Genomic DNA, 62,398 nt, shown 5'->3' on the forward strand with positions numbered 1-62,398 from the left:
GACGTGGTCTTGGAGGAGTCAGTACAATTCCTCCAAGAGTGGTAAGAGGCCAAGCCTGAAATAGACGGGTTTGCAAGTAGAAGTTTACATGCCTTGTCTGTGGTTTACATTGTGCACGCAAAACATCCCACAAAACCGGCCATAACTAAAGCGGCATATCAGTAAATATGAAAAACGTGATCTTGGTAATTTGGATACCAGTTCTGAAAATATTCTCCGGGAAAATAGGTTAAAATGAACATCAAGATAGCTGCCTATTTCCCATTGTTTATAAATCGTCAAGAGGTTAAGCTATCCACTCAGATGAACCACTCTTTGTCACTTTATAATCTGGCATTATACATGGGATAATTTCCAAAATGTACATGTTTTATCGTTTCATTTTGGACTTTATAGAAGTTGATGACTAAAATTACCTTACCCTCGATGAAAGTTATGAATGCGACTAGGTTTTACCATAGACAGGGTGGAGGGTCTATGGTTTTACCTACTAGAATTAGTTGCGACAAGATTGTAAATGCACATGGGCGAGTTTTGCCAGATTGCTTTATTTCAAGTGATTTGAAAATTGTGAATGGCGGACTTGGCCGTGGTCCATCGAATTGTCGAGTACTACCGTGGTGGCACTAGTCGTTCCTCACTGGAACGGCAAGTGCCACCTTATGGCGATATTTATTGTCTTTGAACCTTTCTCAACAAATAAATCACACATAACTCCCCAAACGCTTCCATTCTAGAAATCCGGTGCCGACCCTAAACCTTTTTAATAAAGAAGAAAAATCAGTAAAATCGAGAAAATTGTGAGTGAAGTCTTGCCAGAAATGGTCATCAACTTAAAAAAGACAATAAAAAAACGCGGTTCTTCCAATCTGGAATGCAGAGCAGATGTCTTTGAAATAGAATTATTTAGTTTGGTTTAAAATTTAGTTGAAGTGGGCACAAAACTTGATTTGGTTCTGACTGTTCTGAATTTAGGGACACGAAATCGTCTCCCTGATGGCAGGAGTTCAAAGTGTTGGGACATAATGTGGCCTTTGTCATTTACCATTTTCCCAGCTTTGTTTTGTACACGAGATGTAAACACTTCATTCAAATTAGTCTACTTTTCACTCAATACTTTACTAAACACATTTACAATTTTGTTCAAGACACTCTTGTAGCTAGTCCCTAGACTACCAAACCAGCACAAAAAAGAAAATGTTAAACCGACTCAAAACTCCGATAGAATGTCTGTAATACCTTGGCATTTACAAAATTTTAGGCCCCTCAATTGTTGTAGACAGTAAACTCTAGATTGACATTTCTTGTTAATGAAATCTGTGTTGGCCTTAACATTTGATTTATTATCCAAGACTGTTCCTATATATATATATATATATATATATATATATATATATATATGTATATATATATATATATATTTAGTCACCTGTTCAACTTTAACATTGTCAATAAAAAGGTCGGGCACTACTTTAGGGTTCTTCCTAAAGTCGACCTTTCGTCCAAGTAGTTTTCTTTACACCAAGTAACAAACCTATCAACTTCATCGAAATAAGTACGGTCAGAATTTGACAGGTCAACTAATGCAGAGTTATCAGAATATTTGATAAGTGGATTTGTATCGGTACCTGATGAGCAGTCATTTGTGTAAAGTGTAAATAGTTTGTGTGAGAGTATCGTGCTCTGTGAGGCACCCCTAAATGTTGAATGGAAGGCTGAACTTAATTTTTGGTAGCGAACAAACTGGGAAAGGTTGACAAGAAAATCCATTATCCAGAGGATGAGTTTGGGGTTAACGTTTAAATAACTAAGTTTATGAGCCATCATGTTTGGTTGACTTCTGTTAACGACTGATGAAAAATCAATAACCAATAGTCTTACAAATGAACTTGGTTTTTCAAGATGTGTATACGCATCGTGAAGTAATGTGAGAGTTGCATTATCAGTACCTCTATTACTTTAATATGTAAATTGGTATGGGTCAAGGTGTGAATGTTTTTGTGGGTTTTGACAAAGTAAAATACGCTCGAAGCATTGCACTGCGCTCATTGTATGTCACGGCGTACAAGTATAAACGACGTTCATACTTCCATGACCATAGTTTCTGCGACCTGTCATTTGTTTGACCATAGACACTCCACCTTTGTGGAGGGTCCATGGTTTGATGGGATGCGTTAATTCTGGCAAACTTGTTTGGCAAATCGATCTGACGCAATATAGCTTGTGACCGTGGCATGCATAGCTTGGGTCAAAATCTATAACACCATTAAAGTATAAATAATGTTTAAACTTCCACGATAACACATACCTTTGAGAAATTATACTGACAGTATAATTACTCCAAGCACAGACTATTCTCGTGTCAAACTCCGACACGAACTTGTTTTTCCTTGAAGAGTATATCTCGTGAGACCTATGGAAATTATCAAAATCTATATTGTAGTTGAAAAGAGCAAGAATGAAAAGAGGGGAAATTTAAGGGACATCATTTCTATATACACGTGTATTGTGCAAAGAACCCGATATCTTTGACCGCGTTGCCGTCAACCGAGCAATGGTAATATATATATATATATATATATATAAGAGGTAAGTCATAAACTGAAGGAAAAGTGCTCAATACTGAGAAGTAGAGCTGTATTTACACAAAGTACACAAGTTATGGTACGGAGGCCGTTACGATCTTCAGACGACTAAATAACGGAAATTCAAGTGATAGAATTCGATGCGCGTTGTTGAGTGACATGGTGGAATGATAGAATGTATTTGTTTTCGTGGACGATTTAGTGGACGATCTAGTGGAATTAATCTCTAAAAAAACCCAACATGAATCATGGTCTGAGTACTTCACAAATGTATTCAATGCTCAAGTCCAAAGTGATGAAAGTTTCTCGATTTCCATGATCTTATCAGATCCACCTTGATAGACATAAATTCAGGCATTAATGGTGAGATTAATATCCGACTGTAGTCTTTTGGACAAGGTAATTACTTTGATAGTCTAGTTCCTATACTGTATCATTACCATTTATACCTCCACTCAAAGTATAGTCAGAGTCGTTACTCTAGAAGTCTTGAAATGCATGAGATGCAATTTAAAATTCATTTACAGCCACCCACACAGTCATTAACATCATGTCTTTGTTAATAAATCACAAAACTCTAACCAATAACACAGTCCCTCATAAAGTTAGTGTTTATTGGGACAGTAATGTTCAAATGTGGTATATTTGTCAGCCCATGATGCTACTTATATACTGTTTACATCACCAAAACATTTAGGTTTCACTGATTGGGTGAACAACTTTTTGTGCTATTTGAGGGGCTTTTGGCTAGACGTGGTTTAGTTAGAAACCATATTGGCATCCATACTATTACTTTGAAGGAGATCATTGAAGAACAATAAAAATAAAACTCAAGGTGTGGATATGGGATCAGTGTGGCATTCTACATAGACATTCTCCAACAATTCTTGTAGACATGTTATGTAACCATTTTTTCTTCACGAAAGGCATGTTCCCACAGGAATCAATGGGGTAGGGGTTTCTAACATTGTCTTTTGAAAGTAAATTACATGTATGTCAAAACTAAAATTATTGTATTTACTAAGAGATGAAATTCTTAAGAAAATTGAAAAGTGGTTATTGGTGGTCATAAACTCGACGTTGTTCGCTTTTTATGAATATCTAGGCGTGATTATGTCAAGCAGTGGTCTATGGTATTTAGCGCTTGCAGCTCAAGCGAGTAAAGCAATGATTGCGGTCATGAGTCAACTTGCAAAACTTGGGGACCTCCTAGTCAAAACTAAATTTAAAAGTTTTTGACTGTAAACTATTACCGATATTAAATTATACAGTGGAGATTTTGGGTTTTAATAGGTCTACTGAAACTGAACGTGTTCAAAGTAAATTTCAGTGTTATATTTTGAGTCGTATATAAACATATATGTAGTCTTTGAGTATGGGAGCTACAAAAATGCTTGACAAGTGTTCATTACGGGAAGTAGGCTGAAATGTTTTGAGATTGCTGAACGAGAGCTGCAAAACTTTAACCTCAGACCACTTCTCCTCAGCCCTGGTTCAAGTTCTTAGGTCATAGTGGTGTAAACTACATCTCAGACCACAATGTAGTGACCTGAGACTACATGTACATGTAGGCCCTACCTACTGGTATATTATGTAACTGCACTTGACGCCAGTGTGATTTCTAACTAAACTGTGTTATTGAAAGAACCGATGTGACGTCATCTGTTTTCTTTGTACCTGACACAATCCTAGCTGCTGTATTTTGGGCATGTTCAAGAGGGACAATGTTTTTAGCTGGCAGCCCATACAGAAGGGCCATTCAGTAGTCAGGTATCGATGATATAAGTGCATGACCAAGGTTCTGACAAACTCCGTTTGTAAGATACTGGCGTATGCGACCATAGACAGTGGAGGGGCCCCCTCCACTGTCAATGATGCGACCTATTGTTCGGGGGTGAAAAAGAACTGATCTACATGTCAACGAGATGTGCTTCTTGAGGTTATAACGGTCATCAATTGTTACACAAATGGTACATGCTGAATCCACTAACTGCACAGAAGACGATCCCATGTTGATGTGGTTCATGAGACGAGGAAGCCTGTTGAACTGAGACGTGATAAGGAGGACCTCGGTTTTGCCATCATTAAACTAGCTTATTTTGGGTCATTTAATATCATGTGCAACAGTTTCCATAGACAGTGGAGGGGCCCCCTCCACTGTCAATGATGCGACCTATTGTTCGGGGGTGAAAAAGAACTGATCTACATGTCAACGAGATGTGCTTCTTGAGGTTATAACGGTCATCAATTGTTACACAAATGGTACATGCTGAATCCACTAACTGCACAGAAGACGATCCCATGTTGATGTGGTTCATGAGACGAGGAAGCCTGTTGAACTGAGACGTGATAAGGAGGACCTCGGTTTTGCCATCATTAAACTAGCTTATTTTGGGTCGTTTAATATCATGTGCAACAGTTTCCATCTTAGTTACTGTAGTTGACGTATGTGATTGGGGAAATATATTGGTAAATCTGGTTGTCGTCTGCATGTTGTTGCATATTGAGATTTTGATGTCGGATTAGCTTTCCAAGTGGTGATGTGTATAGACAGCATACGCGTGTAAGAGTGGACCAAGCACAGGGTTTTGTGACACTCCACACTGCAAATGTTTGGTTTCTGATATGCCTTGTACAGAAATGGACTGTTGTATATCTTTGAGGTATAAAGACTCTAGTCGAATGCCTGTAATACCGAGCTCGGAATAAACTTGAAATTATGCTGGAGTCAGAATTTACGGGGGGGGCATGAACAAAATTGAGGTTCAAAGGGAGGGGGGCATGACAATTGTGATGGTCTGAAAGGGCCCCCGAATATTCTGCTCATGATTTGAACCAAAATTAAACCTCAGGAGCAGTTGTTTACCAAGTAAATTTACATTTGTATAAGTGTATGCCTCTCTCTCTCTCTCTCTCTCTCTCTCTCTCTCTCTCTCTCTCTCTCTCTCTCTCTCTCTCTCTCTCTCTCTCTCTCTCTCTCTCTCTCTCTCTCTCTCTCGTCGCCGTATGTCTCCTTCTCTCTTGCTCTATCTCTCTGTGTGGAGACTTTGTTGAACATTCAAACCACAGGAGCAATCGTTTACCTTGTACTTTGCAAAATTGTTCACTTCATTTACCTACCACACATTTAATTATTAGGCAGCCAATGGCCAAACGAATGTGTGTGTCTGCCAAAATATCTATGTATTAGTTAAAGCGTAGGTAATACAGTTGTAAAATAATTTAATGAGAGTACAATTTGGGTATTGAAGACAATTTTCAAGTACTTTATGGCTTCCAATAATGTGTATGGTTTGAAATATTATGCCGCTAAATGGCCTCCTACATGTCCTTATTTTTCAAACAATTGCCTACTGTGGGAGGGGGACACACCCTCCCCACTAGTTATCGAAGGGGGGTGCCGTTTCTGTCAAGACATAGGATTCAAAAAGAAAACTCTGCTGGTTAAGTTTTTCCAAGTACAGGTTACAGCCCAATGAGCCCACATCCATTTGTAAAGAAATCTCTATGTCTGATATGTATGGACACTGAAGTTGATTTCCACTGTTAGCTTACAGTGTGTCATATAGTGTACCATACTGTACTTCTCTGACGTGTATGGGGAGGGGGTAATGTATAATTGCATATTAAAATATGTGCAGCCGGGGGGGGGGGGGTATGGACGTCGCCATCTTTCAAGCGCTAAATTACCTGTTAATCGAGATTTGTTTCAAAACATTAGCATGGTTGATAATATATGTGAAAGGGGTAAACTAAGAATGGTTTCTGGGATCGCCTAAGTCAACACGACATATATTGTGGATGGTCTGAGATATTCGATTACGATTCACATCGTCCGATTTCCAATCGTCCCAATATCCATATTAACATTCTTTATCGTTTCAAAATCACAAAAATGCATATGTCGTGGTGGGGTGAGTACCAACTCTAGTTTGGTCTCCGCTCTCTCTCTCTCTCTCTCTCTCTCTCTCTCTCTCTCTCTCTCTCTCTCTCTCTCTCTCTCTCTCTCTCTCTCTCTCTCTCTCTCTCTCTCTCTCTCTCTCTCTCTCTCTCTCTCTCGTCTCCGTATCGAAACTTATTCAGTCATAAAATCATCAGGTTTCTGACAATTTCCAATACCTGTTACAAGAAAGACTGCAGTACAAGAATATTTGGTTAGCTACATGTATTACATCTGATGCCTTATACGTGACACGCACGATAATTGTCCAGTTTGCATCAGAGGGTGTGCCTCGCCTTCTGTACATGTGCCGTACGTCTGGCTTGTCTGTCAGTGTCACATTTTGCTTCCCCTCTTCAGTTTTCTCAGATGTTTTAAGAATTTAAACATAGTCAGTGTCTGATCGACAAAAATTCTTTCCACTGAAGTTTAGAAAACATTTAGTGCAACTCTACGTAAACGTCATGTTGATGCATCATACATCATCATGAGACGTCACATTGACCTCACACTTCGCTTCGCGCTTCCTTCAACGTCCGGTCGTTATGAAACTAGTTCGAAGGCTTTCGCTAGCGATAGCGTGGCCAGTCTTGTTTTACTGCGTAATCGTCTAATGTTTTCCAAATAATTATGAATTAATTTATCTTTTTGTTTACACTTTGGGTATTTTACTTGCTATTAGAACTCCCGGGCAACTCATATTTAATTTTCCAACCTTAGAATTTGTTCAATGATCGTCAGGTTTGAGTACTTTCCTAAGCCGGTCCCACAACTGTTATACTTATAAGTTATAGCTGGGCGTTGTGACCGGTAACCGGCTATTATCTACATCACTGCCTACTAGGTACGTCAAAAACACACCGTTCGCACATGTGAGCCTGATTTTAGGCAAAATATCTGGCTATTAGAGTGCATACAGGCCCTTTTGTTCGCTTGTATTGTTTGCATTTGGTATTTGGCATTTCGCACGTTGTTTATTTGCACCATTCACAGTGTCTTATCATGCTTTGTGTAACTTGTAAGCCTAATCGACAACTGGGCCAACGGTTTTTACTAGACAAATTTGAAACAAATTTTGCGTCAGTTTGATGGTAAACCTGCTATATTGACTACCAAACTTAGTTAACCCCAGTTATTTTTACTCATGTTGCATCACCATATATTTAGAAAGAGTATATATGAAATATGAGAGCCATGTGAAACTTCTTCAGTGCAAAATGGGATGAAGATATGAGGGCAAAGTCAGTGCTCCTTATAGTCTCGCTGCCAGACTCGAGACTATCGTCCCTAATCTGTTTACCGAGCGGCGCAGCCGCGAGAATAGAGGGGGACTGGTCCCGCTCTTCTCGCGGCTGCGCCGCTCGGTAAACAGATTAGGGACGATAGTCTCGAGTCTGGCAGCGAGACTATGCTCCTTACAGCAGTTTGTTTTTCCCGCATATGCATACATTACCCATAATCCTTTTAAGTATTCTGCAGATATCTGCGCAATGTGCACTCATGACTCATGAAAATCTGGAATGCACTGATCGAAGCCAATTGTACAGTTATACTATAAAAACAGGAGTTATGAGTATAATTGAAATAAAACAAGAGAATAAGAGATGAGGGCCCTCAGAATCGTCACGTAGAGTGATATAACAGTTACATGGATGCCGGGCATGTACCCATAGGTACGGGCCCGGGGGGGGGGGGGTTCTGCATGCCGAACGTCATTAAGTATTTCCTTTACTTTGGTGCTCATGATCGTAATTTGGATGATGCCCAAGATATTTGAGGCGTGAATACCTGTTGTTCTTCTAAAGGCTTGTTTATTACTGTGAAGATCACACCCTAACACTTAATTGTTCTATAAACGACACATGGACAAGAATACTATTCCCATAGAGGTTAGTCTAGTTAATTCCTGATGGACCGTATTTCGTTCAGCGTTACGTTGTACATAACACGGTCAGTCAGAAACTATAGACGACATGGACGACATGGATGCCATATAATATTCCCAATAGTCACTCAATTTTACTTAGCTAGAAATAATGTCCACAGACTCAAATCTGTCAGCACGTCTCTACTGTGAGTTTGTTGACGCTATTGGCCGGTCAGGTTTGTTAAGAAGCTCCATACACTAGCAATATTTGTGGCCCAATTTTAAACTATTATTGGAAACGATTGTCATGTCATCTAAATCTGTATTACTATGCATCAAACGCGTAGAAATGTGAAACACGTTTAGTGGTGGCGGTATGTAGTGCATAATGAAAAGGCGTACTACGAACATTTATTTCAAAATGAGCCCTGTGATATTACAATCTACGTACGTCCTAACCATGTAGTTCATATCATAAGCCTGCTTATATACATACATATGTATCGAATGCACTAGCTACACGTATAGCGTTTATGTACGTATTGATTGCAAGCACGGTAGATTTGAATATTCATTTGTTTACTGCCCGGTTATGGGGGTGAACTCATGAATATATTCTGAACTAAATGCAAATGTATTCAAATCACTTCCGACTCGCAATCTGAACTATTTTTCAGATCGAGTATAATCCGATTAGACAGGCGCTAATGGGAAAGTACAGAAACGTCCACCTCATCAGCATAAAAGTACAGAATTGAACTCAATCTGAACTATAGTACGGAAAGTGTCGTAAACTGTACTATTTTTTCTACTAGTGTATATAATAAATCTCCTAACCCCTGACCTGTGTAAAGCAAATCCCCATGAACGCCCTCACCTATGACCAATCTTCAGTAGTTTCCAAATAGTCATGATTATTATAATGTTGTAATAATGAAATCGCAGTCGTCACTACGAAAAAACATATCATCACCTTCTCTCGTACAGCATTCCATCATGTATTCCAGCAAGAGGTTTACATTTTCTTGTGAGACATTTTTTCGAAAATCGTCTTTCTTAAAAATGATGTCTAGAATCTTATTCCCTTCTTCTGAATCCTCTTGAAAACACTCGGTAATTTTGACTTGAGCTTTTCTAGCGGGTTTTCTCTCCACTTGAATATCAGGGATCTCCTCCAAAGCCGAAAGGACAATTTCTTCAGCATGGGCCCACACGTAATCGTCACGGTCAATCGTGCACACCTCACAATATTTCAGGAAACATTTTGTCCAAGCACCTGAAGAAGAAGAAGAAAAAAAAAACTCTGATAACAACATTGTATGTACAAAATCCAAGTGACAAAGTGGAAAAGCTGGTACACAAAGTGTCCGCCAAAAGACTATCTGTTATATATGCATTTACGATCAAAGTGGGTCATTTTGAAAGTTTAGGTCATTAGTTTTATTTATACTGCTGGAGACAACATGATTATTATTGATGGAAGTTTCAAAATCTGAATGAACATTTAAAAGGAGAATTTACCCTAAATCAAAATCGTGCTGTGTTCAGCAGTAAAACTGCTCTCATCTAGCGAGTAAAACAGCAACCTAAACGTACGTGCAGATGATCAGAATTGATCATTACATTTATATGTTATATACAGTCTTCTGGTGTACAGTCCGTTTTATCTGTATCACACAATAGTGGATTCCTGATGAGCATTTTTACAAGTTACCGATGTCACGTACAATGTACACGGCATGATATACACTTATTTATTTATTTATTTGTTTATTTATTTGTTTATTTATTTAACCATGACAATAATCATGCAGTTCATAAAGGTGAGGAACACCTAATAGATAAACATGGACCCCAAAACAAATATAAATAAAATAAAAGACAACCGGCAAAAAGTACAGTTACAATACACAATATTATAGACGGAAACACATTAATGAACACTTTGTACCATGACGAACTGACACCCAGGTACTGGGACTTTCATGCATGATCAAACTTGTTTACTTCACGAGTAGCTCATGGTAATTGTCAACTGCTTGACAATTGACAATGAGTTCCAAATAGGATAAATTCTGTTAAAAGTACAAAATCAAAAATTCTCAGATTTCAAGAAGGAACCATCAATGATCGGATGTCACTGTGCCTAACAGAAATGTAATTATCCTCGTTATATTTATTCAGGTCAATTCCCTTCTTTAAGAATTTGGTAGCAGATCCAAGCTTATAGAAGACGTACGCGTCTACTTATAACAAATCCTAATAGAAAATATGTGTATATCGGAGATGACCTCATACCATGAAGAGGAAGCTTTAGTGTGTGAAATGAAGAAAGATTGACAAGCGAAGGTAGAATTGTTTGCAAGTTGGCTGAACATGATCGTGAGATAATGCATATCATTGAAAGTCCAGATGACAACAAATGAAGGGAGTAGATCTCTATCTGAAAGCATATAATAGGCCAGACCCCCAATTACTGTACACAATTATGCAGTTCAGCACGGTCATAGCTATGCTTGTAGTTCTTACTCAAGGTAAAACTCTTCCCCGTTTATTTGCGCTTTATCTGAATTGTTTTGAATACTCAATCAGTAGAGGGTTATGGCCATTTAGCAAAATACTTCAGTACCATTGTAAATGATGAATATGTTGAAGTTTATATGCTCTTCTGTATGCTGATGATACCATTGTTTTTGCGGAAACATAAGAGAAGTCACAAAATGCACTCAATGCAGTTCACACTTACTGTCAAAATTGTCACCTAACTGTTAACACAAGTAAAACCAAAGTGATAATTGTTTCTAAAATGTTTACCTTTGGTCATGACAAAATTGAAGTTTGTAGCGATTATGTATATTTGGGCATGACTTTTAATTCAATGGTAAATTCATAAAAGCTATTAACAAACAAGTAACCCAAGCTAGATTGAAGGCCAAAGCCCAAACACTTAATCTTCCCATGGACTGTCAGTCTTTTTGATGTGTTTGTTGTGCCCATTCTTTTGTATGGGAGTGAAATATGGGGTTGTCAAAGTTTCAAGTGAGACAGATATGGAAAACCTTCTAAAGGTAAATAGGAGAAGTGCAAACTATGGTGTACGGTGAACTCGCGATAGGCAGATCAAACTTAGAATGTACTGTAGATAAAAGAATGATCACTTTCTCGATACACCTTATTAATGCTAAGGAATGTAAGCTTTCAAGCACCATGTTTACATTGCTCAAGTCTAGTCTCTATGATCAAAACATTTCAACGATCAAAACATTTCAAAACATTGTCAAAACCAAAAGTATTATTGACAAATGTGGTTTCTGAAATAGTTGGTATGATTACAGAGGTGTGAACACAAAATGATTGAAACACAACCTTGAGATATAAACTTGAGGTCAATACAAACAATTTATGTAAAGATTACATTCTCGCATACCTAAGTTATTATTTCTACCACTACATATTGAAATATACTCTGGCTTCTTACGGTTGTCAAAGAATGTTCTTACGTATACGTAATACATATTCATTAACAATGACGACATGATAATCTGTCCAATCAAAGTCCGTCTCTTAAATAATGCGTTTCAGATATATTACAAGTGCCTCATGTTATCGCTAATTACTGCAACTGCCGCAAAGTTGTCGGCAACGCAGAAAAACTACAGGATACTCGCGCATACAAATTTCCCACGTGGAAGTCATAAAAGTTATAATTGGGGACTTTCACACGGCGAGTTTTGACGAGATTGCGAGCTAGCGTGAACAGCAAACGTTGTACAGATGCATACACTGAGTGAATGTGAACGAGCGATTCAAATGACCCGAGTAAAAGTTACTAGTCTCATTTAAATATACCCTATAGGATAACCAATATTTGACGGGGTTAAAGAGTATAAAGTAAGAACGGGGAAAGATTTGTTGAACATTTACATTAAGGGCTGATAAACGGGTACTGTGGCAGTACAGGTGATGAATGCAGTCGTCCCGGCGATAATGCGCCCGAAGACACTATGCTAATCAGCTCTTGCCAAGGCATTAGCAGTATATCACGTGGTATGCAAGGGGCAATCTGATTGGTTGTAGTGTTTACGTACAAAACGAATAAATTAGCTATGCCATAAATAACGATATATTAGATGAATGCAGCCACAGCCTGTGGGAGGCTCGTTAAGAACGTTGCCGTAAAACGGGCCGTGGTTTGCGACGATGAAAGAGTATGGCAGTTTCAAAAATGATCACTTGAAAATTATCTCTGTGATAAACCCAACCAATAGAATCAATTTAACTTCATGCAAATTTCGATATTGAAACCATAAACTTTCAAAACGAGAACTATGATAACTTATGCAGTATTTGCAACCTTAGCAATTTAGGTGATGAATTCCATATTTGTCCTTCTTACAAAGAATATGGGCAAAAGCTTATTAGGAGTTATTAACACAGAAAGCCAAACAAACACATATCTTCCTTGAACCTAACTTCAACTTTTGTTATGTATGTTTATTTGCACTCTTCACCTGTCGTTGTCATTTTTCTTCTCGTTTGTTGAACATTACCTTGTGTAACCTTACTACGTAGCCTTCTGACAGATCGCGACTGCATAGCGTGTACAAACGGAACCCGTTATACACACAGACATGTCGTATGTAGGAAGGGAAGCAGTGCATTTACTTGCATGAAATAAGTTTCAAGCAGATACAATTTATAAAGAAAAGAAGATAACTGACACAAAACAACTGCTTCTAATGTAGGTTGACGGTAAGCTTTTTGTTTATATCTGCCATGTTCTCAGAATGTGGATTGTTTATTTAAAAAAGTTTAGTACGGCCGCCATGTGTTTGACAAGTCCACGTACGTAGGTGCATGTGGATGATAGAAATTCTCAATTGAAAAGAATGTTTTGCTCGAAATTGGAGCAGAATGAATTACAAATGTGTTTTGATGAGTGAATGGCCACAAAAGTTGTACAATCAAACACTGTTCGCAAAAAAAATTGGAAGTTTGATGATATTTTGTACACTATATTATTAGGATGTATTCGTCACTGAAACCAAATCCTTGTAATGAAGGTATGAGGATTGTATATTCACATTTTGGCTTACTTATTCAGTGATTCAATGTTTCAGTGCTTCAATGTCTAAAATAAGGACCTCAATTGCAACAGTACATCTCTGTTTAGAAATGAACAAATATTCTGTGATAGACAGACAATCATATCCATAGCAATCACACGTATTTGTTTGAAACCTGCTGTCCTGAAACCAAGTACTGGAACCATGTTCTGCAGAAAATGTAATACCTGGATTTTCTTTCACGAAATGATTATGAACCAAAGTCAAGGAGCCGTCGCACTTATTCAACACCTTTCAAATTGAACGGATTACAACAGCAGTGTTTGCTACTGAACATTCTGTAAGAACTACACATGCAGGAACATAATGAAATATCATCTTGTAGAATTTAGGAAGGTACGTGATTTTGTTACCATGGCAACTGATTTTCATAGAATGGTAACTTTTTTTTTGAACTCAGTATAACAAACTACCCCACACTGGGTGATCACTATGCAAATAAACCTCATGATATAAATTCATAACATTATTTTGCCAGCAGAAAATATTTTATCAAAACATTTTTTAAACCTCACGGCTTCGATGGAAACAGCTGTCCTATTTTAAATAATTTGCGTTACGTTGGATAGCAACGACCCATACATGTCAAAAACAAGGACATTTTTTAGATAATTTGTGTCCGTGTTTTATATCAAAATATGGAATAATAATCCACACATTATGGCGATTTTGGTGACCATGGCAACGGATGTTCATAAAAATGACACCCCCTCCCCCCTTTGAACTCATCATAACAAACTACCATACTTCGGTTGCTTAATATTCAAATAATCTTGATTATTATTAAAATCATTATTATTATACTACTATATCATTTAATTATTACAAAGACTATTATGCAATAAACAAGTGCATTTGGTTTTCAGATATACATTTGCTGCATAACAGCCGCCACGGTAATAGACGTCTGCTAGTGTAAATAAGGTAAAGGCGTTTTTATCACAACATTTACTCGGGCACATGTTCTTTATATAGTCATAGCAAATCCCCCAAAAGACTTCCGTGTAACAGGATTATTGCCAAATATTGAAAATAGTGCCCCATTCTATGAAAATCACTAGCCCATAGCACGTGACACGATCTAAGCCAAACACTGAAGCCTTTATGAAAAAGGTATGATATAAAACGTTATAATGCATGGCGAAACTGTGTTATTGAACTTAGTATCTTATACACTTTAATAGTATTGACTATTTGTTCGGATTGTGTGTCTCATATGAATATAAACTGATATGATGACAAGTAAAACAACGTGAAAGCCTCTCTGAGTTTGTTCATCAGAGAAATGTGCCCAATATCTGAAATCGTTAATTTGGGTGGCTAGTACTGTAACCTAGAATCCAGTTATGTGGGAATTTTGCTCTCTCATTTTTTAAACTTCCACACCTAGCATTTGGCTATAACATGCATATTCAAACCTGAAATTAGATTATGATTTTATGAAATTATGATTTCGTACAGTAATGCTGAATATGGCAAGCATATGCAGATCTTACAGATCTCTCAGTTGGTTCTAATCACATGGTGAAGCTATCGACGTCATCTCACACCATGAACAATTAAAAACTTCAAGTTTTCTGGCCACTGTTTCATTATTAATAGATCATTAGCAAAATGCCATGGGAGGTATGAGAAAACCGACAGTAAAATCCCCGCACACCTAGATTCTAGACTTATATTAATTTGCATATTTACCTTCACCAAATCGTAAAAGGATCAATCCATCCTTTTGCATCCAATCACACAAAGTTCGAATAATTGCACCTGGATCTTTAAAGTAATATAAACTGTGAAGCGCGTAGATTACATCATACTTTATACATTGGTCTGCTTTCTCTCTCTCCCTGTCAGCGATGAACTCTTCCATAGTCTGACAATGTGGAATGAATGTGACTCCTTTCCATTCCTTGCTGTTTAAATCAATTAGAGCTTTAAAATCATCCAGATATCCGTCAGCAGGTTCCACTAGATCATAAACTATCTTTGAGTATCGACGAACAAGGGCATTGATGATAGGAACATCATTGGTCCCTGTGCAAAGAAGAAGAAAAAATTAAACTTTAGAGTACTAAGAAGTTTCCTAGATATACATTTCCTTTTAATATCCTGCATACAGCTTAGGTAATCCGGCAAGTGGCGGTAACACGTGACTAGGAGAATTTCACAACTTAAAATTAAGCGTACACAGACTTTGACTCTTTAATACTGAAAATGAATAATGTGGAATTTGAAAGTTCTTCAGACAGGGAAGACCTTGCAGAGTTCGTTAGATTATTGGATGATTTAACTGAACTTCCTGTGACTATTCAAACATATATATCTGGTGAATTAAGTAAGTGCAAACCATTGCGGGGTTCTTACGCTGTATCAATTTTTGGCGGGATTGTACGCAAATCTGCATCATCGAGCTAGTTGAATGTCTTTGATTTCTATGCCTATTCCTCTTTCTACGTTTAATAATCCATGAACCTTAGCATAGTTGACCTCCACAGACGAGTTGCTAGAGACAATGGCAATAGCTAAAGTTATGTAAAAGCCTAAAATTGTAATCCCTTATCAGTCTCTAAGAACGAGTAAGATAAGAACACGTTAGTTCTTAACCTACGAAAGGTCAACTTGTTGTACAAAAAAAGTTTATGTGCGAAGACCTGAGGGTCGCAAAGGAACTAATAAACCTAGGGATTTTCTCGGTAAGTTTGACTTGAAATCAGAGTACCATCATGTGGAGATTTTCTCAGACCGTTGTAAATTTCTTGGTTTTTCATGTTCATTTCCCGAAGGTAGGGATTAGTTTTATTTTTGCGTACTTCTGTGTGGGTTATTATATGGTCCAGATTTACCAAATTGCCACTCCGTTATTGCAAAGTGCAGCAGTGAAAGTTATTAGGCAACAGTTATATTTAGTGCGACACTTTAGGTGCAGGACACTGTTGCAGCAACATCTCAAATTTCCAAAGAAGTAGTATAAAGTCAGATCTGAAAGTAAAGCACTCCGAGTACATTTTAATATGCAGATCAAACTATACCAAAACAACATATACACTCAGCTTGTGCCCTTTTAAAGTGGCCATATGGATGAGAATTTGGTATTTATTTTAAATATTTATTTGATAAAACAGCTTCACCATGTTTTTCTACTTGAAAAAATAATGCAAAAGAACATATACCAAGTCTATGTTCATAACTCAATACATTGCAAAAAGATGCACAAAGTGTAAGAAGTTTATTATTGTACGTAAAATAACAATCATTTTACACATTGTTTAATGTTTTGGCGTTTATTGAGATGTGAACATGGACTTGGCATATGTTATTTCACATTATTTTTTCAAGTAGAAAAACATAGTGAGGCTGTTTTATCAAATAAAAATCCAAAATAAATACCAAATTCTCATCCATGTGGCCACTTTAAGTATTGAGCGCCCTTATTAGTTTCTGCATGGATGTATCAGAAAGAACCTATACACGGTCATTTGCAACGGGTTGTAATAATATACTTACCATCTCCACATCCAATGGACAGAACATGTAGTTATTTCTGTGTGTCAACAGACAGACTACCAAACACCTCATTCATAGCGTCCTTACTTGTTTCTTTAGCTTCCCCCAGACCATTTTCCAAAACAACGTTAAATTTTGAGCGAAACGTCTGGTTACATAATGCTGAGTTTTCTCCCTGGTTGATTGCATCTGCCATCCTTGAAGCCTCTCTAATTGTAACTGAAGTATTAATGTTCAAGATAACAATACACTCTGCGAAAAAAATGTTAAATTACCAATAATTAGATTTTATACATATTGAATTAGAGGTTGGTTGTATTCATATAAATCACACAGCAAAAAATGGAAATCGTGACCGTATAGGGGGGAAAGTGGGGTTAGGGGAGAGATTTGGGGTGCAGACCAAAACAAAAATGTAATTTGATTGGCTTCATTTACTATGTTATGTGTACAGCTGCTCAACTGCATGTTTTACTCGGTCAGAAATAACGAGCATATTCTAATCGGTTCTAAACTTTTCTCGCCGTGTCCTGACGGAATGCTCCATTAGCTATATAGGAACAGATTTTCAGTGGGACACTACAAACCGTTCATACAACACCCCTCCCAACTTCATTGAAAAGGGGCTGCGCCCCGAAGTTAGAAAGTAGGGGTGATATAGCCCAAGAGTGCCAACCGGGGAGTGCTACTTAGGGAGCGAAGAACTACACAATCACGATGACTGAAGCAACTTCCTATTACCTTGTAAAAGGTACAAGTGACTGTATTAAACTAGCTATATTGAGACAACTATTGAATTATTTACCTCACCTTTCATGAGGTATTATTAACTATAAACTAACTAGCCATTTAGTCAGTAGCACAACGGCTAGCTACCTTGATGTCTTTACCGCCCGTGCCCGCCCTTGGAATATTCATGAGATTATCACTACTGTGTTGTCGGGGGCGAAGTCATTTAGTTGAACACAAGGTGTCCATGGGGATAACAAAATTGTCACTGACGGGCAAACGTCTGGCATTGCGGGCTAAACTGTGTTTACCTTTGGATAGCATCTCCTCCAAATCTTTACAAGTCATGATTAGTAAAAATCACGAAACAAAGTGGCACTATATGAATGTCGAAATATCCCCTTGCCCAGTGCGCAAATCTCTTACCGCAATGTAGCAAGGCCACATTCAAAACCCTTTATCTTCAGCTAGAAAATTACGTTGTTCAAAATCGTGTGAAACGTAAACGCTACTGGTCCTACTAATTGCGAGTCCTAGTAATTACTACCCAGGAGTTTACGGATGATACGATCAAATATATCATTTTTATATCCGTCCTATGTTTGACAGAAATGTCACTTTTAAATTCACATCGATGATTTCTACTGCATACATCGTAAACTAAACTAAATAACGCAATCGTGGATATCACATTTCATGGAGAGTTCACGACCTGAGCAGCATGTGTTACTGCGTCTAATTCAAAATAACTTTTTTCCAAATTCATAAATGTGTGTGAATACTCTGATCACTAGTGTTGCTTGACCAAAGTTCAATATATTTATTGTTATTGTTCATGTACATGGTGCATGCCTTTCTCGAAGTACGGATGTTGACATGGACAGATTAATAAACAGTATCATGAACGACACAAAAAAAACCCGACTAGATTTTGTATAAGATGAAACACCTTGTCCAATCACTGTTATACCCCTCTGCAAACCAAATTACTTTCATTTGTTTCAAACAGAACGGCATACCTATGGTCATATTACCGCATTTGCCTAGTTTAAGTTGAAATTAAAATATCTTTTATCTAAATCCATCCAGGATTTAATGGTTTCTATTGTCTTTAACCCAACACTTTAACAAAACCAACTTCACAAGTTTAGATACAAAGGGCAGCGTTCCAAATTGATACAATAAAACGTGAATAACAAAAGGCAAGTGATCAAACAATGGAGAAAACTATTATTAGTGGGAGAATAATTTGCTAGTACATGTAAAGTATTTTTATGTATTTCTTAAGAATAACATTAACAGTAATGAGTAGCGTCGATAGGCGGATATGATAATCTGAATATCACGCCATTATATTGTATTTTAGTTTATGTCGGGTCAAACCATCGTCAAACAGTTCAATGAATATACATCCGATATCGTTGCATGGTAGGTAACCAAATTCTTTGATCCGTTCCTTGAACATCGAACATTCATTTTCCCCTTAGAAATGTCAAATGAACGTGAAATGTTGTGTATGATCGGGTCGTTACACAGTGTGTATTGTATGTACAGTAAGTGTTAAGATATTGTTATTCAAGGTATGCTGAAATAGAAAAGTCATACAAATCATTATAAACTATTTCGACATGTATTTTTGCACATCATTTGCGACTTGATGGGTAGATGTGCCAAAATACACAAGCGGCATCGATTATTCAACCACTAGTAGAAATGCGTTCATGTGTTTTCTGAATACGAAATTCATTTATTGACTCGCTAATATATATGAATATATATCATAGATGTGCTCGAACTATGTGTATAAAACTTCATGCCGTTGTCTGATGTTGATTTTAAATTAGATTTGCCGGATGACAACCGATGTTCTACGTTTTGTTGTTCTTCCTTATCATAAAATATTTCAGAATAAGTAATTACACTGATCCAGCTAGAATAAATAGTATTTTTCAGATAAACTTATCTGTATAAATAATAATATGTGATACCGATTTTACGAAATAAATCGCGTAATTACGAAGAGTTCGACACTCTGTTAACCCCCCAATATCTGTTAACCCCCCAATATTCATATGTCTCGTCAGGCTATACCAGACCTGTGATTGCGATTAAGTTTACGTGTGTCAATACACCGTCTACAATGTAGAATATTTAATTCCTGAACGTCTTTTATGAATACTTATTTTTGTGTCGAAACTAAACACTAACTGGCAGTGGTCTACCCATAGACCCTCCTATGGTCCACTGTACACTTGGTGATCGGCACCACTAGTGCACTCCGCTGTAGGTCAAGTAGGTCAAGGACATGTTACTACATTTCGTGCTTCGTGTATTGTTATCATCTTGCCATGTTGTAATAACACCATATAGCACTCTTTTAATCCTTAAATTTCAAAAATTTCCAAGGGCGAAAGGCGGGAACCCCTCCCGTACCCACCCCTACACTGCTCTCTTGTATCCCTTGTATTTTGATTCAAATTTTACTTGGTACGTATTATCACTACCTCGACCAGGGGCATGAGGCAACAATATTAATTCTGGTGAAACCCGAAAATAATAATGATGTGATACAGGTAATAAAGGCCCAAGTTAGCTATGAGTCACATTTACATACTTACTTCTTTATTTATAGTATATTTTAATGAACTCATTATACATGTCTACACATATTTGTTTATTTTGGGTATAAAGAATGGAATGATTAAATCTATTATATGAATGTACTTGTACACTTTCTGGTCTTTATAAAAGATGAAAAATGTTTAATAATCGCAGAAAAAGTTTATATAGATATGGAAGACTCCAAAAAAGAGTAAAGAAAAAGAAAGTATACGGACGCTTAGTGGACGCTTTGTGCGCTCGCGACAGCTGACGCGCTGCGCTGCTTGGCATGCTCGAGCTCAAACGCATTCCTTGCTTAAACCATGGAAGTATAACATGCTTAAACCAAGGGCTTGAGGCAACAATTCTGGTGTCTATAACAATATTGAATAACGCCGTGAATATTGACAACATCAACAAGTTCCGTCAAGTTCTTGTTTATCATTATATCCAGTATCTTGAATCGCTAATTAATATATAATTATAATACGCAGAGAAATACATAACTCGATCGAATCGCGCTGAATACAAATAGAATACATACGGGACACTGCTGTGAAGTGTACCGATTGAATAGCGTCCCCAACGGTCGTAGAATTTACTTCCCTGTCTTGTCGCGCGATCGCGAGATCGAATGATTCGAATCTTGAAATTTGAAATTCAACCTCCACGAGCTCAGCATTTGCTCAATTTTCTCAATTTGCTCATTTGCTAAAAAAGAAGGGGTAGGACACTTTGGTGTTCTTTTACCAAGGGCACGAGGCAACAATTCTGGTGTCAATAACAATATTGAATAACGTGAATATAGACAGCATCAACAAGTTTCGTCAAGTTCTTGTTTATCATTATTTCAGTATCTTGAATCGCTAATTAATATCTAATTATAATACACAGAGAAACACATATATTTAACTCGATCGAATCGCACTGGAATATAAATAGAATGAAAATACGAGACGCTGCTGCGGAGTGTACCGATTGAATAGCGCCCCCAACGGTCGTAGAATTTACTTCTCTGTCATACTTACTTCTTTATTTATAGTATATTTTAATAAACTCATTATACATGTCTACACATATTTGTTATTTTGGGTATAAGACCAGTAATGGAATGATTAAAAATATTTTATGTATGTATTTGTACACTTTCTGGTCTTTTTAAAAAAATGAAACATTTTACTTACTTAGTGGAATACCCCATTCTTGGAATTGAAGATTTCGGGGGTATTCCACTAAGTAAATCTTCCAAGCCCTCCCCAGGATATCAAATGGTCCACCCCTTACGAGCTTTAAAACGAAAATTTAAAAGTTCGGTGTAAATCGTTATTAATTTTGACCCAAGCTTTAAGGTTATCTTTTGTTTCGTCCAATAGCATATAACAATATCATCTCTGAAAAGGTCCAAGAATATAATATTCTTATTGTGTAGTTCGAGTATTCTTTGCTCAAATTCATCGAATGTAATGCCAGCTAGACCATGATACCGCTGAACCCATACTACAACCATAGTTATATACTTCTAGAAATCTCCATTGAATTTAAATGTATTTTTGTAGGACGAGTGTTAATATCTTTACCACATATCTTGGTGGAGGCTTTTTGATCCTGTGTTGGTGTACATTTGCTACCTTCCGTTACCTACCGCTACCTTCGCTACCCCAATTTCATTGCTTCTGCTGGAGAAAAAATCGCTACCCTCCGTTACCTACCGCTACCTTCGCTACCACATTTCAGAGCTTCTACTGGAAAAAAAATTCGCTACCCTCCGTTACCTACCGCTAGCCTCGCTACCTTCGCTACCACATCTCAGTGCTTTTGCTGGAAAAAAAAATATTCCGCTTCCCTCCGCTACCTTCGCTACCACATTGCAATGCTTTTCCTGGGAAAAAAATGTTGATACCCTCCGTTACATACCGCTACCTTCGACTCAGTGCTTTTGCTGGAAAAAAATATTCCGCTACCTTCCGCTACCTTCGATTCGCTACCACATTTCAATACTTTTGCTGGAAAAAATATTTCGCTACCCTCCGTTACCTACCACTATACTCGCTACCACATTTCAGTGCTTTTCAGTGCTGGAAAAAATATTCTGCTACCCTTCGTTACCCTCCGCTACCACATTTCAGTACTTTTGCTGGAAACAATAATTCGCTACTTTTACCTTACGCTACACCCACCGTGCGATTCGACAAGATTTTGAGAGAAAATATTGCTTTAACAGGTCACTTCATTAATAATGCAATTTGCAAACGTCACGTACTAACTGCTCAAGGTGCCATATGAATAACAATTATTCAAGTACACAAAACATATTATATTTAAAGGATACCCCATTTTCATGTGCACAAGTAGTTCCTACGACATCTATGGAGCATTTTAATATCCCAGGCCATGTTTTGGTAATTTGACAATCATTTTACTTTCAAATTGCTACCTTCGCTACCATCCGCTACGTAGCGAAGGCAAAAAATAAAAACAATTCAACCCCAGATTGAGCACTATATATTCTCTGTAGTGGGCTTCTCCTCGAACGTAATCAGATTGTGTTTTACTGAAGACAGTTTGTAGTGTACGCAACGCAACGCAATGCAATGAAAATTTCACGATGAGGACGTTTTTTTTTTTAGAAATTATATCTTAAATGTCCTGTTTTCTGGATTCATATAACACAACTGTGGCCTGGTGGCAAATATTTCTATGAATCGTACAATACTTCAAGCGTTCGCTGAGATAAACATGCACACTAGGCGAGGCGATCAGGCTAAAAATGTAAACATGTACCAAGAAGCTAATAGTGCAGGGGCATATGGGTTTTCGTGTGAAATGCATGTTAATTTTATGAAACATATATGGTTACGTTCATTATAGGACCACATATAAAAAAATACAAGTTGGCAATTGTTATCTTCAAAATTAGTCTATGGGGCTAAAAATAAAATTTGGGCCAAAGTCCCTATTCTTAACCATTGGTTAGGCATTGAAAACCCATAAATCCATGATTATAGTCAACTTCCATTGATATGGCCTTAGCAACAGCCAACAATGCCAGTATGTTTTGCAAAGATAACAACAGTTTTGGTTAGTCAGGCAAAAAAATATCAAAACATGTATGCAAATATGCCTATCAACTATCAACAAGACCATGTCCATAGCACCAGTCAGAACATAATGTATATTGTAAAGATAACAACAGTAATTGGTAGATACATGTATATGTAAGGGCAGCCTAAATCTCTTAAATTTGGCGAAAATTTTTTAAATCAACGCCCTCTATGATAGGGTTAGGAAAACCATGAGTGCGTATCTGAATGAAAATTATTGTTTATCGCTGAAATTTGGGCAAAGTCAATAAAACAAACAGTTCAAATGTTCCTGCTGACTTTACTTGCCATTTCTAAGTCATTCAGAATATTAAAATATGATTATGAATTGAAAGTATCACCAACAATTACTCATAAACTTATTTTTTTTTAAATTATTTTTAAGTTTTAGCAGACTCGGACCAATCATTTTAAAGTTTTTACAATGACAAACATAGAATTAAGGGCCATGTGTGGATAAACATAAACATACAGAAATGGACAATGTTACATATGCCTGGCCCATAGCAACTTCCAAATGAGGATATATATATATATATATATATATATATATATATATATATATATATATATATATATATATATATATATATATATATATATATATATATATATATATACAGACTCTAAGTTACACAAAATATTCAACAGAAACAATGTCAAAGTCAGTTATAGCTGCATGCCAAACATGGCTACCATAATCAAAGCGCATAACGCCACCATCTCCAACAGCGAAACTAAACCCACTCAAAAACCCTGTAATTGCAGACAGAAAGACACCTGCCCTCTGAACGGCGAATGCCAAACGGAAAACATCGTATACCAAGCCACCGTCCACGGAAAACAAACAAAAGTATATATCGGTCTAACAGAGAACAACTTCAAACAGAGATACGCCAACCACAAACAGTCATTCAAACATGAAAAACACGAAAACAGCACAGAACTATCAAAACACATTTGGAAACTGAAAAGAAACAATGAGCCTTTTTCCGTATATATATATATATATATATATATATATATATATATATATATATATATATATATATATATATATATATATATATACGAGTGTCTGATGATCGCACCATGCGTGAAACTCCGAGTTACAACCAAGAAAGAGTTCCAGTACTACCAAAACTATATATATATATATATATATATATATATATATATATATATATATATATATATATATATATATATATATATATATATATATATATATATATATATATATGTCACGGTTGCCGCCTCACACTCCAAATATCATACCAGTTGATACAGTTGTAAACTCAAATAAACTTTATTACACACACATAACGGAAAGGACAGGAGCTGAAGTACAACGTGAAATGATACAGGTAGGTTGTTGCCTTGCTGGCTACACAAAAAATGAATGTACCAAAAGGAAAAAGAGAATATAACTAACCTGAAGTACAAAGTGAAATGATACAGGTAGGTTGTTGCCTTGCTGGCTACACAAAAATGAATGTACCGGTAACCTGTGCGTTGGGCTTTTTATACTTGACACGGTACACCTGTCTAAAACTATTTGACTATCTAATGAAATTCATGAAGGTAAAGAAATTTACATAAGTACAAGGACAGAACGCTACATAACTAAAACAAAACCTAACACTGAATAACAAAACTACTACAGAAAACGCGTGGGCGTTCGCTGTGAAAAACACGAACACTAGGGGGGGGGGACGCATTCCAATGTAGCTAACATTTACATAAGACGAAATGCATAGAGGTACATCTAAACAAGAATTGATATTATTGTTAGATAGATGAGAATTTTTTTTACAGATTACATGTAGGTCGTGTTTTGACAACATAATCGTGAAAACTTCAAAATTAACTTCACAAGTATCGCACGGGTCAGGGCGGACTAAGCTTTGCACTTCCATACTTACTGTACACTAGGTAGATAGCTACGTGCGATCTTGAGTTTGGTAGAAATGTCATTGATGTTCCCGTTATTTTCCTTCCGTGTTCTAATTCTTTTAAAGTATCTGTTATGGCTGTTTTATGATTGATTAAACTTGTATTTCCAAACCCAATGTCCCATCTCAGAAAACAGTCAATAAAATCACAAACATGTGCTTCTCCGAGTTATCCCGATGTGTACGAGTACCACCCCAGCTATTTCAAAACAAACGCATAAATGCATACGTCGTGATGGGGTGAGTACGGACTCTTGTTTGGTCTCCGCTCTGTCTCCGTGCGTATGTTTGACTACGATGTCAGTCGATGTCATTTACATGACGAGGATTATTGCTGGATAGTGCCAAAACATATGGAAACGATTTTTGAGAAATCTGGAAAGAATTTAATACGATTTCTCAACTTTCAAATTTGAATGAAACAAATATTTATGATGCCTCCATGATTGTACTTGTAGTCTTGTCAGTTCGCGTTACGTTCATCTCCACAACATGTACAGAGCTAGAGATCGTAGAGAACAGTCGACAGGTATAGGAACTAGACTAGGCAATGGTGTATGATCTATGGGTACAACATAGACAGTTGTCCTTGAAATTTGATGATCATTACAGAAATAAAAGAGTTGCCAACGTTAGATTTGTTTATGAATTATATCACTCGTTTATCAGTATCAAATGTCGCACTAAATGTTTCAAACATGTCTTGCTTCGGGGTCATCAGAAAATTTAACTGAAAGTATGGGAATTCTTGATCGAAATATATTCAGTCATAACATCCTCAGGTTTCTGACAATTTCCAATACTTGTTACAAGAAAGGCTGCATTCCAAGAATATTTGGTTAGCTACATGTATTACATCTGATGCCATACACGTGACACGCACGATCATTGTCCAGTTTGCACCACATGGTGTGCCTCGCCTCCTGTACACGTACTGTACGTCCATCTTGTCTGTCAGTGCTACATTTTGCTTCCTCTCTTTATTTTTCTCAGATGTTTTAAGAATTTGAAAATAGTCAGTGTCCGATCGACAAAATTTCTTTCCGTTGAAGTTTAGAAAACATTTAGTTCTACTCTACGTAAACGTCGTGTTGTTGCATCATACATCATGAGACGTTACATTGACCTCACACTTCGCTTCGCGCTTCCTTCAACGTCCGGTCCCTATGAAACTGGTTCGAAGGCTTTCGCTAGCGATAGCGTGGCCAGTCTTGTTTTACCGCGTAATCCTCAAATGTTTTCCAAATAATAATGAATTTATTTCTTCTTCTTTTTTTTTTACACTTTGGGTATTTTACTTGCTATTAGTACTTCTGGGAAACTCATATTTAATTTTCCGACCTTAGAATTTTTTTCAATGGTCGTCAGATTTTAGTACTTTCCTTAGCCGGTCCCACAACTAAACTGTTGTACGTGGTTATACTTATAAGTTATAGCTGGGCGTTGTGACCGGTAGGTAACCGGCTATTATCTACATCACTGCCTACTAGGTATAGGTACGTCAACGACACAACTACTTGACAGAAAACACTTGTCGCGCGCACAAAAAGTTGTATGAAATTGTGATTTTACTAAGGAGTGTAGCAACCCAGAACGTACATCGATCAAACTGAGAAACATTTTGGTTTCATTTTATGTCATTCTATTTCAGTAACAATGTATCATTTTCACGTACCGTTCGCACATGTGAGCTTGATTTTAGGCAAAATATCGGGCAAAGAGAGTGCACACAGACTCTTTTGTTCGCTTGTATTGTTTGCATTCGGTATTTGGCATTTCGCACGTCGTTTATTTGCACCATTCACAGTGTCTTATCATGCTTTGTGTAACTTGTAAGCCTAATTGACAACTGGCCAACGGTTTTTACTAGTCAAATTTGAAACAAATTTTGGGTCAGTTTGACGGTAAACCTGCTATATTGGCTACCAAACTTAGTTAACGTCAGTTATTTCTACTCATGTTGCATCACTATATATTTACAAACAGTATATATGAAATATGAGAGCCATGTGAAACTTTTTCAGTGCAAAATGGGATGAAGACATGAGGGCAAAGTCAGTGCTCCTTACAGCAGTTTGAATTTCCCGCATATGCATACATTACCCATAATCCTCTTTATATAGTGGACCTTGGCCTTTAAGCATCGCCCCCCCCCCCTGTGTATGCCCATGACAAGTAAGACGCAACCTGATTGGTTGGGGAAATTTAATTCCAGAAGAAAAGAACTATGATGAAAGAATTATAAGATTTTTAATTTCATGATAATTTAAATTTTGTGATTTAGTATGTATAGTTAAACCATTTGATACATGTAGACAGTACTTTCAAAGAAATATATTTTCCATATAAATTTGGAACATATACCTAAGGAGTGTTCTTTAATTGTTAGAACCACAGAATCATAGTCAACTTTAGTACACAGACAAATAAGGTATGTTGTAAAGAACATTTGCAATAGTAAAATTATTTGAGGATGTGGACAAACTAGTGTCTGTAGCTGTTTATAGAATTAGAACTTTGCTTACCTAATTTGAATTGATGCAGCCGTTTTTTCGGAAATCGTGACACACACACACACACACACACACACACACACAGACTTCATCGCTATATTAAGACCTTCCTTATGGAAGGTAAAACTGACAATATACAACGTGAAAAACAAACGCGGAAGTAAATAAAGTAGACGACCTTCTAAACTCGTGCTTGAACACGGCTTACTCGATAAATTGTCAGTGTTTGTAACGTACACAAATGTTGTCAATGTTTTGGAATAATTCGAGATTTCTTTTGTGAATCTTCAATTTTGGATACTGGTAATATCTCTCCCGTTTCAATCGATCGTTATTGAAATGTAACTTTTTGTTACGTCGACGGAAGCGATGCTAATGATATATTTAACAAAAAAGACGACTATTCATTCTTTACAAAGTTGGGATACAATACACCGGATTTCTCTATTGTCTTCAGTCATCGAATGGCTCTATTGAAAGAGTTGTTATTCACATATGTATACATGTACCTGCAGTATTGAAAAAAAAATCACTGTATGCTAATATTCTATGTGCTAATTAATTCTTCAATAAATGACAAATTAAATAGCATATAGCATATTAGCATATAATGATTGTTTTTTTCAATACTGCAGGAATACATATCTTCTCTGTGATTCAGTGAAATTGGATTAACAAAAACACAAATTGAAATGAAGGTATTTTTCCTAACATCAAACCATCTCTAGATCTCTTTCGGTCATTAAAAATTCAATTAAAACGAGACAGCTAAGGAAATTCGAGTGTACGCTTATACAAACAACGTAAAAGTCTGTCTGGTCCTACAGATAAACTTTCAGTGTATACGTACAAAAAAATCGCCAACACACATTACAATATACAACACAAAGATATACACGACATTTAAGTCTGCAATGAATTTGAAATCTAAGCGACAGAAGTCGTCTGAGTATTTCAGGAGAACCGGATCAATGCCACTCTAATAGAAGGGCAACCGTTGTCTGTCGACTGTTGGTACTAGTCCTGCTTGCAGACGGTGCACGCGTTTCACACTCAACACCGTGACGGAGAAGGAAGGGACGACTTACTCCGTATGTAAGCAGCCTAAACAGGATAATTGTTCATCACCAAAATGGGTACTAAAACTTTTCGTTTGACCGTATCATTTTATGTGAGGAGGTATATGTCATGAACGAGCCGACTACCAATTTATTAATTAATGTTTAGCTTTTTAGAATTATTAATACAATGTTGATGATAATTTACAATAGAGTAACTTTAATATTGAACCAGGCTATTCGGATATCAAATATGATTTTCTCACTCCTACTCCACACTTTATCATGTATGTACCTTCAAACCAATCGGTGATCTGACACCAACATGTAGATCATATTAAATTATTATACAATCAGCCGACTTTTCTGTAATTCGGTAATGATGAAACCTTCAAGTAGCGGTCGTCTATTTCAATACGGAAAAGGCCTAAATGAAGACATTCGATCGTCAACTAATAGTTACAGAATTGAAAGTCTGTTGATGTCACGAAACAACTGGTCAGGAGTGTGTTGGTAGTTTTTCAAGGGTAGCGGAGAAAATGTCCATGTCACTACAGGAAAGAGTGTGTGGACAACATTTTGTGAAATTGGTGAGTTCATAGACCATTGATGGATGGTCTATGTTAAAGCATATTAACAATAGAATTTGACTTTTAGTGCAAAATTCAAAATTAATCTATGAGCTTACACTCGAATTTTGTGTTACACAAACTGATAAGAGAGTCGCTTGAACCTTGGGGACCCGGTGTTGATTTTTGTGTCAGTGTTTGTCAGTTCGATATCATCACTGCTACCATCACCATCATATTTTGTGAGTGTGAGTGATAAGGTGAGATGGTACACTCAACAATTAAACAATTTCTTACAATATGTGTAATTTTACTTTTGTATTTGGGCATGTAAAGTTCTTATTGAGTGCCCATCTCACGTTTACATCTCAAAACACACAAAACAAATTGACAATAACTGAATATTTAATTTGGTCACAAAACTACGGATTGTAAAATGTGACCCTCCCCAAATATTGTAATGCAAAATATGACCCTCCCCTAAGAACAGGTTTGTAAAATGTGACCCCCCTCCCCCCGATTCCTCCGCCCCTCCTGCAAATACTGAAGGCTCCCTAAGGGAAATCTGTTCTCACTCATTAAATATTCTGATAATTCCGATAGATATTGTTGAATTTCCTCATACCGATGACTATTCTTCTCTCAACCTTTAGATAACTTCATTTAGAGAAAACTCATTAGAGAAACCTTGCTTTTATATGGGTCACATATGGCCAGGCTCCGCTGTGTGTGTGTGTGTGTGTGTGTGTGTGTGTGTGTGTGTGTGTGTGTGTGTGTGTGTGTGTGTGTGTGTGTGTGTGTGTGTGAATGTCTACTTCAGGTAGTTATTTGTTTCTTCCCATCATCAGATCTAGATATACAGCCATGTGTTTATATACTTCCCAGAGCAGTACGTGAATGCTGAAAATATTCTAATGTTTCCTTTTATTTACCTCTGCTTCTTTTACGTCAGCACTTTCGCAATTTAAAGCATTCGTATTGGAAAAGTTACGACATAAGGAAGTGGCCTCGGAAAAATCTCAGTCTGGTGGCAGATTGCTAATGAGGTGAGATTGACCGGTTATTCTGAACACTTCTTGTATCTAATGAAATAAAGGTTGTGGTGGCACTGTTTCATTATTAGTGACATTATAATTGTTTTAAACATTATTTTGGTGAGGGCGCTGATTTGTTTTATGTGTTTTACTATGTTTTATGGAATTAAAGAAATTCAGGGTCAAATGATGCCTAACGATGTGAAAAAGTACCTTTTATAAACAGAAAAAAAAATATATTAAAACCATTTAATTTATAATTTATTAAGTTTTGTGTTGGAATTGTTTTAACAATTGGGTTTCGGCGAAAGTTGTTGGTTTTTTACAATAAAAATGTTGAGAATTCAGTCGATGTGAACACCTTTCATGATCAGGAAAAATAAGTTCTTTTTTGCCCTCTTGGCTTGCCATTGGGAGATACACAATTTTTTTCCCTTATCAGAAACACAAGAAAATTCGACTCAGAGCCAGAGGAAGTCTGGGTAACTGAAACTACTTAACTCATCACGATCGCCTGATTTTTGTCGTTGGTGGCGCTCTCCTGCATACTCTTTACGGCGACCTTTTTTTGTTCATTTATTTTTATTCGCCAAACATAAAGGATACACTTACATCACAAGAAAGAAATTCATATAGATACTTAAAAGAGAGAAAAAAATGAGAAAAGACCTTTGTGGGTTTGAAAACTGTGACTGGGGCTGGTAAAATAGCAAAAACAATGCTAATCATTGGCCATTACCCATTTAAACGGGTAACATGTTAAATACACAAAAGAAAATCATTGTAGTGATATCTCAAATGTGTTTTACTATGTTTTATCATTAGTAATATAATCTTTCGATTTAAAAAATATCTAATCCATAGTGAAAAAATGGAAGAAGAGAATCAGTTGACTGTGATTTTAAATGAACTGAAAGAAATTAAGAAGATGGTGAACGAAAATAACAAGTTACTGCGTTCGCTGAAAGAGGGAATGGCAGAGGATAGATTAAGGGGAGCCGGAGCCGGAGCAGCCGACTTTTATGAAACAGGTAAGAATAGTAAAAAACTTAGTAAAATCGGCATTACTTTCAATCCAAAAGTGAAATATTAGTAATCAACGTTTCGGTGCGTCTAGCACACATTCTTCTAACTATGACAAACACACGATTGTTAGCAAATTAACTACGCATGTCTGAATAATAGGAAAAAACAATCATGTGATCAAATAGAAACAGACACGCACGCACGCACGCACGCCCGCACGCACGCACACACACACACACACACACACACACGCAAGCACAGACGTACGTACGTACGTACGTATATACATACATACATACATACATACACACACACACATACATGCATGCATGCATGCATGCATGCATTCATACATACATACATACATACATACATACATACATACATACATACATACAAACATACATACATACATACATACATACATACATACATACATACATACATACATACATACAAACATACATACATACATACATACGTACGTACATAAATAAATAAATACATATACATACATACATACATGCATGCATGCATGCGTGCGTGCGTGCGTACGTACGTAAGTACATACATACATACATACATACATACATACATACATACATACATACATACATACATACATACATACACACACAGACAGACAGACAGACAGACAGACAGACAGACAGACATACAGACAGATAACGATATAACCATACAGACACATTTAACGAGACACCCACGGGTATCAATACACTCGCACAGAACTTATGAATTTATGTTATTTTTTCCCACTAAGATGAAACAAAGAAGATGGAGAAGGGTGCCAGTTTAAAAAGAGAAAGTAATAAAAAAAAAGACACCTGGAATGAAAAAAGTCAAGAAGTTCTTTTCCTGTAGAAAAGAAAAGAACATTGAAGCATCTGATGAAGCATACGATGAAGTCAACGAGAGTATAAACAAAAGACAAAAGAAAGAAAAAAAGAAATCTTGGAGAAGATTGTTTAGAAAAGAAAAGAAAACTAAAACTTAAAAAAAACAATATATGGACATCTGAGAGTCTGACCAATCACAGTACGTTGAGAGGATGTAGTGCCTCTGACGAAGGTGATGTGCTTGCCTTCATGGGTTTCACTACGCATGTGTGAATGACACTGTCTGTGACGTCATAGATCATACTGAATACAGAGAAGAAGAAAGCAATGTATTATCTGACAATGATGCAGAAATCCTCGCTTAACTTGAAATAATGAAATATGGGTCCATATCATTGTAAGAGCGTGTGATGAAATGCTCTACTGGAATAACCCAGATTATATCCCCCCGATAATTCTGGGATTATTGAAAAGTCCGAGGGCATAAACACCATCTAATTGCCCTCCTCTGAGTTTTGTGTACTGATTGTCGTCTTTGTGTCTGGATCCCCCGTCCAGGCACGGCAACCCCCGTCTAACATCTAAAAGCTGCGCACAAAGCTCATGGAATTGTCACCAACTGTCAAAACTCACCAGTAGATTGTTTTGTCATGCACGATTACAATAACATGGATCCATATTTCATTATTTCGGGTTAACTGAGTATTTCTGTATTATTGTTGGATGGTATATTGCATTCCTCTTGTCTGTATTCAGTTTGACCTTTGACATCACAGACAATGCCGTTTATACATGCGTAGTGACTCTCATGACGGACAGCATATCATCTTCGTCAGAGACATTACATTAACTTAGCGTACTGTGATTGGTGCAACATCATGGAAATAAAAAAACATAGTCTGTCAATCAAACCTAATGTTGTCATAGTGATTTTTTTAAATTTATTATATCATTACCGACATGTGATATCATCATTCCCGTTACGAAATCATACTTCATCCTTGTAATATTGTTTGACTAAGACATATTACAAATAGTTTATAAGACACCACTATCCTACAATTAGCAATTAGATATATAGTGTTGAAATATTAAAAAAAAAAGTTTAACAACATCTTGACAGTACATGGCAGGGGAGAACTAATTGAGACGGGGTTATATCAATCTCTCATGGGGGAGGATGGGTCCAAGGGTTCTCTCCTTCTCAGTAGAATCTCTGGATGTTTTTGTACTCTTAAAACCGATTTTCGGGCTATTCAGACACATTCTTTTCAAATTGTGAGCAAATTTTCTTTGCATAAAATATTATGTGCTGGAATCATAATAGGGCCAGGTGACGCTGACGGCATTTCAAGTTTTTGATGAGCAGTGACCCGTAACGGTATTTTGTGAATACCATATAGATACCAGTAATAACGTCACTATTTTGTATCATGATCATCCTAGACTAGAATATCACAACCCTTGGAATGGAATATTAGTTCACAAGTTACTGTGTATATGGACCGTACTAATAAGAACCAGACATGTAATCACATTATTACTTATATGTTGCCTGGTAAAAGTAAAGAATTAAAGCAGTTAAATTCATACAAGTAACAAGACTGCTTTGGCATTAACAAATGTTTGCTTCATCAGATAGTAATGAAAGAAGATAGGTACAGTTATTTAGACTGTAAAGTTTGATCAGCCGTTGAGGGCGCGGTCTTATCTCCCCTTCCCCAAACAAGCCGATAAGCCTGCACCGATGACGTCATTACAGGCTACTTATTAGTAAGATACAGTAGGCGTCATCTTTTATGATCATTTGAGAAATCACTTCGATGTAAAAACATTAAAATACTCGTTGGTAAGGCCTAAAAAAATTGTTTGCTTCCAGTACGTTACATGACGCCACCTACGGTTTTTCACTGCCGATTACCTAAAGTATTTTTTACATGTAAATTAGAGAGAGCAAAAAAATCGTGAAAATTGTGAAGTCTCGCGACAAATAGTGATGTGGAAACTGACAGAACTGTTCTTCCAATCTGTAATGGCTGTACATCTAGATCTCATGGCAAGAGACCAATAACACAGAGCTAATATAGACAACAACGGAAAACATAACTACCTGAATTAGATATTCACAAACACACACACACACACACACACACACACACACACACACGCACATACACACACACACACTCACTCACTCAAACATACATACATACACACATAATATATATTCACATATTAGAGAGAGAGAGAGAGAGAGAGAGAGAGAGAGAGAGAGAGAGAGAGAGAGAGAGAGAGAGAGAGAGAGAGAGAGAGAGAGAGAGAGAGAGAGAGAGAGAGAGAGGGGGGGGGGAATCATTCTCCTTTCGCCAAGTATAGTGTTCAATCAAGTCGGAGAGAATTTCATATATATATATATAATCTCGCACTCGTATTTATTCTAAAATTGATCGTTATCACAACCACACAATTTTTTTTCAGGCCTCATGATTCTGTGACAGTTGACGAGGTGTAAAAGAAGTAAATGAAGACATTATATTTTTAGCAGACAAACGAAATGTGATATGAATTCAATTCACATTCCGCCGGAAGACCTATTTTCTCTGGAATATATTTATATTAGTATCAATTTTAACCAAAGATACCTTGGCAAGGAAATTTATACGGAAATAGAAAATGAATTATATAAAATCTACTTCTCTGGAGAACTTTTAGAATGATATACAAATAAACAGTTGACACGCACATTATATTCATCTACTCAAACTTATTTGAAAACAGTCTAAATAAGGCAGTTAGTTTATATAATATTTATATGTATGTTTTGTTTATTGTCCCTGTTGGGTATTATATTGTTTAGTGTGTTATTGATTTTATATAATGTCTATATCAGTGTAATATTCATTAATTAATATCATTTATATTAATACATCTATTTCATGTCAAATAAAATCATAAATGACGCTACGTTTTTGAAAGATCCTAATTATTATCCCATCATATTCATATTTGTGGTCTATGTAGGACTAATAATGAAAGCCTGATGCTTGTTCAACAGTTGAGGCCATAGCTTGTACGTGTTTATCAATCATTTCAAGACTTATTACCATAAACACAGCGTGCTGGCTTGCTTTCATGGCGACAAACTGTATTATGCTCAGTGTCTAGTAACGTCAATACAGTCACGTTTCTACCGTCTGCCAGTGGTGGCGCTCTACTGGTTGTGCAGTCGATCCATTGTGGAACGTCAGAAATATGCAACGATACCTCATATATGGAGATAGATGTGTGGCTCTAGCCACTTTGCTTCTTGTTAATAATAATGTAATATTCTTCCGCTAAGTTTGAATCGCTGATTGTTCAAGAGATCCATCGGAATCGTTATTTTTTTGTCTTTACATTGTATATTCCATCAACTTTTTCAAGATATATTTTCAAACCCAATATTATTCGAACCCAAGTTATTTTTATGGCGTAACTTTACGAATTTTTATGTTCTTTTTTTGGAGTTAGAAGTTTCACGTCTAACATGTATGGTTCCCTAGCAACGCCCGGAACTTTCGACTTCTAGAATCGCGACAAACGAACGTACGACACACAGTACTTTCACTGATATCTCTCTCTGTGAGTAGTATCAGACATCACATAGTCAATACTGTTCAGTGTTATACGGCTTATTACGGATCTCAGAATGGATTTATATCCAGAATACGTGATGGGTGAGTTAGGCATTTTTATGTGTATTTGATGTTTCTTTTAATCGGATAATGATGATACGCGTACGATGACATGGTCTGACTACAATTCGCATCGAAGTACTCCTTCGCTATATCTTGCCGTATACATGTCCCATCATCTGAAGGTTCCTCCTGTGTACGTTAAAGTCACGGTCTAATTAATTTACCTATTCAGTAAAATCGTCAAGTAAAAGTATGGCCATGTGCTCCTGCCAATACATGTACAGTGACTGCATTTTGCTGATATTTATGTTTTCCTAAAAGTATGTTTTATACTTTATTTGGGCCAGTATTAAGCTTATTTTGTATACGACCTTGATTTTCTTAAATGGGGATATTAATGCCATTTTATTTTATCATCTCAATCTTACCAATATGCTAAATTACGTTTACAATAGATATCGTTGAAGACACGGGTGTACAAGTTGATATGAATGCAACGTCTCCAGTACTGTCGGAAGTTTCAAAGAGTAGTAGTGATCGTAAGTACAATAGCGCATTCTTTCCCTATGTACTGTATTGCTTTGTTCCATGTTTCTATATCAATCAATGTATGTCTTAAATTTCTGTCTGTCTGTCTGTCTGTCTGTCTGTCTGTCTGTCTCTGTCTGTCTGTCTGTCTCTCTGTCTGTCTGTCTCTGATTCTCTCTCTCTTTAATATGTGTATATACAATATAATGTGCGTATATGTGTGTCTGTGTGTGTGTGTGTGTGTGTGTGTGTGTGTGTGTGTGTGAATGTCTAATTCAGGTAGTTATGTGTTCCGTTGTTTTCCATATGGTCTCTGTGTTATTGGTTTCTTCCCATCATCAGATCTAGATATACAGCCATGTGTTTATATACTTCCCATAGCAGTACGTGAATGCTGAAAATATTCTAATGTTTTCTTTTATTTACCTCTGCTTCTTTTACGTCAGCACTTTCGCAATTTAAAGCGTACGTAATGCAAAAGTTACGGCATAAGGAAGTGGCCTCAGAAAAAACTCAGTCTGGTGGCAGATTGCTGATGAGGTAAGATTGACCGGTTATTCTGAACACTTCTTGTAACTAATGAAATAAAGGTTGTGGTGGCGCTGTTTCATTATTCATTACGTTACAATTGTTTTAAACATTATTTTGGTGAGGGCGCTGATTTGTTTCATGTGTTTTACTATGTCTTATTGAATTAAAGAAATTCAGGGTCAAAAGATGCCTAACGATGTGAAAAAGTACCTTTTATAAACAGAAACAGAAAAAAATAGATTAAAACCATTTAATTTATAATTTATTAAGTTTTGTGTGGGAGTTGTTTTAATAATTGGGTTTCGGCGAAGGTTATTGGTTTTTTACAATAAAAATGTTGAGAATTCAGTCGATATGAACACCTTTTCGTGATCAGGAAAAATAAGTTCTTTTTTGCCCTCTTGGCTTGCCATTGGAGCTACACAATATTTTCCCCTTATCAGAAACACAAGAAAATTCTACTCAAGAGCCAGATCGAGGAAGTCTGGGTAACCGAAACTACTTAACTCATCACGATCGCCTGATTTTTGTCGTTGGTGGCGCTCTCCTGCATACTCTTTATGGCTTGTTCATTTATTTTTATTCGCCATACATAAAGGATACACTTTCATCACAAGAAAGAAATTCATACAGATACTTAAAAGAGAGAAAAAAAATGAGAAAAGACCTTTGTGGGTTTGAAAACTGTGACTGGGGCTGGTAAAATAGCAAAAACAATGCTAATCATTGGCCATTACCCATTTAAACGGGTAACATGTTAAATAAACAAATGAAAATCATTGCAGTGATATCTCAAATGTGTTTTACTATGTTTTATCATTAGTAATATAATCTTTCGATTTAAAAAATATCTAATCCATAGTGAAAAAATGGAAGAAGAGAATCAGTTGACTGTGATTTTAAATGAACTGAAAGAAATTAAGAAGATGGTGAACGAAAATAACAAGTTACTGCGTTCGCTGAAAGAGGGAATGGAAATGGATAGATTAAGCGGAGCCGGAGCAGGAGCAGCTAACTTTTATGAAACAGGTAAGAATAGTAAAAAACTGAGTCAGTAAAATCGGCATTACTTTCAATCCAAAAGTGAAATATTAGTAATCAACGTTTCGGTGCGTCTAGCACACATTCTTCTAGTCTATCAGCTAGCCCTCGGATGTTCTTCCGATAAAATACGACACACAGCCGAACAACGCTATCGAGGATGGAACATCCGGGCAGGCCCTCACATGCGATCTTCGTTCGCTTATAGTTATAGCATCGAAAGAAAGCCCGAACGTCTAGCAGCAAGACTAACATTCTTCTAGCTATGACAAACACACAATTATTAGCAAATTAACTACGCATGTCTGAATAAAAGGAAAATATAATCATGTGATCAAATAGAAACACACACACACATACACACGCACGCACGCACAGACGTACGTACGTAAGTACGTAAGTACATACATACATACATACATACATACATACATACATACATACATACATACACACACACACACACACACACACACACACACATACAGATAACGATATAACCATACAGACACATTTAACGAGACACACACGGGTATCAATACACTCGCACAGAACTTATGAATTTATGTTATTTTTTCCCACTAAGATGAAACAAAGAAGATGGAGAAGGGGGCCAGTTTAAAAACAGAAAGTAATAAAAAAAAGACACCTGGAATGAAAAAAATCAAGAAGTTCTTTTCCTGTAGAAAGGAAAAGAACATTGAAGTATCTGATGAAGAACTCGATGAAGTCAACGATAGTATAAACAAAAGACAAAAGAAAGAAAAAAAGAAATCTTGGAGAAGATTGTTTAGAAAAGAAAAGAAAACTAAAACTTAAAAAAAAACAATATATGGACATCTTTGTTTCTGACCAATCACAGTACGTTGAGAGGATGTAGTGCCTCTGACGAAGGTGATGTGCTTGCCTTCATGGGTTTCACTACGCACGTGTGAATGACACTGTCTGTGACGTCATAGATCATACTGAATACAGAGAAGAAGAAAGCAATGTATTATCTGACAATGATGCAGAAATCCTCGCTTAACTTGAAATAATGAAATATGGGTCCATATCATTGTAAGAGCGTGTGATGAAATGCTCTACTGGAATAACCCAGATTATATCCCCCCGATAATTCTGGGATTATTGCAAAGTCTGAGGGCATAAATACCATCTAATTGCCCTCCTCTGAGTTTTGTGCGGATTGTCGTCTTTGTGTCAGGATCCCCCGTCCAGGCACGGCAACCCCCCGTCTAACATCTAAAAGCTGCGCACAAAACTCATGGAATTGTCACCAACTGTCAAAACTCACCAGTAGATTGTTTTGTCATGCACGATTACAATAACATGGATCCATATTTCATTATTTCGGGTTAACTGAGTATTTCTGTATTATTGTTGGATGGTATATTGCATTCCTCTTGTCTGTATTCAGTTTGACCTTTGACATCACAGACAATGCCGTTTACACATGCGTAGTGACTCTCATGACGGACAGCATATCATCTTCGTCAGAGACATTACATCATCTTAGCGTACTGTGATTGGTGCAACATCATGGAAATAAATAACATATTCAACATAGTCAATCAAACCTAATGTTGTCATAGTGATTTTTTTAAATTTATTATATCATTACCGACATGTGATATCATCATCCCCATTACGAAATCATACTTCATTCTTGTAATATTATTTGAATAAGACATATTGGAAATACCTTATGGAGACGATATATCGTGCAATTAGCAATTAGATAGTGTTGAAATATTAAAAAAAAAAAAAGGTTGACAATATTTTGACAGTAAATGGTATGTGAAGAACTTGAGACGTTGTTTATCAATCTCTCATGGGGGAAGTGGGCCCAAGGGTACCCTCCTCAGTAGAATCTCTGGATGTTTTTTTTTTACTCTTAAAGCCAATTTTGGGGTAATAAGTTCCTTTCGGCTATTCAGACCATTTCGGGCAATAATTTCCATGTTTTATGAGACAACACCATTATGTATCATGATGAAAAGCGACCCTTTATACTTCATAGGGTTGAAATATGTTCTAAAATGGTAGGATATCAAGTAGTCTTAAAATCAGTTTTGACAGTCAGACAAAAAAATGGTCCGTACAGTAATATTGGTACGGTATATACAATATAGTAGTATATTATATTATATTATTGTAATAGTAAAGACCCTTTGGTATACAGTATGTTACAGAACTTCACATGCTACTTTCTTAAAGTGCAATTTACAGTGTATGTGTGATATGGTGATTTGTAGTGTCCGAAAGCAAAAGTATTCATACTGAAAAATAGAGCAATTTAGATTAAATTGTTTTATATAATATCTATGAACAAGGTTACTATCAACGAACTCTTAAATTTAGTCCCCAAGTGCAACATAGGGGAACGAGCGAGCAGAGGCTGATTAGAAAATTTTGGTCATTTTTTTTTTGCTGCACCCTCTGTCTTGATCATGCTGTCAAACAAGTCATGGCCACCCGATATGAATCTAAGAATTTTCGTAGCCCCCCCCCCCTCCCGAAAGGCTACACACATTAAATTGCTATATGTGCAATTACACGGCTATTTCAAATTATTACAATTTGTGAAATCTTCCGTAGTCTCTTTCTATGCAATTTATTCGAGGCGAGGCGCAGAGTCGAAGTTGTCATTTCTCGCTGGGGCGCCGCCAACGGTGATTTTTACTTACAGAAATAGACGATGTCTCGACCTATTTTCAAAACAGTATATTTCCTAAGGATGAAATTTAGATTTTTTTGACATTGAACTTATCACTTGTGCCTCTTTTTGTTTTGCAAATTGAAAATGTATAAAGTAGACTGATGAACTGTGTGTAACGACACAATTTACGACATATCGTACACATGAGTTTGTTTTACGACTTTACTCACTAGTTTACGGCGAAAATGGCAGACGACTTGGTCAGGCTTGCGGAAGAACTTGTGAGTATTTGTAAATTTTTCGCCGTTTCTGACTCGATCTTTTTTTAGAAATAAAAAGAAATCCAAGCGTTGATATAGCGTTAGTAATATATAACACGTATTACTCGATGTGGCTTTGCGACGACTACGAACATTATGTTATTGTTTTCAATCGGGGGGGGGGGGGGGGGGGTTACTACAAATTCAAATTGTCAAACGAAGTTTACCACAGTGTTACTCAACCTGTGGCATCTGCAAATGAACTTTAAAAACGGAAGTCAGCGGTTGAAATTCTGAAATTACTCGTAAAACACGTTTTCCTCCCTACCCAGCATGGTTTCTTGGTTTCACTATTCCGAGTCAGACCACCCCAACATGCAGAAACGTGGAATGGAAAGAATGCACATTTGGTATTCAGACAATTCGACTTAATATGACACCAAAGTGACCATGCGTTCATATAGTCCCTTGCAGTATTAAATCACATAGCAACCATTTATTCTTTGCAGAAAAATGTTCCCGAGAAAGATATTGGTGACGAAAATAAAGACGTTTTTCTAGTAACTGCTAAAACTCTACTGGAAGATGGTAAATTTGAAGATGTGAAAAGAATACTTTTGGATGACAACTTTGAGGTATTTGTGATTTTTTTAGTGTGGTTTGGTAAATTAGTACAGACAGAGAAAGTCAAACATGATTTGGCCAAAATGAGTGTTTATTACGCTATTTTACACTCTGTGTTTTTTTTATTTATTTTTTTTTATTTTTTTTAAATATATATATCTTTTATCTTTTTGTGTTTTTATTCTTTGTTTGTTGCTATTTTTTTTTTTTTTGGTATATGTATGGTCTTTCTGTCCTGTTATAGTCTATTGTACACGTTGCTTTTAATTTTTATTATTGTGAAAGTTTGACGTGCCTGTGATGAAGTTAAATAAATTGAAAAAATAAAAAAAGTTTGATAAATAACTGCAGTATGGAACTGTAGCCATTCCATACCCTGTGTTGATCTTCCGCTAGAACCTAACCCCAGTAATAAGTAAGTGCAAAAAGAAAAATTTCAAGACACAATAAAAAAAATAAAAATCATTGCAAACAAATACAAGGCAACAATTATTACATCTAGGTAATTTCAATTTTGTTGACCAATACCTAAAAGTGGTATTGTTGGACATTGCTCTCTTTCATAGGACATTATTCAGGTATTTAAATTTTCCAATAAATATGTTAGTTCCCCCTCTTTGATCAGTGACTCTTACTAGATAAAAGGAAAATTGATATATGAAGATTGTTGGAAAGAATTAGTGTAAGATGAAGGTATTGTGTTTTGTTAGGATTTATTTTCACAGTAGTTGAAGACCCTATTCGTTTAATTTTGTCTGCATGGAGAATGTGATGTCACTCTGTGGTTGAGAATTAAAACTGTAACACAATTAATTTTAGACTGATGGAAAATTATTAGAATTTGATGTATATCATGGATATCACAATTCTTTTGTAAGGCAAAGTAAACAAAGTTATGTGTTTCTGCTATCCCAATTGACCCTAGTTTAAGCTGCAGACCCAAAACATTTTAAAAACATTTAAACACAAAAAAATGACCAATTCTTTGTCATGTATGTCTGTTTTCTTTCCTCAACAATGTCTGTATATATTTCATCAAAGTATCACAGATGGGGTGTTCTCACTGACATTTCGTTTGGTTTTGGGTCGACGCTATATTTTTCAAAAATAAAAACAATTAAAAAGGTAAAGGTGATATAAAATAAAATCTTGATCTACCTCTGCTATTTTCTGAGGCCATGTTATTGGAAACAAATTATTTTAAAAAAACCATAAAATGATGAAAAAAAGACAGACTTCATATTATTATTAACAAATTTTAATTTGAAAATTACAATTACTTGTAGACTTTAAGTCTTATGAATTGTGCATTTGTGACATGTCTGCAAGTTATGTGTGTGCGCATGCATCTGTGTGTGTATGCATGTCTGTGTGTTTGTGTGTGTGTGTATGGGTGTATGTGTATGTATCATGTGTGTGTGTGTATGGGTGTATGTGTATGTATCATGTGTATGTGTGTGTGTATGTGTGTGTGTGCATGCATCTGTGTGTGTATAGTAATAATCTTCTTTATTCCCAGAAATATATATATATAACAGTTCTACAATATATGAAGTATTCAACATGGGAAAGGGAGACGGAAAATAGTTGTCTTTGCAACTAGTCGAGTCCGTCCCCTTTTACAATCTTAGGGATTAGGAATTACTAATTACTGGGGCTGCTGGTCAAATTGAGTGTATTGCAATATTGACAGAATAGATAAAATCATAACTTTTTTTATTTTGCCTTACAAAAGAATTGTGATATCCATGATATACATCAAATTCTAATAACTTTCCATCAGTCTAAAATTAAATGTGTTACAGTTTTAATCCTCAACCGCAAAGTGACATCATTTTGTGTGTGTGTGTGTGTGTGCGTGTGTGTGTGTGTGTGTGTGTGTGTGTGTGTGTGTGTGTGTGTGTGTGTTTGCTTATTTGTTTATATCAAGTTTTTTAGGTGTGCTTCAACTCCAAGTTAGAAACTAGTCTAATAGAAATTAACATCATATTGGTAAATTTCTTCCTGTGTTTCCCAGGGCTTGGTGAAATGTATTGGCTGGGATTTCATACCAATACTTTGCATCCACATCACAGAGAAACAAGATGAAAACAACAATAATATTATTGATGTACTAAACAGGATAGCTTTGGTAAGAATATGGGAATTTTGAAAATACATATCTTCATCAATTTTATCATATGATATAGCTATAGTCTGTGAGATACATACAGAGCCATTCATGGATATCTAATATACAACTATGATCACAATTATGTGGAAAGTATAGTCTGTGCAAAGAACTGTATTTCTTTCTATCTGAAAATGCTGCTACGTGAAAATGTATGACTGTGTACCTATTTACAAGTCTGTAGTGCTGCATGAGTGTAACTACAACAGGGTTTCACGAGAGTAATCATCAGTCAGGGTTACCAGACACAACATTTTCAATACCAGAAGCAGTTTGGTATGCTGACAACAAATACATCACTGTCTGTTATTCAGAACACTGTCTCCACCAAATAAATCATGTCTGTGAGTGTTACATTGTAACATTCTGTCTGTACCTACTACAACTATCATTGACACATGTTACACACATTTACAATGACACTTACACAAAACGACAGAGTCAAAGGGAAAAACTGATAACGAGTTCAATAATAATAATGATATTTCGTACACTGTGCTTTCCACATAAATTTGATCTTGGTTGCATTATGTTTCTATGGCGTGGCAATGATAATTTACTTGTATTGTATAATTGTATAAGTGCATTCAAAGGCTAGACTTATAACAGGTGCAGAAATATGATCACTTCACATGATATGAATAGTGACAGCAACAGTAAGCCACCTTTAAAACTATATTACTCAACCCTACATGAACTGCATGCACTTCATTTTTACACACAGCACAGCATTCTATTTACTGACCTGACAATGCCCTGCTAACAGTACAAAAGTCAGAGTTTTTAGAATCCTTTTTAGTTGAGTTTTGTTTAGACCATCCAGTTTTCATTTGCAATTTCGACACTTTTATACTATAAATGTTGCCAAACAAATTAATGATAAATGGAATGGAACTGTTGCTATTTTCATTTTGTCTTTAAAGTTGTGTATGTTAAATGTTAAATCTTCTAATAACGTGTTAAAATATCAAAACTATTTTTCTTTGTTTTTATTTACAATTCATGACTGGTTTACTCTACTTACAGGTGTGTAATCCTAAAGAGATACTGCTGTCCCTGTTGGAACAAGTTGATAAATTCCTGGATAATGAACACTTCAAAAAATTTATGAATCCAATGCAAACAGGTAATATGACTAGGTCCTTTTGATTTCGCATGTATATGAATCCAATAACTGCTATCCATAGTTTTATTACTATTAGCAAATCAATTGTTTGACCAGTATTTTGAATTTGTCAGTCATTTTACCAGGTTTGCTATCAGTCTTTTGGTTAACCTGAAGTAAGTAGGTAAAATGTACCTGAATTCACCTGTATTTTACTGATATTCCCTATGGTACATTGTAATTTGTACGTGGAAATCTATGCAATTTTTACCAGCTCTGGTACCAGGGTTTCCAAACTTTACCAGAAACACTGCCACCAGTCTACTTCAGATTTCTCCACTCTGGTACCAGCTAGGATTTCCAAATCTTAGCAAATACAGTCACTGTCAACAACCAACTTCTTCATCTTGAAGTAATAGTGACAATTATACATAACTGAGTTCCCTATGGTGAAAAGGATTCAGTTTTTTACCAGACATAGTCATTTTGGTACAGTACCAGGATTCTCAAATCTTAGCAAAGACCCTGTAAATACCCTAATTCTTTACCTTTAAGTAATTGTGTACTGATTTATTCAAACTTTCAGTTCTTCGACGACTGCCAAAGCATCGAAGTGTGTCCATGAATCTGGTACTGTCAACATTCCATGCTCATTTACAAACAGTAAGGCTCCCTAGTAATATGGATATGAGTGATACAGACAAAGAGTTACTACAGGAACAGGATGAATCAATCAAGACAACAGAAAGGACCCTTACAGCATTTCTTGATTTTGTTACCCCATTTGTATTTGAAATCCACAGTTCCAAAGGGAATGAGATTACAAAGGTGAGTCTAGCGACTTGTAGTGACAACACCCCTTAGGTCACTTGTATTTTCCTTGGCTGATCATGAATGAAAAAGTGTGGAGAATAGTGTGTAATTATTACCAAATATTTCCCTTCGTTCATGTATACGCAGACATGAGGGACATGAAAGGGTTTGTCACTAACAGCTGAAGATTAATATGGACCTATAACCTAAAAACCTATAACTTACACAAACTTCTAACCAAAGTATTGTATGTTTGTGTTTCCCTTTTTGACAGGAAAATAAGACAGAAAATGAAAAAATGAAAGTAGAAATTGAAAGATTGTGAGTATAACTTTCTTCCTAATGACATGTATTTATGTTTTCAGAATTGTATTTGTTTGCATATGTATTTGTTGATGTTTGTCTTTGTAGCGATGTCTTTGTTGATGTTTGTGTTTGTAGTGATGTATTTGTTGATGTTTGTGTTTGTAGGGATGTCTTTGTTAATGTTTGTGTTTGTAGGGATGTATTTGTTGATGTTTGTGTTTGTAGGGATGTATTTGTTGATGTTTGTGTTTGTAGTGATGTATTTGTTGATGTTTGTGTTTGTAGGGATGTCTTTGTTAATGTTTGTGTTTGTAGGGATGTATTTGTTGATGTTTGTGTTTGTAGGGATGTCTTTGTTGATGTTTGTGTTTGTAGTGATGTATTTGTTGATGTTTGTGTTTGTAGGGATGTCTTTGTTAATGTTTGTGTTTGTAGGGATGTATTTGTTGATGTTTGTGTTTGTAGGGATGTCTTTGTTGATGTTTGTGTTTGTAGGGATGTCTTTGTTGATGTTTGTGTTTGTAGGGATGTACATTGTATTTGTTGATGTTTGTGTTTGTAGGGATGTATTTGTTGATGTTTGTGTTTGTAGGGATGTATTTGTTGATGTTTGTGTTTGTAGGGATGTATTTGTTGATGTTTGTGTTTGTAGGGATGTCTTTGTTGATGTTTGTGTTTGTAGGGATGTCTTTGTTGATGTTTGTGTTTGTAGGGATGCATTTGTTGATGTTTGTGTTTGTAGGGATGTCTTTGTTGATGTTTGTGTTTGTAGGGATGTACATTGTATTTGTTGATGTTTGTGTTTGTAGGGATGTATTTGTTGATGTTTGTTTTTGTAGCGATGTCTTTGTTGATGTTTGAATTTTTTTGAAATAAAAAAAAAAGAGTAACTTGGGCATGTATTATTGTAATTATTTGGAGTTCCCACTGATGTGTATAAACTGTGAAATCCTTTCTTGTTCATATTTTCATTTCTTTTAATGTACAAGTTTATTTTGTTCTTATTTTGTTCTTACCAGTCTATTAAAGCTATTAGATTATCCACTATCTCAGTTGGATTTAACAAAACATAAGCCAGACGCTGATGATGAAAAGAATGTGAATGGTGAAGATTTGGGTAAAAGTACATTCAGATGTTGTGCAGAGCAAATTATGGTAAGTATATATAATGAGAACAATGAAAACCAAAGAAAGTCGTCTACCAGCATCTGTAGAAAATTGTAATTGTAAGAATTGTTAAGGCCAAGTAAATGTAACATTTCACTATTTGTCATAAATGTTTGTCTTTGTAAAATTGTGGAAAACTTCTTTTGAAATGGGGTAGCCCTACAGTTAGCTGATAATTTTGGTCATGTGATATGTAAATTTTTTTGTGTTGGTAAATGGAAATGACATTACCAGTCAACATTACCAGTCAACAATGATGGTGCCTGTGTGGAATTGGGTCAGTGATCTGTTTGCCTATGGGAAAAAGTATGTGTTAGGGTGATCCACAGTTCCTCAATGAAACAGACATCATGTTACCCTAGAGCTAGTCTATCTGCTAGACCTCAGATGTTCTTCCGATAGAATACGACATACGACTGAACATCGCTATCGAGGATGGAACATCCAAGGTCTAGCAAATGTCATCAAGATATAAATAACTGCCAATCAGAGAACCGTATTAGCAACAAGCACAAACAGAGGACAATAGCTAATTTTTAATGCATATTCATCTTAAGGAGGGGCTTGTAAAAATAACCACCAATGCGTTAACTAAAATGTGTGAATGACAACGTCTACACACTCATCAAACACAATTACCATAAACTGATAAGACATAGTAATGACGTAAATGTGTTTGTCAACACCTGCATGCAGAGATTGAATATATTAAAGTATATATATGCAGAAATGGCCCAACGCACTAATCTCAATGGAATGTCCGGTCTGAAAATGACATTTGCTAGACTGTTCGGGCAAGCCCTCACTGCGAACTTCGTTCACTTATAGTATCGAAAGAAAGCCTGAATGTCTAGGCAGCAAGACTACCCTAGAGCTAGCAGTCAACATGTGTATAATGTCAATCATTTTACTTCCCATTGTTACCCACAGCACTACCTTAGAGCCATACACTGCAGTTATGACAGACTTATCAAATATGGAAAATTTAATGCCTGGAATTATGAAAAAGAAGCTGCAGATAAAGAGAGGGAAAGAAAGAATGTGAATAATGATAATGAAGAAATTGAAGACAATATCAAAGAACAATTAAATGAATTATTGCCATTATTAGGAATTAGCTGTTTTGCATATTTAACAATCGTGGAGGAAATGGAAGAAGATTATTTGCCAAGTATTTACAGGTATGATAAAAATATTAGTTTTCTTCATTTGCAAGCAATTTGTACTATTTTTTATTATTTGAAGAGATCGATCCTCAAAACTGGTTCAACTAGTTGTCTGCTTGCATTCATCCATGAGCGTGTACATATTTTGGTCTGTGTACATTTCTTTGTGATGTATTTTTCTCTCACACGTCAATAGAGCACATGCATAGCCATCATCTTGAATAATGCATCATGGGAAGTGTATCATTCCATTGACAAGCTAGTCTCAGTTACTCAGCCTCTTGCCATTGAGGGCATAACCCCCCAGCAGTGTCTGGGAAAATACAATGTCACCCATTGTAAGGAACAACATGGCTGCTGACGAGATCTGGGAAGTCAATGATTGGACAAAAATGATTCTGAATTTTCAGTTTGTCAACTCTGTATATTTAACAGAAATCATGGAGATAAATCAAAATAACTCGAGTCTTAGCAAGAGTTGTCACCATGTGATTTTACTATAGATGTCATGTTATGGGTCAGCTCCCCGTGCAGCCAACTTGTAACAATCACTGACATATTTTTCCAAACTTTGGGGGGGGGGGGGGGGGGGTGACACCCTCAGTGGTGAGAGTCTGGGTAACACTAACAGGGACTATTGACAAGCAGGAGTTAATCACTGTTTCACTGTTGTTAACAATTGTACCACATTGTTTGCTATTAGATAAGTATAATCTATACATTGTATTTCGTAATATCTTTATTCCTGAGACATCAGCTATTTTATCTTCATAAGTTTTCTACTTATATAATTTAGTCTTGGACTCTTGTAAGTTGTAGTTCATTGTGAATATGAGAGGAGCTTCGGATAACCCCATATTATTTAACCAAAACTGCAAATAATCCCACAATCCTTTGCATCTAAGCATGCTCTGTGTAAGTTTTGATAGCAAATTGGTATTAATTAAACCTGGCATGTGCAACAGATGAATGATTGTAATGTCCAGACACTGAAATGGAATGTATTATTATTACTTAGAAATCTAGAAATATTTTCATAAATTTTTAATTTTCCTTGGAAAAAAAAGTATTAACTGAAAAAATAGACATTGTACAGTATTTAGTCGGTAAGGTACGCCGTGATGTTTGAGGGCGTCCTGTCATGACGTATCTTACAGTCTATACAGTATTATACACAATGTATTTCGGTACCAACACAGAAAAAAGTAGACATCTGCATATATATGGTGCAATATGATAGTGTATTAATCAAACTTAGTACACAAATTCTTAAATTTTCTGTTTTCTGATCATGAATTTGATGAACAAATTTCTGATTCTATTTTACAGTCCACTTTATCTCATGGATCTTAGTTTAATGTACATTATTAGTTTATTCCGAAGACCTGAAGAAGCCTCCATAGCCAAGGGCATTGTATGTATATACCAGTATACCACCAGTATCGTTTACCATTTCTTTGCAGTTGCAGTATTTAGTTCACTCTGTATTATCTTTCTGCATGTGTATTTGATATTCCTAAATTATAGGAGTGAGTGAGTACACCTGTGTGTGTGTGTGTGTGTGTGTGTGTGTGTGTGTGTGTGTGTGTGTGTGTGTGTGTGTGTAGAGCTCATATGATAAACATGTTGACATGTCATTTCGTGGACAACACATCTGGGGCTGAAAATCATATCACTGTGAGATCGTATTTCCTTGGCAAGTCTGAGGTCTAACTATTCCTATTGCCAAGCCAGTGTGGGAGCTAACTATTTCTTAAATATTCCCTGGATTTTTCTAGGAGTTGACCTTCACACTGGTAAGCAAGATGGAAGATGGAAGTGTGCCGCATGAAATATTAGACAAGTCTGGGTACTTGGAAATAGCTGGCAGCATGGAAAGAGTAATGGTGAATCATCCTTCAAGACTTCTTGTAAGTTTGAAATGAGACTCCATGTTTTGTTCACTGGCAAATAGTTAAAATCTACCTAACTTTCCCTGGCATTTTACCAGGGTTCACACTAACTTTTTGGACATTTTTTAACAGTTTTTCAAATAGTGTATTTTTGTTGTCTTTTATTTATATGGTTGTTTGTTTTTCCTGTCAGTTGTACATTTGAATATTTTTAATGTTAGGATTATAGTTAAGATTACTTAGTGTAAGTCAAAATTTCGTTATCTTTATTGTAATTTATTAAGAGCAACTGGAGTATTTCATAGCATGATATTCATTTTATATTTCCTTGATAGTCACTGTTACCAAAAGCATAGTTCCAAACGCAAGTTTATTTTCAAGGAGTAAATCATTTCAGGCAGAGGAACTCACTGTTTTATTAGTTTTATTGATCCTTTAGTAAGTTACATTACATTTAGAGATGCAAACAATATTTTTTATTTCAAAAGGCTAGAAACGCATGCTATAATATTTGGTTTTAAGTTTTTTCTTCAGTTTTTAGAAATTGTCCAATGCACTATACACTTACCTCTGCCTGCATGAAAGTTGCCAAGTGCATTATTCAGTGCTAGCATAGAACAGCTGTGAATTATAAATCTTTTGATCTATTCACTAGAGTGTATGTGTTTTTACATGTAACTATGAATTTGACTACTTTCAGTGACAAAGCTGTTCCAAATTTCTACCTCTTTATACTTATGTTTGCATTTTTCAAAGAGACAAAAAAGATGTTAAATTCGTTTTTTGGATTTCCAGAGACAAAGAACTTTACAATTCTTTAATATTAGTATTTGTATTTCAAGCATAGACAGAGCTATACAATTTCTACCTCTGTATACCACTGTATTTGCATTTTTACAGAGCGAAAGTTGAACAGTTCTTTAAATATCTGTATACCTTTATATTTGTATTTGTTTTTTGAAACAGTGGTAAAGAACTGTACAATTCATACCACTGTATACCTGTGTATTATCCACAGAAACAAAACGCTGTACAATTTCTACAACTTATTGTATACCTGTGTATTTACCACAGAAAAAAAATCTGTTCAATTTCTACAACTGTATACCTGTGTATTTTACACAGAAACAAAACGCTGTACAATTTCTACAACTTATTGTATACCTGTGTATTTACCACAGAAAAAAATCTGTTCAATTTCTACAACTGTATACCTGTGTATTTTACACAGAAACAAAAACCTATACAATTCCCACCACTTTATACCATTGTATTTATATTTCAAACATTGACAAAAAGATGTACACTTCCTATAATATCTGAATTTGTATTTCCACAGAGACAAAGAGCTGTACAGTTCTTACCTTTGTATATCAAGAAGTATGATTACCATGGAAGATATAAATTACTAAGACATGTCCTGTCAAGAACTCGACATTCAGGAGTAGCAGGTCTTCTTGTAGGAATTATCAAAGATCAAGTTGATGAGGCACTGAAGGTAGGAAGTAATTATATCATGAAGTACATTTGTGGGTCGTAGAATCAGTATACTGTAATGATGAAGTCGGCTTTTTATTTTTTATCATCAAAATAGACAAGAACAAAAATGACTACATTAGCAAGACCATAACTAGTCCTGTAATAACTTAATAAGACCTTGGATCTGTATTTGGAATGTTACCAAACAAAAACTGAGGATAACAGTACCTCTGTCCTTGACAGCACCTTTTGTGACCTGTGGGTATGTTTAAAGTTAGCAGAATTACTCGATGGTCTAGCAGCGACACCAGACCTTCAAAAAATTGCATTATTAATCTTATGATTTTTGCAAAGCTTTCCCAAATTTCATGTTCACTTTTCTGAACCCCCCAATGCAGATTTATTCTTAATAATAATTTCTATGTCATTTAATACGCCTTCCTGATACCCAGTATTTGTTGATACTCCATTTACCCCATAGAATTTAAAGCTGTACTATCTACTTTGTTTGTGATATGCTCTGTAGAGATTCTCTGAAAGTAATATTCTGTATGGAATCTCCTAAATCATCTTGACAACATTTACTGAAAACTTTTCTCAGTGATAAAGCTCCAACAAAACATTTCAGTGCAATTTTACAGTGTAAAAGTCTATGTTCTATAGAGTGATCCTGAATATTATTATTAATTCATTTTTTTTTTATCTTTAAAAAATGCGAATACTTATTTAGAATCAAAAGGTGGAGTAGTTTACACTGAAATTGAGCAAAATATCCCAAAACACTTTTCTATTTGTGAATGTGTAAATTTTACACTCTTTTAGTTTAAGTTGTAACATTTGATGCAGAACCATTTAGTGAGCTTAGTGTTGGCGTTAATTGAACATGAACTATGTGTAGAGCAGCTTACACATCAATTTCTGCAACTGAGTTGTACAATTGTTAATGACTATCTCATTGCTGATGACCATTTCATTAATTTGGGTTGTCTAAAACTGAAAATTTCTGTGACATTTTTAATAAATTGGTGACCACAAAATCTCACATGATTGCAAAAAAATAAAAAATGATGTTTGCTTGAAAAAAAACATCTAGAAACATTTGTGACACATTTCATACTTCTTTTGATAGATATAAAATAAATCAATATAATCCATTATTAGATTAAAGTTCTTAGTGATATCTGTATGATTGTGTGTCAAATTTCTGGTGTGATAGAAATTTATCATAATATGCGATGTCATTTTTTGTTGTTTTTGTTTCATGAAAACATCAGAGTATTGGATCAGTATAGGTTGGTGTTTTAATAATACAGTCAACAAAAAACATTTTAAGGGTAATAAAAAGGAATTATTGCTTTCATACTATTAATGTTTTGTAAGTGTGCACAGTTTAGTAGTGGGTATACATGTGTACTATTCAATTTATTATTGTCTTTGACAGATTGGTGAAGGAACAGAATGGTTTACAGGCACACACATGCTAGATCTACTAAAAATCGCTATGACGCTGGAGAAAGGCCCTCTGACTGACTTGTTACAGGAATCAGATAGGTAGGTCATATCTTATAAGAAGCCCTCTAACTGACTTTTTGCAGGAATCAGACAGATGGTGACGCATGCTCCTATGCATCAATACTATATATCGCTGCCTTCAATGGTGCCATGTTTGCCTTATCACAGAGTTAATTACATATTCGCTATCTTTTTGAAGTGGATACTGTGACACACAACTTTCGGGGTGTTGATAGTAATTAATTTATAAATAGAATATGCTTCCTGAATTTTGAAATATATTCTGTTAAGTTAATACTAACAATTCCACCAAAAGCTAGTGTAGTGTATATATATGCAAATTTAATAGTTGTATGTCAACCAGCAGGCATACATGTACATACATTGTCAAAATCTGTTCCATTGATCTAGAAATTTTGCCAAAGAGCAATGGTCATTTCTTATATTCGTATCATTATGACCAAATCTAGTCCTTGATAACTTTCTTTACATAAATACTGGTTTTATGACAATATGGCCCCTCTGAATGCAGTGCTACGTTGGAAAGTGGACCGGAAGTTGTGGAGATAGATTTTTTACGATAATATTGCATAGGAGCTTGGTGGGTGATGGTTACGCGTCATCAGAGAAGGTGCCCTAAGTGACTGTCAAGTTGTCTACTGTCATATTGTTTGTACACTGACCTTCAAAGTCAAAGTTGTGTCAGTGCATGCATATCACAAACACTAGATAATATAATGTGTTGTGTCTGTTGATTCATTGATGATAGATTGATAGATTGATTGATTGATTGATTAATTGATTGACATATTTGTTTTTGTTTACAGAATCATGGCTGTTTTGAATTGTCTAAGGTTTTTGATACTGAGAGACCCTGTCACCGAGAACAGAAGTGGAATATGGAGTGCATTAGATTCAATTGAAGAGGATTATATCAACCTCTTAGAAAAGGGTATTGGACTATCCAAATCACATTTTCAACAAGAATTGCAGGCACTTCTCGAACAAAGAAAAAGTAAGGAATTTCTTCCTTCAAAGAAATTATTTTAATATGTTGCATACTTATATATAATCCCATGAAATCAATGTTAGTTTTACGTCATAATGCTCCGAGTATGATTCCGCGGACTAATACAAATTCGAGCTTGTAGCCGGTCCGCGGAATCATACGAGGAGCATTATGACGTAAAACTAACATTGATTTCATGGGATTATATATTTATCACATAACTAAGTATTTCCCCGTATTTTTCTAAAATTTTAAATCGTATTTTACGAATATTGCATCATTTCATCGCACTATATTCTTCATCGCGTATTAAAAAATGGCACACGGCGGCTATGCAAATTACATAATCGCGTGACCTGTCACGAGGTCAAGCTTACCATATGTATCGGTCATACGGTTGTGTGGTTTCTCAACCAAAATTATCGGTTATAACCTTGCGATGTACATGTAATACCGAATTTAGTTTAAAACGTAAGTAGAATTGTCTGAATACGACTTTTGTGTCGTCATTTTAATAATATTTTCTCGGGTTGTGTAAGTTAGGAGATCTGAGCTCGATGGAAAATCTGAAGCTTGCCGGCTGCTACATCGATAATCTACGTGATTTTTAAATAGAATAAAATGAATCAAATAAAAAGCAAAGGACTTCTACGTATCAAACTCATGCCATCCAAGGAGATATGTAACGTAATGTATGCATTTACATTTTGAAAGCACATAATTATTACGATAAACTTGATAGTAGCGTAGGATTTACACGAACACTCGAACAGTAAGGAGGAAAAATAGTTCGGTAGAACAGGGGTGATATGCTCTGAAATCACCCCTGTTTGATGTCACACAGTAGAAGATATGCACGTATTTATGTGATAAATGGAAATTTTAATGAATGTGGGAAAATTACATATCATACCCTATGTTTTCTTATCCAAAGAGTTGACTAGTGACATAAGGGGCCTTACCAACACATGACAGAGGTCATTATAATAAATTTAATTAGGCCTTCTCTCGTGTATATTTTCTGACTGAATGAAGAGAAATGTCAGGATATTTTGCAATTATGTTTTTGCAAGCTTAAATTTAATAATGTTTGATTCTCATGTTCTCAAATGTGTACTAATTTATCAGAGGACCAACTTTTTTTCTGGCTCACTACTTTTAATCATAATGTAACATGAGCCTGTAACTGCATCACTCTTTACTTATTCATTATTTTCGAGTTCTCTACTTTTGGTGATTCACACTTCACAGTGAATCTCTGAATATTGCACCTAAAATTAAACAGCAATACAGTAAACTTTTGTTCTGTTGAACTATGCTAGTACCTACAGGGACTGTTTTAATACTGTCGCAGTGTCGCATCCAATTCCTAAATTAATATAATCACCTTTGCAACTGACAGCTTTTACATGTGATGTTGTGGTATGTTTTTTTTTCAGGGAAAGGTAAAAATGAGCCAAATGTAGATGTGAATGTATCTGGAACACCATTACCTGGACTAGCACCAGAACAACAACTACAGGTTAGTGTATAGACTATCTAGGTGTAGAAAATTTAGGTAAAACGGTTCTCTAAATTGATAAAGTTTGCTTAACATTCAGCACTAATCTTGATCAAAAACAGAGGTTAATGTTAGACAGCTGAAGAGTCAATCCTAATGTAATGAAAATGTGCAAAATCATATCCTTGCTGTCCATTCAGAGTACAGCCAGGCTATTTTAACTAAAATATGAATTAGTAGCTTTGAAGTGCTTTTTTTAAATCAGGGATACAATTGTCAACAACCAAGAACCTAAATATACAAGTAAAGATGCTTTAAACTCCAGATGCAGCAGATAAAATTTGAAATAAATGGTTATAAATGTTTGACAGGGTTCAGCATTACAATATTACTTCATCAGACTGATTCAACCAATCTTCATAACCAAACTGGAGTAGATGGAATGTCTACAAACTGATATGTTTTGGGATATTTCAGCTCCTTCTGAGAGAAAAGAAAATGAAAGTCATTATCAGAGTAACAGAGTGTACAGATTAATGTCTCGCTAACAGAATCTTTGGTTAATCTTCATACAAGGGCACATACCTGTGCTAATTTAATTCTGTTTGTCACCGTAACACCTTTAAAATGATCGTCAGCTAAAAATTAAAAATAAAAAGTTTTTAAAAAAGTAAATGTATGAGTACATGTTGGTGATACTCTCAATGCATAATACATACATTGTAGTTTAACAATCTATTGCACAGTGGGGGTGTAGAAGTAGTCAAGTTGTAATTGATATGTTGATTATCAGAAAATAAATCATCAAGTCCATGTGTAATGTTTTCATTAGGTGCCTGCTTTTATTGCGCTCTCAAAGAATGCTTATCACTGTTCAATGTGATTGGGCTGTGTTTGTTGTGTCTCTGTTATTGTTAGTCTAGAGTTGAAATATGTCTATTTTTGTGTCAAAAATGTAATGTCCCATGAGTGAAACACCAAACCAATATCATTTTAGCTCTAATGATAATTTTGAGTATTGTTTATTTTTTCAGGTGTTTAAGACAGCTCAGCAAATGCTAGACATGATGTCCAGTGTCTTGGCAAGGCTGTGTGAAATAATAGCAGATGAAAAGAAGAAAGGCACAACTTCTTCATAGCATCTTCAAGCTTTGATATTTGACAGTGCAGTTAAGATGGCTATGAAACCACTTTTGGCAATTGATTGCCATGGTGATATGGATCAGCTTTATATGCTTTAGACAAACCAAAATGAAATAGACCTTTGTAAAGATGAATGATAAATCACAACTCACATATCCTGTAAGCCATGCTGTCTGCCAAGAGTACAACCCAGGTTATTTCAATGACAACCAGCTTGACATTGATGTTTGTTTTCATACACGATAGAATGGCTACTGTAATCTCAACTGTTAGTTACAGTATGGCCATTTGTATAGCCTAAGCCTGAATCCATGCTGGTGTCTTTATGACAATATTATAGCAGGGCTATTTATGACCTGGAATCCATACTATTCTGTTCTATAGTATAGTATAGTATGGCTATTTGTAGCCTGGAATCCATGCTGTCCTGTTCCACACTATAGTATAGCATGGCTATTTGTAGCCTGGAATCCATACTATTCTGTTCTATAGTATAGTATAGTATGGCTATTTGTAGCCTGGAATCCATGCTGTCCTGTTCTACAGTATAGCGTGACTATCTGTAGCCTCGAATCCATGCTGTCCTGTTCTACAGTATAGTATAGCATGGCTATTTGTAGCCTGGAATCCATACTGTTCTGTTCTATAGTATACAGCATGGCTATTTGTAGCCTGCAATCCATGCTGTCCTGTTCTACAGTATAGCGTGACTATCTGTAGCCTCGAATCCATGCTGTCCTGTTCTACAGTACAGTATAGCATGGCTATTTGTAGCCTGGAATCCATACTGTTCTGTTCTATAGTATACAGCATGGCTATTTGTAGCCTGGAATCCATGCTGTCCTGTTCTATAGTATAGCGTGACTATTTGTAGCCTCGAATCCATACTATCCTGTTCTACAGCATAGCGTGACACTTTGTAGCCTGGAATCTATGCTGCACTTTTCTATAGTATGGTTAGATGTAGTTGAAACCATATATTTACTACTAATAACACCTGTGTTGTAGCTCCCATCTCAGAGTAGGGCTTTTTCTAATGCACATTGCTGTAATATGTAATAAAGGCATATGACATGCTGTCACAATATTTAACAATAACTTAAAGTTTAAAACTGTGAAAGTTTGAAACTGGCTGGCGTCCTATATTTACCATGACATTGGATACTGCAATGATTATGTATTTGACAAGTGAAGATAGTTTCAATACAAAGAACCTTCAATAAAAATCTGTGTGTGGTGCTTTGTTGCAATTACCTAACATTGTCAAGAGCAGAAATGAAATGGCGTGTAGTGGTTATTGTTTCCAGGGCATCGCACATACTGAAGGGCGTATCTGAATATATACCATCGTTTTGCTGTAAGAGTGTCACTTGCAAAGGTTTTGAGTAATAATCTACTCACTGAAATACATCTAATGTAAACAAACATTCAACACACAATGTACCCTTGTTATTTGTTGCACAATGGCACGAATTTAATACTGCTAACACTAGTTTAAGAAATTATGCTGAAATAATAAAGAGTTTCAGTCTTATATACACAGTCACGGTCGCTTTTGTAAAGGTGCAGATTTGCTCAAAACTCGATTTTCATAACTTTCATGGATAATATTGTCAATAACTTGTGCAGAATAGAACACTCTACTGTGTAACTCCTTGTCCTATCGTATATCACAGTACACAGAATTCAAACTACACAGTAAATTTCATCCTCTCAAATTTGGTTTCAACATTAAAGGGGCACAAGCTGAGTTAAGAGTTAATTTTTGAAGTGTATTTAAAGACCAACAACCACATCGGGAAATGGATATACATATGTATTAGTTGAACAATGAATATTCATGACTCCCAAGTGCTTATTACCTTCAGCTAAATATTCATGAATATTCATTGTTCTCCTAATCCATATGCCTGTCTGCTAAGTCCCATGATACAACAATAAACCTGTATGAGAGCAACAAGTGTTTCTTGGTAATTGCACAAAATCTATGTCATGTGACATCATAAATTTGACTCAGATTTTATGGAAATGTCTGTATTTCGTTGAGTCGTGTTTCCCTTTAAGCTACACTCTGGAATACAATACAAGGAAAAGTCCAGCCAACCACAATAATATGTCTTTCAATCATTTATTTTGATTATCTTGTCATTTTGTGCGTGATTCTTTTCAAATAAAATGAAAGATATTAAAATTTTTGGACTAATTGGAAACTTAGCTGAATGAGCATGTGAAGGCGAGTTGAATGTTACCATTACACATACACCAATTACTGCCGAGCACTGCGACATTGACATCACTACCCCAACTTTCAGTAATACATTTACGCACACACAAGGTGTCCTTAGGTTTGTGCTGACGAAATCCTTACATATTCGTAGGCGGATAATCTGAGTTGTTAGCACTGTTTCTCATACGAAACATGTCACACTGGTTAAGGAAGCTTTGACGATTTTAGCCTTTAGCATGTCTGATATACATCGAGTTAAACTGCTCATTTTTACGTTTTAATATAACGATGAAGTCTGTGCGTGTGTGTGTGTGTGTGTGTGTGTGTGTGTGTGTGTGTGTCTGTATCACGATTTCCGAAAAAACGGCTGCATCATCAATTCAAATGAAATTTCATGGACATCTTCCGTAGGGTAATGGCAAGAACTGATTAGCTTTTGGTAATAATCCGATGAATATTAATGACCGATTTGAGTAATTAATCGATCGAACGAGTATAAAGTTGGCATCAGATTAAGATTCAGATTCAGGTAACGTTATCTTATGAACATTATATTGAGCGTCAGATGGCCTCAGATCCGAAGACACCCGACGGACTCAAACCTGAAATAATACCGCTGAGACTACAGGAAGGATTCTGCTTCACTGCCGTTGGATGTATTCGGATCTGAGGCTATCCGACGCTCAATATGACGCTACCTGAATCTGAATCTGATATCAACTTTATACTTGTGCTCTACACTGAGAAAGACTCTATTTTCAGGGGTTTCGTGCCAACCTTATTTTGTGTTTCCCTTGGATCTGCACTCTGCATTGGCTGGACAAACACAAGAAAAAAGAAGACCGAGGCAGGGTATTTAAGTGATTCAAACTCACCAGAAAACATTTTTTTTCTTGGCCTTAAAATAGGTTTACAATGAGCGCGGAGTTCACAAACATTGTTTCAATTTCATCAAATATGGACTTATCATTTTCAAAATTCACACACAAATGCGCAGATGAATAAAGAGAAATCGCGTTTCTATAGATTTTCAATTAGAAGTTTAGGAAGTATTATATTGACCTTGAACCGTCTCCTTTTTACCTGTGTTTCTTTTCCGATTTCTCTCGATAACAAACTCCTGCTGTTTGTTGCAAGGCATGTACATAATCATTTCTCTAGCTCTGTAACTCAGGATATAAGTACAATCTCACATATTTATCAAGTGTAATAATCTATAATTTATACCCAAATCATGTGTGTGGTCAAAATATGGAAAATAGACCAAGCCTCGCCTAACCTACGAAGAAAATTTCGCAACAATGTATCAATAATGTGTGACCTATACATTGACCTCTATATAATTATTGTACAGTGAGGGCGCGCCACTCAACAAAATCTTGACAATATTTCCCAAGTAGTGATTAAGGAATGTGTAAACTCGAGGTGGGACAGAAGGAAGTTCAACACGCACATGCCATATCCCGGATATGTAGGGGATCACGAAAGCTGAGTGAAGTCGAGGATGGCAAGCTACAAAATAAATTTTACTTTTAATGAATCTATTTGTACCCTTATAACTATGTCTATTAATTTCGTTGGGGGGGGGGGGGGGTTCTGAGGCCCCTTACTACTTACATATGCTAGCACGCTTTTGCTCATTTTCCAAATCAGGGTCCTAAGTTCAGACCACTGTATACGTGTACATTTACCCCAGACAGGAATAATTGTGTATACTGCATAAGCATACCTTAAAATGTGGGTCTCAAGTTTATAACCATTAACAGATTAACAGGATTGAAACGAAAAAAAATATACACATAAAATAAATTATCAGTTTGGTCACTTTGATTGACAAGGATGACCTTACAAAATACTTTCTTCCAGGACGGATACACTAATTCAGAAGACGATACATAGTCAATTCCAGCATTGTACAGTGTTAACCATTGCCCATCGTCTAAATACTGTCATGGACTCTGATAGAATACTAGTTCTCGACGAGGGACGTGTTGTGGAATTTGACGAACCTCATCTACTTCTACAGAACCCGGATGGACATTTGTCTAAATTTGTGGAACAGATGGGTAATGTTGAGGCTGATGAGCTTTATGTTGTTGCCATGGATAACTACCAAAAGTCTCATCCAGAGGATAAAATTTGGATTCCAGATGCCCAGAGATCATATTTACAGCATTTCATAACAATATATGCTGAAGAGCTGATGATGTTGGAAACCACTGTGTAGAAAGTGTATGGAAAATATGACGACGGCAAGCCAACTATCGGTTTGTTTGCATAGACACAAACTAAATGTTGATATAAGCTGTTACTATATAGACATGGATGTAATAACAAAACAAATGAAGCAATAAAAACAGTGAAATCTACCCATGTTTATCTTATTCTATGTATATAAATACATTTTAATGAACACAAATATTGCATGCAACACATGGTCTGCCATAATATTCACGATATATTTTATACCATGGTGAAGTGTGTGTGTAAAAGATAACCACCGATACACCAGTTTTGGTTATTCTATTTTGCAAATATTGAATAGTATATTTGAGAAACTAGTCGGATATATTACAAAATATGATCAGCAGCAGTGCATAGTTACACTTTTTGTGCACTACTAGTATTCTCTCCTATCCAATGTGGTCCTTTAAAACGTTAAGTACGATTACAAATGTGTGTTGTTACACAAATAAAGTTTGAATATAAAGATGTTTGCAACAGTCAGTAGGTGTCAACATATAAAGCTAAAGCCTACAGCAATTGTGTGATTTCGACTACGTTCAATTTTAGAATCTGTAGGGTAGGTAGATTTTCAAAAAAAAAAAAACTTGTTGTGAGTGTCTAGTTCAGGTAGTTGTGTTTTCCGTTGTTTTCCATATAGTCTCTGTGTTATTGGTTTCTTTCCATTAGTTGTACAGCCATTACAGATTAGAAGAACAGTTTTGTCTTTTTAAAGCTGATGTCAGTTTCTGCATCCACTATTTCTCTCAATGTTCGCGATTTTATTTTTTTTTCTCGAATGCATAAACAATTTAAGGTTGGCAGTGAAAAAACTAGGTGGGGTTGGGTGACCGGAACCAAACGATTTTTAGGCCTTGGGAAATCACATTACTACCATGACGT

The 62,398-nt window shown here is 35.9% G+C and overlaps 2 protein-coding genes across 2 annotated transcripts; one reads left to right on the forward strand and one right to left on the reverse strand.

Annotated features, from left to right (window-relative positions):
* Positions 1-9,309: 9,309 nt before the first annotated feature.
* On the reverse strand, positions 9,310-17,038 carry LOC144440683 (histamine N-methyltransferase-like; the record flags this gene model as incomplete). The annotated part of the gene is made up of 3 exons (XM_078130068.1): positions 9,310-9,668; positions 15,214-15,549; positions 17,020-17,038. Coding segments are annotated over 3 exons (714 nt in total), but the record flags the coding sequence as incomplete, so codon positions are not given.
* Positions 17,039-41,143: 24,105 nt separating this feature from the next.
* LOC144441022 (glomulin-like) lies at positions 41,144-57,665 on the forward strand. The gene is made up of 15 exons (XM_078130533.1): positions 41,144-41,179; positions 41,668-41,793; positions 43,800-43,913; positions 44,979-45,078; positions 45,644-45,885; positions 46,145-46,191; positions 47,196-47,331; positions 48,274-48,524; positions 49,839-49,923; positions 50,288-50,419; positions 51,741-51,899; positions 53,322-53,431; positions 54,220-54,407; positions 55,847-55,923; positions 56,937-57,665. The coding sequence occupies exons 1-15, from the start codon at positions 41,144-41,146 to the stop codon at positions 57,039-57,041; spliced, it is 1,908 nt and encodes a 635-aa protein (XP_077986659.1). The 3' UTR covers positions 57,042-57,665.
* The last annotated feature ends 4,733 nt before the right edge of the window (positions 57,666-62,398 follow it).

The sequence above is a fragment of the Glandiceps talaboti genome, chromosome 10 (assembly GCF_964340395.1).
Source record: "Glandiceps talaboti chromosome 10, keGlaTala1.1, whole genome shotgun sequence".
Lineage (NCBI taxonomy): Eukaryota > Metazoa > Hemichordata > Enteropneusta > Spengelidae > Glandiceps > Glandiceps talaboti.

Bases quoted from the DNA above. Each gene is read 5' to 3' on its own strand.
- LOC144441022 (XM_078130533.1), top strand. From the start codon at position 41,144: ATGGCAGACGACTTGGTCAGGCTTGCGGAAGAACTT. The intron at 46,192-47,195 runs GTGAGTATAACT...TGTTCTTACCAG, and splicing joins AAAGTAGAAATTGAAAGATT to TCTATTAAAGCTATTAGATT. The intron at 50,420-51,740 runs GTAAGTTTGAAA...GTATTTCCACAG, and splicing joins ATCATCCTTCAAGACTTCTT to AGACAAAGAGCTGTACAGTT.